This window comes from Oncorhynchus mykiss, chromosome 19, assembly GCF_013265735.2.
Source record: "Oncorhynchus mykiss isolate Arlee chromosome 19, USDA_OmykA_1.1, whole genome shotgun sequence".
In the NCBI taxonomy this organism is placed as follows: Eukaryota; Metazoa; Chordata; class Actinopteri; order Salmoniformes; family Salmonidae; genus Oncorhynchus; species Oncorhynchus mykiss.
Genome location: NC_048583.1, coordinates 8344978 through 8417066, shown reverse-complemented (window position 1 = coordinate 8417066; position 72089 = coordinate 8344978). Strand labels below are relative to the sequence as shown.

Genomic DNA, 72089 nt, shown 5'->3' with positions numbered 1-72089 from the left:
AGTAGAGATATACCAGTACAGAGGGGGGAGTGGTGAGAGTAGTAGAGATATACCAGTACAGAGGGAGGAATGGTGAGAGTAGTAGAGATATACCAGTACAGAGGGAGGAGTGATGAGAGTAGTAGAGATATACCAGTACAGAGGGAGGAGTGGGGAGAGAAGTAGAGATATACCAGTACAGAGGGAAGAGTGGGGAGAGAAGTAGAGATATACCAGTACAGAGGGAGGAGTGATGAGAGTAGTAGAGATATACCAGTACAGAGGGAGGAGTGGTGAGAGTAGTAGAGATATACCAGTACAGAGGGAGGAGTGGGGAGAGAAGTAGAGATATACCAGTACAGAGGGAGGAGTGGTGAGAGAAGTAGAGATATACCAGTACAGAGGGAGGAGTGGTGAGAGTAGTAGAGATATACCAGTACAGAGGGACAGGCCATAAAGTGATATATGTTTCAGTAAGATTGGATTTTTAGCATTTATAGCAATGGTTATCAACTGTACTGCAGGGATGGGATGGAACGAAGTCGCAGAAAATAGAGGTTGTGGTGGCAGCTGTAGAGAGGTGTTTGGGTGTGAGAGACTTGACATCAGAAGAGTTACAGGGTGTGTTAAGTGGTGGTGTCCCATCCTTTCAGAGTGATGGCATGAGGTAGGAATAAATACGGTTAATTAGTGGAGTAGGGTGGTAATTTTGTTTTCTATAATTTTGAAATGAGTGAGTAGTGTTAGATGGTAGGGTATTTAATTTAATTTATTACATTTTTACTTTTCATACAAAGTGTAAGGGCGCTGTACTCCAGTCTAGTAGGCGGCGGTAATGCAACAAATTGGATGCCAACCGCCGTTAAACCTCATAGACGAAGAAAAAGGTGTGATAGTATTTAACGACTTACGCGAGCCAGTTAACTTTTCCCAGGGAGACGTCAACAAAGTTTCTGAGTGAGATAACATGGAAGACAACAACAACCAAGTGACAAGAAAGTGCCATCAGAAAGGGAATAATGGATTCAGAACGGACCGTGTGTTTGTGCGTAAATTCGAAAGCGCTGACTATCCGGACGTCGAGCGCATATTCATTGACGGGCTGATGGAGATGGTTCCGGATACCGCGTTTAGAGGGTTAAAACATCACCCTGAGAGTCTGCTCCTGTACGCCGCTATGACAAGTAAGGGAGAAATAGATCTTATATCAATTTATATTTATATATTGACTGTTATTACAGCAAAAGGTTAGTTTTCACTGTTATTTGATTGCATTAGTCTGGGAAAATGTGCTTTTGACAATGGAGAATGTGTTATAAATGTAATTTACAGTTAGGCTATCTTGACATTTCATCAATACCGTTTGTGTCATTTGATTGCATTATTTAGTATAATTTTGGGGGAAATGCAGTAGAATGCATCATTTGTGCTCGATTGCGTTAGTACCAACTCATTTCCTTCCTGTGACTATTGTATGTCAACATTTAGATTACTCAATCATCCATTTTTCGGCTTTTGCAGTTGTTTGCTTTATTGCGACCAAGTCGTTCTTGCTGACTTGTTCGGTGCCTCTCGCTGTCCTGTGCGCGCGCTGCTACTACAGCAGGAGAGTTGCCCTTGGTTACCTGGAGCGCGCCAAACTCACGGATATGGGCGACATGGAGGGACATTACATGAAAACTCCAGGTAATAGTCTTGGTGGAATAGTTTAAAAAAAAATGCATGTATCATTCGTTTTATTTGTATATTTGAGTGTAGTTGGCTTTAGTTTAGTTATATTGCACATAGTTATTTTATTAAAATAGATTTGCACACAAGATTCCGTGCCTGGTTAAAAACAAAAATGAGCAGGGAGGTAAAATAAAACCGGGGCTTTATTCCTGTCTCCATTCTTGAATATAATTACTCATCTAAAATGACACGCCAGTGCATGATCCCTCTGACTCCAGGCTCATTTCGGTCTACCCATCAATAGAAGATAAAAAGTATAGGAAGTCTTTGTCCCCAACAGGATGACCAGTCAGTGATTAGGCTCTTTTTTCAGTTAAGAACAAATTCTTATTTTCAAAGACGGCCTAGGAACAGTGGGTTAACTGCCTGTTCAGATTTTGTACCTTGTCAGCTCGGGGATTTGAACTTGCAACCTTTTGGTTACTAGTCCAATGCTCTAACCACTAGGCTACCCTGCCGCCCCTTTCAAGAAAAGGATTCATTTAAAGTATAAAAGTCAATCGACAATGACATCAGCTTTTATTAAATGGGAGGATTAGGATATTATTTGATATAACCCACTATTTCCAAATTCCACCCCTCTTATTTCTCTCTCAGACTCCTGTCTGTGGGTTGCAGTGCTGGAGGGCAGTGTGGTGGGTGTAGTGGCGGCCCGTGCCCTGTGGGGGGAAGCTGGCACTGTGGAGCTGCATCGCATGTCGGTGGACCGGCGCTGTCGGCAACGTGGGGTTGGCGTTGCCCTCGGGCGGAAGGTTCTACAATATGCAGCGGACCGTGGCTACCTCTCTGTCGTCTTGGGAACCACGGCCTACTCGCCGGCTGCTCACCAGCTATACCAGACTCTGGGGTTCCGATGCGTCGGCGTCACCAAGGGATACGCCACGCCTGGCGTGAGCCGGTCGGTACCGGAGCAGCTCTTCTACTGGGTCAGTCATCACCACTACCGGAAGGACATGACCGTTCACAATACTAACACTCACAGCCAGCAGTGAACACAGAACAGGGATGGAGCACAGCACAGAACAGGGACGGAGCACAGCACAGAACAGGGACGGAGCACAGCACAGAACAGGGACGGAGCACAGAACAGGGATGGAGCACAGAACAGGGATGGAGCACAGAACAGGGATGGAGCACAGCACGGAACAGGGATGGAGCACAGCACGGAACAGGGATGGAGCACAGCACGGAACAGGGATGGAGCACAGCACGGAACAGGGATGGAGCACAGCACGGAACAGGGATGGAGCACAGCACGGAACAGGGATGGAGCACAGCACGAAACAGGGATGGAGCACAGCACGGAACAGGAATGGAGCACAACACACGAGTGCACATGCCGGCAAACACACACATGAATGCACACCACACACGCAAGCACACACTCTAACCCAACCCCCTGAGACCCTGAACTCAGAGCACCTTGTTTCACCATTTAGGGAATGGAAGAAAATCACCAGAACGTAATGTATGTAATCGCTAGGTTAAAGGTAAAGAATTGTTCGCAAACGTACCTGTTTCCCTTGTGATTTGAAGAGGGTTCTGTTCATTTCCTGTTCAGAGAATTGGTGGGGAAATTGGGTGCGTTCGAGCGCATGGTTTATTCAGGGTAACGCGCTAGTAGCTTATTCCCGGGGGACATGTTTATATCCCAGGTTATTGATGCTTAAAGCATAGCAGCGTCTCCAATCGCAATGTGTGCCTGTATTATTACATATGTTTATCTGAACATGTCTGTGGGGTATATCATGTGCTTTGAATGTTAATTGAGCAGATGTAGAAGGCTTGGGTATTGCTATGAGAAGCCTGTACTCTTTGTTTGAGGAACAGGACGGGGAACAGGTCGGCATGCTGCTCAGGTTTGTTTGAATGTTAATTGAGCAGATGTAGAAGGCTTGGGTATTGCTATAAGAAGCTCTTTGTTTGAGGAACAGGACGGGGAACAGGTCGGCATGCTGCTCATGTTTGTTTGAAATGCTCTATGTGATCATTCTTGTAAATACTTGCACATTTTGCCGGCTATTATCTTCACTTGCAAATCAAAATACTCACACTGGACAAGAGAAATCCATCGACTTCGTCAGTCTCCTCACTGTTAAAATCCTACGGTCACCTCAAGTGGTATTCAAACTTTTTCAGTTTTGAATTTTCCCTGCCAGAATTTCTGGGGACTTTTTCCGCAATAATTTCTCGCGACCACAACACACCCCAAAATCTAATGATACAACCTTCAAATCTGTACATTTCAATGTTTACATCAACCAATAACCTTCACTTCATTACATTTTCAAAATCAAAATAAACCAATAAATATATTTACTATATTTTTTTTACTATATTTTGTGTATTTTTTTTCCCCAATTAACTTTCTTAATGGGTCTATTGTTTTAATTTTTTACTCTGTTTTGTTCCAAAAATCAAAAAAAAAAACAATACCACTGAATAGTGTTTCAAACAAAACCAATGTTTCTGTATGAGTTGAACTAGGTGTTAGCATGAGCCTTAGGAGTTAGCTAGACACGTAGTGTGATAAGTCATTACGAATGTTAGACCATTAGACATCCTGAAAATTGGTCTTCTCACAACATCACCTGTAACCTCCAAACGGTTTGACCTACAAACTATTATAACCCCTTGATGGAAAGCTGACACAGATGAGACTCACAAACATGATTGCTTTCTTCGTTTTGCTCTATGACTTCGTTTTGCTCTACAGCCCATCTGCCAACTTCTGTCTGTAGCATCCGAGCAGTTTGGGCTACACACTGATATGATACCTCTGTGGAAAGGTGAGACTCTCGCGGACACGGACATTTCCGTTGTTTTGCTCTAGAATGCTCTAGAAGACTCATCTGAAGGTCCCCTCGTACCAGTAGAACAAATTAATGGAAATATATATATGGAGACTGTTTAGTGACAAAAATAAGGGGCTAAATACATGTACATTTTTTTTACTGATCATTCTAATATATCTCTCAGATATTGGACAGACACTTCCGAACAAACTTCCTTTAGTACCCCCCCCCCCCCCCTAAAAAATCTCTGTTCCATGTAGTGGATCTGTTATTCAATGCATTTGTATGGGCTAATAGCTAAATAAAAATGTTCATCAAATAACTGTAATACAGGGCTTAGACTATTATGGGTTAATGTACAGTGGCTAGCTAGCCTATTGTAGGTTCCCTAGCTAGCCTATTTTAGGGTAACTAGGTTCATGTAGAGTGGCCGGGTAGCCTATTGTAGAGTGGCCGGGTAGCCTATTGTAGAGTGGCCGGGTGGCCTATTGTAGAGTGGCCGGGTGGCCTATTGTAGAGTGGCCTGGTAGCCTATTGTAGAGTGGCCGGGTAGCCTATTGTAGAGTGGCCGGGTAGCCTATTGTAGAGTGGCCGGGTAGCCTATTGTAGAGTGGCCGGGTAGCCTATTGTAGAGTGGCCGGGTAGCCTATTGTAGAGTGGCCGGGTAGCCTATTGTAGAGTGGCCGGGTAGCCTATTGTAGAGTGGCCGGGTAGCCTATTGTAGAGTGGCCGGGTAGCCTATTGTAGAGTGGCCGGGTAGCCTATTGTAGAGTGGCTAGGTAGCCTATTGTAGAGTGGCTAGGTAGCCTATTGTAGAGTGGCTAGGTGGCCTATTGTAGAGTGGCTAGGTGGCCTATCGTAGAGTGGCTAGGTGGCCTATCGTAGAGTGGCTAGGTGGCCTATCGTAGAGTGGCTAGGTGGCCTATCGTAGAGTGGCTAGGTGGCCTATCGTAGAGTGGCTAGGTGGCCTATCGTAGAGTGGCTAGGTGGCCTATCGTAGAGTGGCTAGGTGGCCTATCGTAGAGTGGCTAGGTGGCCTATCGTAGAGTGGCTAGGTGGCCTATCGTAGAGTGGCTAGGTGGCCTATCGTAGAGTGGCTAGGTAACCTCTTGTAGAGTGGCTAGGTAACCTCTTGTAGAGTGGCTAGGTAACCTCTTGTAGAGTGGCTAGGTAACCTCTTGTAGAGTGGCTAGGTAACCTCTTGTAGAGTGGCTAGGTAACCTCTTGTAGAGTGGCTAGGTAACCTCTTGTAGAGTGGCTAGGTAACCTCTTGTAGAGTGGCTAGGTAACCTCTTGTAGAGTGGCTAGGTAACCTCTTGTAGAGTGGCTAGGTAACCTCTTGTAGAGTTGCCAGGTAACCTCTTGTAGAGTTGCCAGGTAACCTCTTGTAGAGTTGCCAGGTAACCTCTTGTAGAGTTGCCAGGTAACCTCTTGTAGAGTGGCCAGGTAGCCTATTGTAGAGTGGCCAGGTAGCCTATTGTAGAGTGGCCAGGTAGCCTATTGTAGAGTGGCCAGGTAGCCTATTGTAGAGTGGCTAGGTAGCCTATTGTAGAGTGGCTAGGTAGCCTATTGTAGAGTGGCTAGGTAGCCTATCGTAGAGTGGCTAGGTAGCCTATCGTAGAGTGGCTAGGTAGCCTATTGTAGAGTGGCTAGGTGACATATTGTAGAGTGGCTAGGTAGCCTATTGTAGAGTGGCTAGGTAGCCTCTTGTAGAGTAGCTAGGTGGCCTATTGTAGAGTGGCTAGGTGGCCTATTGTAGAGTGGCTAGGTAACCTTTTTTAGGGCCTTTGTAAGGCCTACTGTATGAGAAGCAGAATCATGTGTTTTACAAGGAACGGTATAGGACTTAAAATAAGTAACATAGTGAAGGGTAGGGGGATTCCGCCTTATCACCCTGACACAGCTCCTCCACAACATACTTTCCTGTTTTCGTCTCTCATTACTCTCTCTCTTCAGTCATAGGTAAAATACATATTTTTGTTGCATTAGCAGACTAAAGTCAGGGCCCATATTTATCAAACGTGTCAGTGCAGGAGTGCTGATCTAGGATCTGTTTATCCTTTTTGATCATAATGAATAAGGTCATGTGGACAGGAATGACTTGATCCCACGTCAGTATTCCTGAGATGGTTGATCTCCTAGATCTACATTTGCTTTGCATCGAGTCCAGGTTTGGGTTTATTTCACTAAAGAAGATTCCCTGCACTGTCATTCACGCAGACCACATCATTTCACAAAAAAATGATATTTGAAAGTAAGCTATAGACACATGTTTTCTAACTTTAGGGAATTTTGGAGTAGCAGAATAGTAGATCATTCATAACCCTAGGTTTTGTGCTTGAGAGAGGGGGTTTTGAAACGCTTCAGTGCAGCAGTCTGCAATTTGAAATTTCAGTTGGACTTGAGCGTGACTGAACTTTAGTTAGACATACTGCCTGTTTCCAATGTGCAGTTTTGAGACAACACAATGCCATAGATGTCTCAAGTTGAGGGAGCATGCAATTCGCATGCTGACTGCAGGAATGTCCACCAGAGCTGTTGCCAGAGAATTGAATGTTAAATTCTCTACCATAAGAAAGTTGTTTTAGAGAATTTGTCAGTATGTCCAACTGGCCTCACAACCACAGACCACGTGTAACCATGCCAGCCCAGGATCTCCACATCCAGCTTCTTCACCTGCAGGATTGTCTGAGACCAGCCACCCGGACAGCTGATGAAAGTGTGGGTTTGCACAACCAAATCATTTCTGCAAACTGTCAGAAACCATCTCAGGGAAGTGTAACAGTATAACTTTAGATCGTCCCCTCGCCCATACCCGGGCGCGAACCAGGGACCCTCTACACACATCAATAACAGTCACCCTCGAAGCATTGTTACCCATCGCTCCACAAAAGCCGTGACCCTTGCAGAGCAAGGGGAACTACTACTTCAAGGTCTCAGAGCAAGTGACGTCACCGATTGAAACGCTATTTAGCGCGCACCGCTAACTAAGCTAGCCGTTTCACATCCGTTACACTCACCCCCCTTTTGACCTCCTCCTTTTCCGCAGCAACCAGTGATCCGGGTCAAAAGCATCAATGTAACAGTATAACTTTAGACCGTCCCCTCGCCCATACCCGGGCGCGAACCAGGGACCCTCTACACACATCAATAACAGTCACCCTCGAAGCATTGTTACCCATCGCTCCACAAAAGCCGTGACCCTTGCAGAGCAAGGGGAACTACTACTTCAAGGTCTCATAGCAAGTGACGTCACCGATTGAAACACTATTTAGCGCGCACCGCTAACTAAGCTAGCCGTTTCACATCCGTTACAGAAGCTCATCTGCGTCCTCACCACAGTCTTGACCTGACTGCAGTTTGGTGTCAGAACCAGCTTCAGTGGGTAAATGCTCACCTTTGATGGCCACCAGAATGCTGGAAAAGTGTGGTCTTCACGAATTAATCCCAGTTTCAACTGTACCGGGCAGATAGCAGACAGCATGTACGCCGTCGTTTGGGCGAGCGGTTTGCTGATGTCAACGTTGTGAACAGAGTGCCCCATGGTGGCGGTGGGGTTATGGTATTGGCAGGCATAAGCTACGGACAACGAACACAATTGCATTTTATCGATGGCAATTTGAATGCACACAGATACCATGTTTCAGTATGATAATGCACAGCCCCATGTCGCAAGGATCTGTAAACAATTCCTGGAAGTTGAAAATGTCCCAGTGCTTCCATGGCCTGCATACTTACAAGACATGTCACCCATTGAGCTTGTTTGGAATGCTCTGGATCGACGTGTACGTCAGCGTGTTCCAGTTCCTACCAATATTCAGCAACTTCACACAGCCATTGAAGAGGAGTGGGACAACATTCCACAGGCCACATTCCACAGGCCACAATCAACAGCCTGATCAACTCCATGCGAAGGCAATGTGTTTGTTAGGAATATTATTAATAAATGACTGAACAATATTCTAATTTTAAATGGAACTGTAACTAAGTAAACTTATACTCTGTTTTATTATATCTGATTAACAATATGAGTTCATAAGAAGGGATTGTGTGACACGGACAAGGAGTAATTAAATATAACGAACACCATTCCAAACTAGTCTGGAGAGGAGTGGGTTAAGTAAGCAGGGTCGTTAACCTATGGTTGAACCGACAAAACTGAGCTCTGGGGTGTTTTAGATAAGGCAGTGAGTGCATGCCTAGGTTCTGTTAATTAGAACTGTCAGCTAAGTGGTGATCGATAATGGTGAGGGGTCAAAAGTTAATTCAGTTATGTTGTGTGACCTGTGAGTGTGTTAGTGAGTTGGAATGAACTTTTAAACTCACTTAATTCTAGGTCGGGAGGAGGGCATATCATTCTAGAAGCAATGAAATTACGTCATGTTATTGTATATAAACTGTTGCTCGTGGTAACGTGGCAGCGCGCTCCGAGAATAAATACTTTTTATCTATTATTGATAAGACTGGTCTCCGTCTATTTTATGCAAACAAGAATCTTACAAATTCTCATAAAATAGATTAAGGGAATTCAATTAATGAAAACATATTGGAATAATTAAATTACAGTAACAGTGTTGCACTGCAAATGGTGGTCCCACCAGATACTGATCCACACCCCTACTTTGTTTTTTAAAGGTACCTGTGACCAACCGATGCATATCTGTATTCCAGGCATGTGGAATCCTTAGATTAGGGCCTAATGAATTTCAATTGACTGGTTTCCTTATGAACTGTAACTCAGTCAAATCTTTGAAATTGTTGCAGGTTGAGTTTATTTTTTTTGTTCAGTGTTACCAATGGCAGTAAGGATAGGTGATTTCTGACAACAAAAACGTATACTAATGTTGAAGTTTGAACAGAGCAGACTTAACCTACCTACTTCTGGTCTCCCCATCGAGGTCGTTGGTGAGCAGGCAAGGAGGTGAGGCTGGACATGAGGTCTTGGCCAGCGCTCCATTGATGGCCATGGCAGCTTAGATAAGCTCCTGGCCCTCAAAGATACTGGTCACCACACACAGAGAAAACATTATCAGTGTTGGTTAAGATTAGCATGGTGGAACCCACCTGATTGCTGCATTCACCTTTCTATTTCACTTCAGATATAATAATATAAAAAGAGGTTCTATTTGGCTCAAAATTCCATGATGTACAGTAAGGCACTGTTGCCAGAATAGATGGATGCAGTTCAATGCATTATTAATATAATTCTTACATTACAATGTCTATACAGTGTAGACATTGTTAATGGTGTAAATGACTATTGTAGCTGGAAACGGCAGATTTTTTAAATGGAATATCTACAGAGATGTACAGAGGCCCATTATCAGCAACCATCACTCCTGTGTTCCAATGGGACATTGTGTTAGCTAATCCAAGTTGATCATTTTAAAGGGCTAATTGATCATTAGAAACCCTTTTTGCAATTATATTAGCACAGCTAAAAACTGTTGTTCTGATTATAGAATCAATAAAACTTGCCTTCTTTAGACTAGTTGAGTATCTGGAGCATGAGTGTGAGTTCGATTACGGGCAGAAACAAAAACTTTCTTCTGAAACTCAGTCTATTCATGTTCTGAGAAATGAAGGCTATTCCATGCGAGAAACTGCCAAGAAACTGTTCATAGAACAGTGCAAACTGGCCCTAACCAGAATAGAAAGAGGTGTGGGAGGCCCTGGTGCACTCCGGGAAGGCCAGCATCCCGGAGTCGCCTCTTCACTGTTGACGTTGAGACGGGTGTTTTGAGGGTACAATTAATGAAGCTGCAAGTTGAGGACTTGTGAGGCGTCTGTTTCTCAAAGTAGACACTCTAATGTACTTGTCCTCTTGCTCAGTTGTGCACCGTGGCCTCCCCCTCCTCTTTCTATTCTGGTTAGAGCCAGTTTGCACTGTTCTGTGAAGGGAGTAGTACAAAAGTCTGACATTCTAAAGTGAAAATGACAAAATTTAGAAGGCTTTTTATACCTTGAATACAATACAAGTTTGCATTTCCTGCCGTGCAGGAAAATTCTTAGCACCAAAAGAGTGATCATATTAAGATCTTACATCTGTACATTATTAGTAATAAAAATGGGATTTGATTTGTATATAACACAGCAATTGTGCACCCATAATAACAAGATTAATCAAATCAATCACCCATTAGAAGTTGCTAGAAAGGAGTAGAAGTGCTTTTGAACTTTTCATCTTCCTGCTCGGTAATTCAATAATTATTTTAATTGTTCAGTACTTCTTCAAAATCATACCTCAGATATTGTATACCGTTCTACTTATCACAAACCCTGTGCATCTCTTTCTCTCAGGAGATGGAATGATCCATGAGACTTGTACTGGTTGGCCTGGAACAGAGTGGAGAACAGGGGAAGAGTGGAGCAGGGAACACCATTCTGGACAGAGTGGAGGACAGGGGAAGAGTGCAGCAGGGAACACCATTCTGGACAGAGTGGGGAACAGGGGAAGAGTGCAGCAGGGAACACCATTCTGGACAGAGTGGAGAACAGGGGAAGAGTGCAGCAGGGAACACCATTCTGGACAGAGTGGAGAACAGGGGAAGAGTGCAGCAGGGAACACCATTCTGGACAGAGTGGAGAACAGGGGAAGAGTGCAGCAGGGAACACCATTCTGGACAGAGTGGAGAACAGGGGAAGAGTGCAGCAGGGAACACCATTCTGGACAGAGTCGAGAACAGGGGAAGAGTGCAGCAGGGAACACCATTCTGGACAGAGTGGAAAACAGGGGAAGAGTGCAGCAGGGAACACCATTCTGGACAGAGTGGAGAACAGGGGAAGAGTGCAGCAGGGAACACCATTCTGGACAGAGTGGAGAACAGGGGAAGAGTGCAGCAGGGAACACCATTCTGGACAGAGTGGAGAACAGGGGAAGAGTGCAGCAGGGAACACCATTCTGGACAGAGTGGAGAACAGGGGAAGAGTGCAGCAGGGAACACCATTCTGGACAGAGTGGAGAACAGGGGAAGAGTGCAGCAGGGAACACCATTCTGGACAGAGTGGAGAACAGGGGAAGAGTGCAGCAGGGAACACCATTCTGGACAGAGTGGAGAACAGGGGAAGAGTGCAGCAGGGAACACCATTCTGGACAGAGTGGAGAACAGGGGAAGAGTGCAGCAGGGAACACCATTCTGGACAGAGTGGAGAACAGGGGAAGAGTGCAGCAGGGTTAGTTCTAATGTCGTGCCCCATCAGAACCCAAATTATAAGACAGTTTACAAACGTTGGAGTAAAACAATGTAAATGTAAACAAACACTGTATAGCCTCAAAGCATGATTAAAGTATAGTGTTGGTATCATGGATGGTCAGTCCTTTCATCCATAGCTCTGTCTATGAATTTGACAGCGGTTACAATGGCGCTTTGATATTGTTTGAACTGGCGATCAGCCCTTTAGTGTTTTTGCTGTCCAGACCAGAGTGTCCCAAAGGTTGGTAAAGTCGGCCTGCTCCAGTAGTGCTCACTTCACCAGCTCAGGGCGCGCCCGGCCCAGCATGCATCTGTAGTCTACTGGTGTGTTGCTATAGCCCCTTGCTTCAGCTACTGTCATGAAGTTCTCTAAATATTGTCATAAAGAAACTGATCAAACACACAGGTGCCAAATCAAGGTGACTTACAAATATGAGGACCAAGCGCAAGAGAGGGAGAGGGATGACGTTCTGTCCACAACTAAAGAATCATTGTGGAATCTGAAAAGACACATGTCCCGAAAGCATGATGGGGTACTTACTATGTGCACATGCTAAAAGAAAGATGGGTCGCTAATTAAGTTTGTCATTGTAACAAAGAATTTATATACTAAAAATCAGATATCTTGAAAGTTTCCTTAATTGTTGTTATATTATCTATACAATAGGCCATAATTGATTTCGGCCGAATAGGCCTGACATATTCCCAAATTTTAAGGATCTTTCCGTTTTGATTGGGTTATTTTGTCTAAAAACCTTCAGGCCTACCTTTAGAAAAGAAACTGCATCTCTGCCCAGCCTGGCAAGAGTGGCCAAACGGGTGTTTATCATCCCCAGTGGCTCTGCAAGTGTGGAGAGGATGTTCTCCACTGCTGACCTGCTCTCCAGGCACCATCGCATGAGCCTTAAGCCACAGACTTGCCATCCTGGTGTTTCTAAAAATGAATTGAAAGGCACTGAGCATAAATAATTTGTATTTAATTCTACGTAAGTCAAAGCCTTTATGTGCAATTTATAGACTATAATGATTTGATACAACGAAATGTTGTTTAAATGCTTAGCGCTTAATGTTCCTGACTTCCTACCAGCCTAGTATGTCGCACTAGCAAATGCTTCACAATGTATTTCTTTAAAGGCTATAGCCTTGAAATAATATAGGCTACATTTTTTATTTCCATTCCTTCTTAGGCTCCCTGTCTGGTGCCTGACCTATTTAGAGTGTTTATATTGTCAGCGATTGGGTGCAGAGATGTAGCGGAGTCAGGCGCAGGACACAGGTTTGATTAACACAACTGAGTTTGCTCACAAAAATACAAGCAATATTCCAAATAGGAAAATATATACAAACTAACACCTACAACAACCACTAAGACACCAACAATCACGGAGAGAACAGACATGTATGCCAGAGGGTTAAATAAGGAACATGATATGGGAATTGAAACCAGGTGTGTGTAATACTACATGTAGCCTAATTGAAATGAGCACTTTACATTCACTTTCTTTTAAATCATTTGGTTTGGTTTCAATACTTCAAAAACAAATGGTAGGTCCAGGTCGTCACAACAATAGATGGGTGCTGGTTAAATGGTGACTAATGAATGGAGAGAACTAACTGAATGATGGTTGAACTCACATTGAAACTCAAATACCCAGATCATGTTAAGAAAGATAGCAAACAGAATATGGAGAAGTTAGCTAACTAGATCAGTCTGAATAAAAACTATCCAACTAGATCAGCCTGAATAAAAACTATCCATCTAGATCAGCCTGAATAAAAACTATCCAACTAGATCAGCCTGAATACCAACTACTGAGAAGTGTGTAAAACAGGAATAGCTGTCTTAAATTGGAATGGGGCCCTTAGTGAGGGAAGGGAGGTAGGGAGGGCAGAGAGAGGGAGGGAGGGCAGAGGGAGGGCAGAGGGAGGGCAGAGGGAGGGCAGAGGGAGGGCAGAGGGAGGGAGGAAGGGAGGGCAGAGGGAGGGAGGAAGGGAGGGAGGAAGGGAGGGCAGAGGGAGGGAGGGCAGAAAGGAGAGAGGCACGTGTAGGAGGCCTAATTCGGGAGTGAAGAGGTCATTTGGGGACGTTGGAAGAGAGCAGGAGTGCATCACCTTAAGGCTTTCTGACTCAGCTAAAAATGCACACACACAGGATGTGGATGTGAGATTCCATGAAAAGGTTACATGTTACGGCTCATGACCCCCTCAGAACTAGCCTGGTTAAACCAGACTGAAAGCTGTCATTCTTCTAACCATTGGGAGAAGTATAGCCTTGTTCTGCTCTTAGAAACATTGAGTCCAGCAATCATTCCCTAGACCAGGCTAGCAGCATGTCTAGATACTGTAACTCTAGCTGGAGGAGAGAGGGAGAGGGGAGAGAAAGAGAGAGGTTAAAGAGACAATGGGAGAGAGAGAGGTTAAAGAGAGAGAGTCCTGCCAAATGTATGACGATTTTAGAGACAGACCCACAAGGAATTTGAAAACAAATCCAATTTGAGACACTCCCGTATCTTTTGGGTGAAATACCAGTGTGCCATTACAGCAGGGAAATTGTATTTACATGTTTTACATTTAACCTTTATTTAACTAGGCATGTCAGTTAAGAACAAATTTCTATTTACAATGACGGCCTACACCAGCCAAACCCGGACGACGCCATTTGTGCGCCGCCCTATGGGACTCCCTTTTGTACTTTAACTATTTGCACATCATTACAACACTGTATATAGACAATATGACATTTGAAATTTCTTTATTCTTTTGGAACTTGTGTGAGTGTAATGTTCACTGTTCTTAATATTTTACTCTTCTGAAACTCCCCCATTGGCCTCTCCTACTAGAATTACACTACACTAACCCGCCCCACACACACAAGTATTTGATCACCTACCAACCAGTACGAATTCCGGCTCTCACAGACCTGTTAGTTTTCTTTAAGAAGCCCACCTGTTCTCCACTCATTACCTGTATAAAAGACACCTGTCCACACACTCAAACAGACTCCAACCTCTCCACAATGGCCAAGACCAGAGAGCTGTGTAAGGACATCAGGGTTAAATTGTAGACCTGCACAAGGCTGGGATGGGCTACAGGACAATATGCAAACAGCTTGGTGAGAAGGCAACAACTGTTGGCGCAATTATTAGAAAATGGAAGAAGTTCAAGATGACGGTCAATCACCCTCGGTCTGGGGCTCCATGCAAGATCTCACCTCGTGGGGCATCAATGATCATGAGGAAGGTGAGGGATCAGCCCAGAACTACACGGCAGGACCTGGTCAATGACCTGAAGAGAGCTGGGACCACAGTCTCAAAGAAAACCATTAGTAACACACTACGCCGTCATGGATTAAAATCCTGCAGCGCACACAAGGTCCCCCTGCTCAAGCCAGCGCATGTCCTGGCCCGTCTGAAGTTTGCCAATGACCATCTGGATGATCCAGAGGAGGAATGGGAGAAGGACATGTGGTCTGATGAGACAGAAATAGAGCTTTTTGGTCTAAACTCCACTCGCCGTGTTTGGAGGAAGAATAAGGATGAGTACAACCCCAAGAACACCATCCCAACCGTGAAGCATGGAGGTGGAAACATCATTATTTGGGGATGCTTTTCTGCAAAGAGGACAGGACGACTGCACCGTATTGAGGGGAGATTGGATGGGGCCATGTATCGCGAGATCTTGGCCAACAACCTCCTTCCCTCAGTAAGAGCATTGAAGATGGGTCGTGGCTGAGTCTTCCAGCATGACAACGACCCGAGACACACAGCCAGGGCAACTAAGGAGTGGCTCCGTAAGAAGCATCACAAGGTCCTGGAGTGGCCTAGCCAGTTTCCAGACCTGAACCCAGTAGAAAATCTTTGGAGGGAGCTGAAAGTCCGTATTGCTCCTGAAGGATCTGGAGAAGGTCTGTATTGGGCCAAAATCTCTGCTGCAGTGTGTGCAAACCTGGTCAAGAACTACAGGAGACGTATGATCTCTGTAATTGCAAACAAAGGTTTCTGCCCTTTTAGGAAAAAAAAGGTGCTATCTAGAACCTAAAAGGGTTCTTCAGCTGTCCCCATAGGAAAATCCTTTAAAGAACCCTTTTTGGTTCCAGGTAGAACCCTTTACACAGAGGGTTCTACATGGACCCCAAATGAGTTCTACCTGGAACCAAAAAAGGGTTCTCCTATGGGGTAAGCCGAAGAACCCTTTCGGAATCCTTTTTTCTAAGAATGTATGGTAGATGACATCCAAAGGTTTAAGAGTAATAGCGGCTGCACTTTGATAAATAATGCAGTGCATTCAGAAAGTATTCAGACCCCTTGACTTTTTCCACATTTTGTTACAGCCTTATTCTAAAATGGATTAAATGCATTTTCAGGTTCTCTTGGGTATGACGCTACAAGCTTGGTAAACCTGTATTTGGGGAGTTTCTCCCATTGTTCTCTGCAGATCCTCTCAAGCTCTGTCAGGTTGGATGAGGTGTGTCGCTGCAGAGCTATTTTCAGGTCTGACAGTTTTCCAGAATTTAGCCGGTTTTCCATTACAAGCCGGGCTCCCAAGTGGCGGAGAGGTCTAAGACACTGCATCTCAGTGCTAGAGGAGTCACTATAGACAACTTGGTTTGAATCCAAACTATAAATCACAACCGGCCATGATTGGGAGTCCCATAGGGCGGCGCACAATTGGCCCAGCGTCGTCCGAGTTTGGCCGGTGTAGGCCGTCATTGTAAATAAGAATTTGTTCTTAACCAAGTTGCCTTGTTAAATAAAGGTAAAATTAAAAATACAATCTAAAAGAGCAGTTACATAATTAGTCAGATTTTGCCTTTCTGTTTTGTCTCACACAATGATTCCTCAGTTGCTTAAAATCTAGACAACCATTTTCAGGTCTTGCCATAGATTTTCAAGTAGATTTAAGTCAAAACTGTACCTCGGCCACTGAGGAACATTCACTGTCTTCTGGGTAAGCAACTCCAGTGTAGACTTTTCCTTGTGTTTTAGGTTACTGTCCTGCTGAAAGGTGAATTAATTTGCCAGTGTCTGGTGGAAAGCAGACTGAACCAGGTTTTTCTCTAGGATTTTCCATTTATTTTTTTATCCTGAAAAACTCCCCAGTCCTTAATGGTTACAAGCATACCCATAACAGGATTCAGTCACCACTATGCTTTAAAATTTGGAGTGGTACACTAATGTATTGTATTGGATTTGCCCCAAATATAACACTGTATTCAAGACAAAAGTGAATTGCTTTGCCACATTTTTTTGCAGTATTGCTTTAATGCCTTTTTGCAAACAGAAAACATGTTTTGGAATATATTTATTCTGTACAGGCTTCCTTCTTTTCACTCTGTCAATTAGGTTAGTATTGTGGAATAACTACAATGTTGTTGATCCATCCTCAGTATTCTCCTATCACAGGAATTAAACTCTGCAACTGTTTTAAAGTCACCATTGGTCTCATAGTGAAATTCCTGAGTGGTTTCCTTCCTCTCCGGCAACTGAGTTAGAAAGGACGCCTGTATCTTTGTAGTGACTGGGTTTATTGATACACCATCCAAAGTACAATTAATAACCATGTTCAAAGGGATATTAAATGTCTGCTTTTATCATTTTTACCCATTTACCAATACGTGCCCTTTTTGGGAAGCATTGGAAAAAATCCATGGTCTTTGTGGTTGAATCTGTGTTTGAAAGTCACTGCTCGGCTGAGGGTCCTTACATATAATTGTATGTGTGGGGTACAGAAATGAGGTACTTATAGAAAAATCTGGTTAAAACACAACAAAAAAGTGGAACAAGTCAAGGGGTGTGATAACTTTCTGAAGGCACTGTAGTTTCACGTGCCAATGCAAACTAGCATGCTAGTAGATACCATAGACTTCCAGTCATTGCGCTAACGCTAGTTAGCTAACGCTAAAGCTATTAAGCAACTTCCTTTAAACTTCATGCAGAGACATAAACATGGTGTCCAGTTCATCTGACTCTGGAGAAGGAGATAAAGGGCTTCATTGCCATAATCCTGAAGCATCTAATAATTCATATTCTCATTGGAGTTGTTGTTATTTGTAGCTGTAGGACGAGAAAACACATGCAGCTTTAATTAGCCTAGCTAGCTAGCTAGTTATTAACTAGCTTCTCCAGTTTGATTCAGTCAAGACAGGTACTATGCAATCATATTGGATGATAAATAACCTAGCTATAGCAGCTATTAGTCTACTATAGCGCGAGTCGGCTTTGTCGGTTGCTGTCTCTCGCCTCTCCTTCCCTCCTCCCCACTGGCAGACTTACCCTTAGGTAGAAGAGGGAAGCATCATGACCTGGGCATAATTCAAAACAAATAATATTAGTCATATTTAAAAAAATATATAATTTGTTCGCTAGCCGCTCCACTCAAGATAGTTTCAGCCACTTGCGAATTGAAGGACTGGTTTATTATTTGTTCTCAACTGCACCTGCGTTTGCAGACGTCAAAAACTTGAGGTTAGCATGATTCAGCTTAACCAGTACAGAGGAACCAATGGGATAGTCCCAAAGGTGCATCATCTGCCCAACTAGCAACACATGCTCCTATTGGGTAAAACATTCATATTTAAAGCCTAAATTCCATATCTCTAAACCAGTTGTCCTGTATGTATTTTGATCGCCCCAGAGCTTCTAACACATTACATACGAATCAGACAATGCATAAAATATGACATAATCATAACAAAATAAATCTTATTACGGTCTATATTGGTTCGTTGTTAAGACAAGCCTAACAAAATGTAGTGATTGAGCATTGTTAAGTGTCCTTATGTTTTTTTAACAGTCCAAATGACCCCACATTTCTGTGCAGTATTCTGTAACTTGAACTTTCAGTTGACTGTGAACTTTAGTTACACATACTGCCTGTTTCCAAACACTCACACACTTTCTGGATAAGCCCAAGTTAACCACATGATACCTTGTATCTGAACCTATCGTCCAGTGGTGTATTAGTTCATAATTGTTTGGCCAAATAAGGTAAAGGATATGCTGACGTTGATACAAAATGTGCAGTGGTTTGGACAAAAAAAACCCACACAACTCCAATCTTACATTTCGTGCTCACTCAGTACATCTGGTTACGTTGGACATATTTACACACCAATGTAATATATTTGGACGCATTTCTTTTCAACTCTCAAAGACCATGGTAAGATTTTCTTCCTCATTTCACCTGATTAATACATGCTACTGTTATGCACTGTCTGTGGGGGGGGGGGGGGGGGGGGGGGTAGATATATACAACTTTATGTATAAAATATTAATATTTGACCTAAACAGAGTAATCACTAATTGAGTTTGTACGTTTGGGACTATCCCATTGTTTCCTCTGTGGTAAATCAACTACGTCAAGCTCACCTCCAGTACTTCAAATAACGATACATAAGGCACAGATACACATTTTGAGTGTAAAAATGTAAGAGACAATCTATACAAACACAGGTGGAGAATCCAACAATGCAGACCATGGATATTGACAAAGACACATATGCCAACAAGCCCAGAAAAAAGGATTACATCGGTGTTACATTTTCAGGTACCAATGCAAGTACACACACACACACACACACACACACACACAAACCACTTTCTCAGACGAGTACCTATTAGTCCCCTCACAATTCTGGATGATATCAAAAATAAATTACATTATCGGAGAGAGTTTATAATACCTTGAGATTCAGCTAACTTTCAGTGGTGGAAGAGACCATCAGGAGTTGCTGCAGTGTGTCTGGGGCTGCTGTGTGTTCTCCTATTGGCTGGGATCATAGGCCTGTCTGTCTACTGTAAGTTTATACGTTTAATATGTTTTCAGTAATGAACTCAGTAAAAAAGAAACGTCCCTTTTTCAGGACCCTGTCTTTCAAAGAAAATTAGCAAAAATCCAAATGACTTCACAGATCTTCATTGTAAAGTGTTTAAACACTTGCCAAAACTAAGATGGTCGTCGAAACAAAGGCGGTTCTGCCGAGTTGTTCAAGGAAGGCTCCACACCACTCTCTCACTTGAGTGTCTTACCTAGTTCCTTTCTGATGAACTCATTTTGCTCTTTTGTAGATTTGGCGACTATTAGTGTGTTCTATACCTGTTCACTCCTCTCCCTGTAGGCTTTACAGACACTCCACACCCTTCCACTACAGCCCTTGAAATGTAGTGTACCCTGCACGCACAACCCATGTGGAGTTCCTGGTTTTCCAATCTGCGGTCAAGTACGCAGAGTTCATCTCAGCCTATGCTGCTTTTCAGTCCCTTGACCTTTTGGCCCTGACAGAGACATGGATCACCCCAGAGAACACTGCTACTCCAGCTGCTCTCTCTTCATCTGACTACGTGTTCTCTCCTAGTTCGAGAGCATCTGGTCGTCGTGGTGACGGCACAGGACTACTCAGTTCTCCTAAGTGGAGATGTTCTCTTGTCTCCCTCTCTCACCTGTCCATCTCCTCATTTCAATTTCAGGCAATACGCTTGACCTCACCTTTCCCCAGTCCCCTCCCACTCACAAGGCAGGCAATACGCTTGACCTCATCTTTACAAGAGGCTGTTTGCCTCCTAATCTCACTGCAACCCTCCAGGTCTCTGTTCTCCTCCTAATCTAACTGCAACCCTCCAGGTCTCTGTTCTCCTAATCTCACTGCAACCCTCCAGGTCTCCGTTCACCTCCTAATCTCACTGCAACCCTCCAGGTCTCTGTTCTCCTCCTAATCTCACTGCAACCCCCCAGGTCTCTGTTCTCCTCCTAATCTCACTGCAACCCTCCAGGTCTCTGTTCTCCTAATCTCACTGCAACCCTCCAGGTCTCTGTTCGCCTCCTAATCTCACTGCAACCCTCCAGGTCTCCGTTCACCTCCTAATCTCACTGCAACCCTCCAGGTCTCTGTTCTCCTAATCTCACTGCAAACCTCCAGGTCTCTGTTCTCCTAATCTCACTGCAACCCTCCAGGTCTCTGTTCTCCTCCTAATCTCACTGCAACCCTCCAGGTCTCTGTTCTCCTCCTAATCTCACTGCAACCCTCCCGGTCTCTGTTCTCCTAATCTCACTGCAACCCTCCAGGTCTCTGTTCGCCTCCTAATCTCACTGCAACCCTCCAGGTCTCCGTTCACCTCCTAATCTCACTGCAACCCTCCAGGTCTCTGTTCACCTCCTAATCTCACTGCAACCCCCTCCAGATCACTACTTTGTTTCCTTTTCTGTCTCCCTTTCCTCCAACCCTAACCACTCAGCACCTATCTAGATGGCCATGCGCCGTCACAATCTTCTCTCTCTCTATCTCTCTCTCTCTCTCCCACTACTCTCTCCTCTTCTATCCTATCATCTCTCCCTTCTGCTAAACCCTTCTCCCTCCTGTCTCCCGATTCTGCCTTTTTGACCCTACTCTCCTCCCTTTCCACATCATATGACTCACACTGTCCCCTTTCCTCCCTGGCCGGCTCGGCCCTCCCCTCCTGCCCCGTGGCTGTGTCTCATTGCGAGCTTACAGAACAGGGCTGTGGGCAGCTGAGTGAAAAAGGAGGAAAATGTAACTCCCACCCGACAACCTGACCCCATCCCCTCCTCCAGACCATCTCTGGAGACCTTCTCTCTTTCCTCATCAACTCATCCCTGACCACTGGCTGCGTCCCCTCTTGACTTGAAAATGGCCCGCTCCGCTCCTCAAGAAACCAACACTCGACTCCTCTGACATCAAAAACTACAGACCGGTATCCTTTTTAAAATTTTCTGTCCAAAACACTTGAGCGTGCGGTCTCTGACCAACTCTCTCCCAACCCGGGCACTCAGTTCTCCCACCTCTGGTCTCTTGGCCCTCCCACCTTTACGGAAGCCCAGTCCAATCTCTTCCTCCTGAAGCTAGGACAACAATCTTCCAAAAAACATCTGAAAGCCGACATCTTCAGAAAGTAGCTTAAATCATCCCACATACCCCTCCCCCACCACACCCACCCAGAAGCCTTTCATGAACTAACACTCACACTTTACTTTTTCCACCCTTACTAGCTCTTACTTAACCTTACTAGCTCTTACCTAACCTTACTAGCTCTTACCTAACCTTACTAGCTCTTACCTTACCTTTCTAGCTCTTACCCTACCTTACTAGCTCTTACCTAACCTTACTAGCTCTTACCTTACCTTACTAGCTCTTACCTAACCTTACTAGCTCTTACCTAACCTTACTAGCTCTTACCTAACCTTACTAGCTCTTACCTAACCTTACTAGCTCTTACCTTACCTTACTAGTGTAACGGATGTGAAACGGCTAGCTTAGTGGGCGCTAAATAGCGTTTCAACCAGTGACGTCACTTGCTCTGAGACCTTGAAGTAGTAGTTCCCCTTGCTCTGCAAGGGCCGCAGCTTTTGTGGCGCGATGGGTAACGATGCTTCGAGGGTGACTGTTGATGTGTGCAGAAGGTCCCTGGTTCGCGCCCGGGTATGTGCGAGGGACGGTTTAAAATTATACTGTTACATTGATGCTGTTGACCCGGATTACTGGTTGCTGCGGAAAAAAAGGAGGAAGGTCAAAAGGGGGGTGAGTGTAACGGATGTGAAACGGCTAGCTTAGTTAGCGTGGGCGCTAAATAGCGTTTCAATCAGTGACGTCACTTGCTCTGAGACCTTGAAGTAGTAGTTCCCCTTGCTCTGCAAGGGCCGCGGCTTTTGTGGAGCGATGGGTAACGACGCTTCGTAGGTGTCAGTTGTTGATGTGTGCAGAAGGTCCCTAGTTCACGCCCGGGTATGGGCGAGGGGACGGTCTAAACTTATACTGTTACATTGATGCTGTTGACCCGGATTACTAGTTGCTGCGGAAAAAGGAGGAAGGTCAAAAGGGGGGTGAGTGTAACGGATGTGAAACGGCTAGCTTAGTGGGCGCTAAATAGCGTTTCTACCAGTGACGTCACTTGCTCTGAGACCTTGAAGTAGTAGTTCCCCTTGCTCTGCAAGGGCCGCGGCTTTTGTGGAGCGATGGGTAACGATGCTTCGAGGGTGACTGTTGATGTGTGCAGAAGGTCCCTAGTTCGCGCCCGGGTATGGGCGAGGGGACGGTCTAAAATTATACTGTTACACTAGCTCTTACCTAACCTTACTAGCTCTTACCTTACCTTACTAGCTCTTATCTTACCTTACTAGCTCTTACCTTACCTTACTAGCTCTTACCTTACTAGCGCTTACCTTACCTTACTAGCTCTTACCTAACCTTACTAGCTCTTACCTTACCTTTCTACCTTTCTTACTTCCGGCGCCGACAGAGATGGCCGCCTCGCTTCGCGTTCCTAGGAAACTATGCAGTTTTTTGTTTTTTTACGTGTTATTTCTTACATTAGTACCCCAGGTCATCTTAGGTTTCATTACATACAGTCGAGAAGAACTACTGAATATAAGATCAGCATCAACTCACCATCAGTACGACCAAGAATATGTTTTTCGCGACGCGGATCCTGTGTTCTGCCTTACAAACAGGACAACGGAGTGGATCCTATGCAGCGACCCAAAAAAACGACTCCGAAAGAGAGGGAAACGAGGCGGTCTTCTGGTCAGACTCCGGAGACGGGCACAGCGCGCACCACTCCCTAGCATTCTTCTTGCCAATGTCCAGTCTCTTGACAACAAGGTTGATGAAATCCGAGCAAGGGTAGCATTCCAGAGGGACATCAGAGACTGTAACGTTCTTTGCTTCACGGAAACGTGGCTTACTGGAGAGACGCTATCCGAAGTGGTGCAGCCAACAGGTTTCTCCACGCATCGCGCAGACAGGAAAAAACATCTTTCTGGTAAAAAGAGGGGCGGGGGCGTATGCCTTATGACTAACGTGACATGGTGCGATGAAAGAAACATACAGGAACTCAAATCCTTCTGTTCACCTGATTTAGAATTCCTCACAATCAAATGTAGACCGCATTATCTACCAAGAGAATTCTCTTCGATTATAATCACAGCCGTATATATCCCCCCCCAAGCAGACACATCGATGGCTCTGAACGAACTTTATTTAACTCTCTGCAAACTGGAAACAATTTATCCGGAGGCTGCATTCATTGTAGCTGGGGATTTTAACAAGGCTAATCTGAAAACAAGACTCCCCAAATTTTATCAGCATATCGATTGCGCAACCAGGGGAGGAAAGACCTTGGACCATTGTTACTCTAACTTCCGCGACGCATATAAGGCCCTGCCCCGCCCCCCTTTCGGAAAAGCTGACCACGACTCCATTTTGTTGATCCCTGCCTACAGACAGAAACTAAAACAAGAGGCTCCCACGCTGAGGTCTGTCCAACGCTGGTCCGACCAAGCTGACTCCACACTCCAAGACTGCTTCCATCACGTGGACTGGGAGATGTTTCGTATTGCGTCAGATAACAACATTGACGAATACGCTGATTCGGTGTGCGAGTTCATTAGAACGTGCGTTGAAGATGTCGTTCCCATAGCAACGATTAAAACATTCCCTAACCAGAAACCGTGGATTGATGGCAGCATTCGTGTGAAACTGAAAGCGCGAACCACTGCTTTTAATCAGGGCAAGGTGTCTGGTAACATGACCGAATACAAACAGTGCAGCTATTCCCTCCGCAAGGCTATCAAACAAGCTAAGCGCCAGTACAGAGACAAAGTAGAATCTCAATTCAACGGCTCAGACACAAGAGGCATGTGGCAGGGTCTACAGTCAATCACGGACTACAGGAAGAAACCCAGCCCAGTCACGGACCAGGATGTCTTGCTCCCAGGCAGACTAAATAACTTTTTTGCCCGCTTTGAGGACAATACAGTGCCACTGACACGGCCTGCAACGAAAACATGCGGTCTCTCCTTCACTGCAGCCGAGGTGAGTAAGACATTTAAACGTGTTAACCCTCGCAAGGCTGCAGGCCCAGATGGCATCCCCAGCCGCGCCCTCAGAGCATGCGCAGACCAGCTGGCCGGTGTGTTTACGGACATATTCAATCAATCCCTATACCAGTCTGCTGTTCCCACATGCTTCAAGAGGGCCACCATTGTTCCTGTTCCCAAGAAAGCTAAGGTAACTGAGCTAAATGACTACCGCCCCGTAGCACTCACATCCGTCATCATGAAGTGCTTTGAGAGACTAGTCAAGGACCATATCACCTCCACCCTACCTGACACCCTAGACCCACTCCAATTTGCTTACCGCCCAAATAGGTCCACAGACGATGCAATCTCAACCACACTGCACACTGCCCTAACCCATCTGGACAAGAGGAATACCTATGTGAGAATGCTGTTCATCGACTACAGCTCGGCATTCAACACCATAGTACCCTCCAAGCTCGTCATCAAGCTCGAGACCCTGGGTCTCGACCCCGCCCTGTGCAACTGGGTACTGGACTTCCTGACGGGCCGCCCCCAGGTGGTGAGGGTAGGCAACAACATCTCCTCCCCGCTGATCCTCAACACTGGGGCCCCACAAGGTTGCGTTCTGAGCCCTCTCCTGTACTCCCTGTTCACCCACGACTGCGTGGCCACGCACGCCTCCAACTCAATCATCAAGTTTGCGGACGACACAACAGTGGTAGGCTTGATTACCAACAACGATGAGACGGCCTACAGGGAGGAGGTGAGGGCCCTCGGAGTGTGGTGTCAGGAAAACAACCTCACACTCAACGTCAACAAAACTAAGGAGATGATTGTGGACTTCAGGAAACAGCAGAGGGAACACCCCCCTATCCACATCGATGGAACAGTAGTGGAGAGGGTAGCAAGTTTTAAGTTCCTCGGCATACACATCACAGACAAACTGAATTGGTCCACTCACACAGACAGCATCGTGAAGAAGGCGCAGCAGCGCCTCTTCAACCTCAGGAGGCTGAAGAAATTCGGCTTGTCACCAAAAGCACTCACAAACTTCTACAGATGCACAATCGAGAGCATCCTGGCGGGCTGTATCACCGCCTGGTATGGCAACTGCACCGCCCTCAACCGTAAGGCTCTCCAGAGGGTAGTGAGGTCTGCACAACGCATCACCGGGGGCAAACTACCTGCCCTCCAGGACACCTACACCACCCGATGTCACAGGAAGGCCATAAAGATCATCAAGGACATCAACCACCCGAGCCACTGCCTGTTCACCCCGCTATCATCCAGAAGGCGAGGTCAGTACAGGTGCATCAAAGCTGGGACCGAGAGACTGAAAAACAGCTTCTATCTCAAGGCCATCAGACTGTTAAACAGCCACCACTAACACTGAGTGGCTGCTGCCAACACACTGACACTGACTCAACTCCAGCCACTTTAATAATGGGAATTGATGGGAAATGATGTAAATATATCACTAGCCACTTTAAACAATGCTACCTTATATAAATGTTACTTACCCTACATTATTCATCTCATATGCATACGTATATACTGTACTCTATATCATCGACGGTATCCTTATGTAATACATGTATCACTAGCCACTTTATACTATACTATGCCACTTTGTTTACATACTCATCTCATTTGTACATACTGTACCCGATACCATCTACTGTACCTTGCCTATGCTGCTCTGTACCATCACTCATTCATATATCCTTATGTACATATTCTTTATCCCCTTACACTGTGTACAAGACAGTAGTTTTGGAATTGTTAGTTAGATTACTTGTTATTACTGCATTGTCGGAACTAGAAGCACAAGCATTTCGCTACACTCGCATTAACATCTGCTAACCATGTGTATGTGACAAATAACATTTGATTTGATTTGATTTGATTTGATTAGCTCTTACCCTAACTTACTAGCTCTTACCTAACCTTACTAGCTCTTACCTTACCTTACTAGCTCTTACCTAACCTTACTAGCTCTTACCTTACTAGCTCTTACCTTACCTTACTAGCTCTTACCTTACCTTACTAGCGCTTACCTAACCTTACTAGCCCTTACCTTACCTTATTAGCGTTTACCTTACCTTACTAGCTCTTACCTTACCTTACTAGCTCTTACCTTACTAGCGCTTACCTTACCTTACTAGCTCTTACCTAACCTTACTAGCTCTTACCTTACCTTACTAGCTCTTGTCTTACCTTACTAGCTCTTACCTTACCTTACTAGCTCTTACCTTACCTTACTAGCTCTTACCTAATCTTACTAGCTCTTGCCTTACCTTACTAGCTCTTACCTAACCTCACTAGCTCTTACCTTACCTTACTAGCTCTTACCTTACTAGCTCTTACCTTACCAGCTCTTACCTTACTAGCTCTTACCTTACCTTACTAGCTCTTACCTAACCTTACTAGCTCTTACCTTACTAGCTCTTACCTAACCTTACTAGCTCTTACCTAACCTTACTAGCTCTTACCTTACCTTACTAGCTCTTACCTAACCTTACTAGCTCTTATCTTACCTTACTAGCTCTTATCTTACCTTACTAGCTCTTACCTTACCTTACTAGCTCTTACCTTACTAGCGCTTACCTTACCTTACTAGCTCTTACCTAACCTTACTAGCTCTTACCTTACCTTTCTAGCTCTTACCCTACCTTACTAGCTCTTACCTAACCTTACTAGCTCTTACCTAACCTTACTAGCTCTTACCTTACCTTACTAGCTCTTACCTAACCTTACTAGCTCTTACCTTACTAGCTCTTACCTTACCTTACTAGCTCTTACCTTACCTTACTAGCTCTTACCTAACCTTACTAGCCCTTACCTTACCTTACTAGCTCTTACCTTACCTTACTATCTCTTACCTTACCTTACTAGCTCTTACCTAACCTTACTAGCTCTTACCTTACCTTACTAGCTCTTATCTTACCTTACTAGCTCTTACCTTACCTTACTAGCTCTTACCTTACTAGCGCTTACCTTACCTTACTAGCTCTTACCTAACCTTACTAGCTCTTGTCTTACCTTACTAGCTCTTACCTTACCTTACTAGCTCTTACCTTACCTTACTAGCTCTTACCTAACCTTACTAGCTCTTACCTTACCTTACTAGCTCTTACCTAACATCACTAGCTCTTACCTTACCTTACTAGCTCTTACCTTACTAGCTCTTACCTTACCAGCTCTTACCTTACTAGCTCTTACCTAACCGTACTAGCTCTTAACTTACTAGCTATTACCTTACCTTACTAGCTCTTACCTTACTAGCCCTTACCTTACCTTACTAGCTCTTACCTTACCTTACTAGCTCTTACCTTACTAGCTCTTACCTTACCAGCTCTTACCTTACTAGCTCTTACCTTACCTTACTAGCTCTTACCTAACCGTACTAGCTCTTACCTTACTAGCTCTTACCTTACCTTACTAGCTCTTACCTAACCTTACTAGCCCTTACCTTACCTTACCTTACTAGCTCTTACCTTACCTTACTAGCCCTTACCTTACCTTACTAGCTCTTACCTTACCTTACTAGCCCTTACCTTACTAGCTCTTACCTTACTAGCGCTTACCTTACCTTACTAGCTCTTACCTAACCTTACTAGCTCTTACCTAACCTTACTAGCTCTTACCTAACCTTACTAGCTCTTACCTTACCAGCTCTTACCTTACTAGCTCTTACCTTACCTTACTAGCTCTTACCTAACCTTACTAGCTCTTACCTAACCTTACTAGCTCTTACCTTACTAGCTCTTACCTTACCTTACTAGCTCTTACCTTACTAGCTCTTACCTTACCTTACTAGCTCTTACCTTACCTTACTAGCTCTTACCTAACCTTACTAGCTCTTACCTTACCTTACTAGCTCTTACCTTACCTTACTAGCTCTTACCTTACTAGCTCTTACCTTGCTAGCTCTTACCTTACCTTACTAGCTCTTACCTAGCCTTACTAGCTCTTACCTAACCTTACTAGCTCTTACCTTACCTTACTAGCTCTTACCTAACCTCACTAGCTCTTACCTTACCTTACTAGCTCTTACCTAACCTCACTAGCTCTTACCTTACCTTACTAGCTCTTACCTTACCTTACTAGCTCTTACCTAACCTTACTAGCTCTTACCTTACCTTACTAGCTCTTACCTTACCTTACTAGCTCTTACCTTACTAGCTCTTACCTTACCAGCTCTTACCTTACTAGCTCTTACCTTACCTTACTAGCTCTTACCTAACCGTACTAGCTCTTACCTTACTAGCTCTTACCTTACCTTACTAGCTCTTACCTAACCTTACTAGCCCTTACCTTACCTTACCTTACTAGCTCTTACCTTACCTTACTAGCCCTTACCTTACCTTACTAGCTCTTACCTTACCTTACTAGCCCTTACCTTACTAGCTCTTACCTTACTAGCGCTTACCTTACCTTACTAGCTCTTACCTAACCTTACTAGCTCTTACCTAACCTTACTAGCTCTTACCTAACCTTACTAGCTCTTACCTTACTAGCTCTTACCTTACCAGCTCTTACCTTACTAGCTCTTACCTTACCTTACTAGCTCTTACCTAACCTTACTAGCTCTTACCTAACCTTACTAGCTCTTACCTTACTAGCTCTTACCTTACCTTACTAGCTCTTACCTTACTAGCTCTTACCTTACCTTACTAGCTCTTACCTAACCTTACTAGCTCTTACCTAACCTTACTAGCTCTTACCTTACTAGCTCTTACCTTACCTTACTAGCTCTTACCTTACTAGCTCTTACCTAACCTTACTAGCTCTTACCTTACCTTACTAGCTCTTACCTTACCATACTAGCTCTTACCTTGCTAGCTCTTACCTTACCTTACTAGCTCTTACCTAGCCTTACTAGCTCTTACCTAACCTTACTAGCTCTTACCTTACCTTACTAGCTCTTACCTAACCTCACTAGCTCTTACCTTACCTTACTAGCTCTTACCTAACCTCACTAGCTCTTACCTTACCTTACTAGCTCTTACCTTACCTTACTAGCTCTTACCTAACCTTACTAGCTCTTACCTTACCTTACTAGCTCTTACCTTACCTTACTAGCTCTTACCTTACTAGCTCTTACCTTGCTAGCTCTTACCTTACCTTACTAGCTCTTACCTAGCCTTACTAGCTCTTACCTAACCTTACTAGCTCTTACCTTACCTTACTAGCTCTTACCTAACCTCACTAGCTCTTACCTTACCTTACTAGCTCTTACCTTACTAGCTCTGACTTTGCTGATAGCTACTTTACTGAGGAAAAATGTACTTACTATGACTGAGATGTGGTTGTCCCACCTAGCTATCTGAAGATGAATGCACTAACTGTAAGTCTCTCTGGGTAAGAGCGTCTGCTAAATGACTCAAATGTAAATGTCATATGTGTTGGATGTCTTTTTACCTTCTGTTTCCCTGTGTTGTTCCAGGTGACTTTTTACCTTCTGTTTCCCTGTGCTGTTCCAGGTGTCTTTTTACCTTCTGTTTCCCTGTGTTGTTCCAGGTGTCTTTTTACCTTCTGTTTCCCTGTGTTGTTCCAGGTGTCTTTTTACCTTCTGTTTCCCTGTGTTGTTCCAGGTGACTTTTTACCTTCTGTTTCCCTGTGTTGTTCCAGGTGACTTTTTACCTTCTGTTTCCCTGTGTTGTTCCAGGTGACTTTTTACCTTCTGTTTCCCTGTGTTGTTCCAGGTGACTTTTTACCTTATGTTTCCCTGTGTTGTCCCAGGTGACTTTTTACCTTCTGTTTCCCTGTGTTGTTCCAGGTGACTTTTTACCTTCTGTTTCCCTGTGTTGTTCCAGGTGACTTTTTACCTTCTGTTTCCCTGTGTTGTTCCAGGTTACTTTTTACCGTCTGACTATCTGTGCTGTAGCCTGTTTGATTGCTTTTTTGACTACTTTTTGCCATCTGTTTTGTTATAGGTATTGGAGGGATGGGGAACCAAACGATGCACATCAGGGTGAAGACTGCGCTCATCTCTCAAAGATGGCATCAGACCCACTAAAGAGTTGGAACGACGTACCATGCACAATGAATATCCACTGGATGTGTGAGAAGACAAGGTCCACATTGTAACTATGTGTTTAGAGTTTTGAAACATGAGACATTTTGATGATCTGTTTTAGATTTTTGTGTTAAGCTCATTCTTGTGAAAATTTGGCAAAGTGATTGGGGGAAAAAACATAGGTAAATTGACCCTTATCTTAGCATGGTGGGCTAACACACTCTGTTCTTGCACATATGACCCTGGTTCAAAACCCAGCCGGCGACATAAACAGACTAAAATTCTCATTTGGATATCCAATGTGACTAGATTATGTTTTATTTTGTAATGAAATCCCAACATTATATTATCAGAAACTGTTACGGAGTTAAGTGGACTGGCGAAGCAGCTTAAGTAATAGAAATCCTGATGTATTAGAAAAGAAACGTAACAGCTTATTATTTAACAGTACAACGTCACTATAGACCATGTATGCTGTACTGGTAATATAATGGGTCAGTATAGACCATGTATGCTGTATTGGTAATATAATGGCTCAGTATAGACCATGTATGCTGTACTGGTAATATAATATGTTATTATAGACCATGTATGCTGTATTGGTAATATAATGGGTCAGTATAGACCATGTATGCTGTATTGGTAATATAATGGCTCAGTATAGACCATGTATGCTGTACTGGTAATATAATATGTTATTATAGACCATGTATGCTGTATTGGTAATATAATGGGTCAGTATAGACCATGTATGCTGTATTGGTAATATAATGGCTCAGTATAGACCATGTATGCTGTACTGGTAATATAATATGTTATTATAGACCATGTATGCTGTACTGGTAATATAATGGCTCAGTATAGACCATGTATGCTGTACTGGTAATATAATAGCTCAGTAGACCATGTATGCTGTATTGGTAATATAATGGCTCAGTATAGACCATGTATGCTGTATTGGTAATATAATGGCTCAGTATAGACCATGTATGCTGTACTGGTAATATTTTAGCTCAGTATAGACCATGTATGCTGTACTGGTAATATTTTAGCTCAGTATAGACCATGTATGCTGTACTGGTAATATTTTAGCTCAGTATAGACCATGTATGCTGTATTGGTAATATTTTAGCTCAGTATAGACCATGTATGCTGTACTGGTAATAATAGTGCAAAAGCCTTGGTGTATGGGTGTGTAGAAAATCATTGATACTTTGTCTGGACTATTGTCGCCACCTGGCGAAATAGATTGGAGCTTGCACTTCAGTTCCTCTTTCCCATAGCTCTGGTCCAGAGCGTTAGTGCGCATTCTCTTATATCCTACGCGTTGAACACACTGACTGTGAAATTGCGTTTTGGGACACCAGAAGTACATTAATTTCCAATGGAACGCTGCGTTGCCTTTGACAATTGCGTTGCAGAGGCTGTTTCAGTGCGTTCTGTGTGGTTTATACGTTGGATTTATCGATAAGTGCATTTTAGGCAGTTAAATTTAATACAACATTATTTATAAAAACAATCTGCCATTATCTTATCGGCATTTCTCAATGAGGTCAAAGCATGCGAATGTATCCAACTGGTATTTACGACTTCACAACTGTTAATTACATGGCCATCCTCATATTCGTAATCATATCTGTACATTGACAGTTGGGTCGGATAAGTAGATGTTGGCAAATACCTATCTCCCTGCACGTTTATAGACCAAACAACCTGCAGAGTAGGAGCCGCGGAGGGGTGTGTGTTCCACCTGGGTCTCCTCAACTTGCAGTGGGCGGACAATTTTGCTATCAGTCAGAATGCGAGTTGGCGTTTCATCTTTTTTTCCTACCCTCACCCGTTTGTTAGATATTAAGCACATTGATAGCTTGATAGCAAACGTCCTTGCCATGTGATTTATCATAAAAGCATGCTAACGTGAATGACCACACCGAAACAGAAATGAAAGTGATCGGGTGAAATTATGAAGCGAGTGGACAGAGACATACAGCTTTACTCTATCCAATCAGAACAGCAGGATCAATATACAGCCCACCCTTCTCTTTACAGACAGGCAAACTAGCCAGTTGAGCTATTTAGATGATATAGCAGCACCTCACTTGACTGACTGACAAGAGAAAGATGCGTTTCCGATCACGGATAATAAAGAAAGACTCGGATCATAATCGTATCAAGATAATTGCTAATTTCCTTCACCATACTTGCTTGTTCGACTACTCGGCACACCTCTAGTAATAACCACCTCCCACTTGGTTATGAATGCAGCATAAATTGACGGAGTAATGCTGCATTCATGTAAAGTGGTAAGTACCAGTTGTGAAGTCATAATACCAGTTGATGCATTCACATGCTTTGAACTCGTTGAGAAACTGCAACTGGCTAAAAGCCAACAAGCTGCATCAACCATGGACATCATGCTTGAAAACAAATTATAATGTTACAAAACCATATTAATAGATTACTTTTTATAAATAAGGTTTTGTTGCACTTAACTGCAGAAAATGCTGTTCTGGAAGTAATTTTCTTAGTAGATGACGACAAAGGTCAGCATGTGGGAGAAGTCTGAGCTCAGGGATGATAAACGTGTTTTCCTCTAGTAATTACCAGTTGGAGGGGACGTTCACAAGAGGATGTTTTTTCCCAGTCGTACATGGCAAATACAACCTTTCCACTTGGTTATGAACGTAGCATTAGGCTACAACTTCTGTCATCGCACTGTTCAATGATTCTGCTTTTTCGGTCGGTGAGGAAATATTAGGGTGAAAGGTTAGGCAACGTTATAACTCCAATGCCAGTAACAAAGCCCACAGTTCCCTTCCGGACACTGCGACAGATCGGTTACTATACCCAATCCTGAGATCCACCGACAAGCCAACTTTCTCCAGCAGATTTGGGCGAGCCTGAACTGAAACAGGAGACGCGCAAGCACGTACCAAACGGTAAAGTAAACAGACATATCAACACTTTCTACCCTAATATTCAGTGTTTGTCTAGTACAAATGTTTATCGAATTTACAAGTTCCGCGTTTATGAGACGTTGGCCTACACTCATTCAGTCGATTTCGCGGTGGCGTAATTACGCGTTTACTAACGGATGTCGTACGAGTGAGGATTCGCTTTAGCTAAAAGTAGGACTAGTCCCATTCCGTTATCTGGCTGCTTGGATGAGATGCTTACCAGCACGCATGTAGTTTACGGGCGGGTTCTTCCGCTCCTCGTCCTTTTGTTGTTGCTACTGAAGTAGATCTATTCCGCATGTTGACTCCTGAGAAACGTTGAATTAACAACACATATTGATCAGTTTAACATTAAGCATAACGGCTAGCATAGAGTAGCTCGGTCGTCTGTTTCAAACCAAGAATTCAACTTCAAGTACAAACAACGACTATAGGAATAGGAATAGGTTGCATGTTGGCTACAGTTGGCATACAAACAGATCTGGGACCAGCCTTGGGTTGAGTTGTCTTGTCTGAACACGTGCATATATTGCATTCCATAAAAGCCCATTCATCACAACTATATTTAATTCTGAACGGCTGCTTTAGTTCATTGCCGAGGTGTGATTTCTCTGTATGAAGTGGACATTCGAGATCAAAGTCGTTACAGCCACCTATAAAGTAACCCATAGCAACACTGTTGCAAAGTAGCTGAAATGAAGCTGTCTGAAATCCACAGTGCCAATGCTTAGATCTATTCCATTCAATTACCAAATACTTTAATGGAAAACATAGATGACAATATTTAATCAGCTTTACACAGTGAAATATAGCTAGGTAAGGAATGTACTCGATGTACATGGGCTGCCGAGTGGTGCAGTGGTCTAAGGTACTACATATCAGTGCAAGAGGTGTCACTACAGTCTCTGGTTCAAATCCAGGCTGTATCACATCAGGCCGTGATTGGGAGCCCCATAGGGCGCCGCACAATTGGCCCAGCGTTGTCCGGGGTAGGCCATCATTGTAAATAAGAATTTGTTCTTAACTGACTTGCCTAGTTAAAATAAAGATTCAGCCAGAAAATAAAATGTAGAGTGTGAAGACTAGGATAGCTGGACATACTTCTGTTTCATCAGGGGCGCAACTTTCACTGCGGACAGATGGGGGCATGCAGATATTTCAATTTTTTCCACCCCAGTTTTATCATTGGAAATGTGATACAAAACGAGGCAAAAGTGTGCTTTAGGACCATGCGGACGTCTCCGAGCGGTCGGGTAGGCTGTTAATAATATATGTATTGTTATGCCCCCCCACTTCTAAAACCAAAGTCGCGCCCTTGAGTTTTATGCTGCAGTAATCAGCATATTCAGGTAGAATCAAGTAGATTCATTTGAATTACAATAATAATACTTTATTGTCCATTAGTAGTAGTGAATGAAAATGTATTTTGCTCCCAACCCAAAGTAGCTTATTCTGTTTTTATGTCATAACAATAGTTTTCATGACCTGCCATTGAGTAAACATGGCTAAACAATAGTTTTCATGACCTACCCTGAGGAAACATTGGGACAAAGTCGTTTTCATGACCTGCCCTGAGAAAACATTGGGACAAAGTCGTTTTCATGACCTGCCCTGAGTAAACATAGCTAAACAATAGTTTTCATGACCTGCCCTGAGTAAACATGGCTGTGATAGGATTTATTAGCATATGCACAAAGGAATGCAAATATTTACGCTGTGAACTTCAACCCAAGACACACAACACATGTTCTAGATCTCCCTCTGTCTCTCATACACTCAGACCTCTGTCTCTCTCATACACTCAGACCTCTGTCTCCTCCTCTTCCCTCCAGCAAGTCTCTACAGATCTACTGTTTTTGACCAGAGGAGCAGAGCACCATGGTTGTGTCCAAGGCCTGGACGTTACGCCAGCACTTCCAGGGTTTCCCCAAGGCTAGTGACTTCCATCTGAGGGAGGAGACGCTGCCGCTACCCAAGAATGGACAGGTGAGGATAGGATAGGATAGACTTTGAAGGGCAATTCCACCATTTTCCAACCTATCTTCATCATATGCAGCACAATAACAGTGTCTACTACATATGTGGAAATTTTGCATTTCTATGTTTTGTAGAAAAAAATATAACTTTAAAAAGTTCTACTCGATGACATCATCAAAAGTTAATCTAGAAGAAAAACAAACACACACCTATTTAGGCGAGGTGCTGGCTAGCGGTGCTGGCTAGCGGTGCTGGCTAGCGGTGCTGGCTAGCGGTGCTGGCTAGCGGTGCTGGCTAGAGGTGCTGGCTAGCGGTGCTGGCTAGCGGTGCTGGCTAGCGGTGCTGGCTAGAGGTGCTGGCTAGCGGAGTAGAAAACTTGAAAATAAAAGAGAGCCGCACACTAGGAGCTCAGATGCAAAAATTTAATTACCAACGTTTCGACAGCCAAGCTGTCTTCATCAGGGTATCGTCACAAACACTGCGGGATGACTCGTTTATATAGTGTCAAAAGACACAGGTGCCTGTAACACACTGTTTTCACATGTAGACACTGGATTGTTGCTGGAGATAAAGAATATGAAGTTGAAAGTGGCGGAATTGCCCCTTAATGTCCCAGAGGGGAAAATTGTCTTGGCGCCCTACCGGAAACTGCATCATTGTTCCATGGCACTTGATATCTGTGTTAAAAAACACGTGTTTTCTTTGCAAAATGGTGTCCCCTTAACAAATTATACATTTTTTTAGCAAAATATTTTCAGTTGCAAAATGTTTCGCTACGGTGTGTACTAATGAATAGACGACTGTTCAGGTGCTGTTGGAGGCTGTGTTCCTCAGTGTGGACCCTTACATGAGACCCTACAGCCAGACGATGATGAAGGAGGGAGACGTTATGATTGGATCACAAGTTGCCAAGTAAGGGTACATTATGGGGGAGGGAGGCGAGCATGTGGATGCAAACACATACTAGACTGACTGACAGTCATGTTGACACACTATAGACTGACTGACAGTCATGTTAACACTATAGACTGACTGACACTCATGTTGACACACTATAGACTGACTGACACTCATGTTGACACACTATAGACTGACTGACACTCATGTTGACACACTATAGACTGACTGACACTCATGTTGACACACTATAGACTGACTGACACTCATGTTGACACACTATAGACTGACTGACAGTCATGTAGATACTGACTGACACTCATGTTGACACTATAGACTGACTGACACTCATGTTGACACACTATAGACTGACTGACACTCATGTTGACACACTATAGACTGACTGACAGTCATGTTGACAGTATAGACTGACTGACACTCATGTTGACACACTATAGACTGACTGACACTCATGTTGACACACTATAGACTGACTGACACTCATGTTGACACACTATAGACTGACTGACACTCATGTTGACACACTATAGACTGACTGACAGTCATGTATAGACTGACTGACACTCATGTTGACACACTACAGACTGACTGACAGTCATGTTGACACACTATAGACTGACTGACACTCATGTTGACACACTATAGACTGACTGACACTCATGTTGACACACTATAGACTGACTGACAGTCATGTAGAGACTGACTGACACTCATGTTGACACTATAGACTGACTGACACTCATGTTGACACACTATAGACTGACTGACACTCATGTTGACACACTATAGACTGACTGACAGTCATGTTGACACTATAGACTGACACACTCATGTTGACACTATAGACTGACTGACACTCATGTTGACACACTATAGACTGACACACTCATGTTGACACACTACAGACTGACTGACACTCATGTTGACACACTATAGACTGACTGACACTCATGTTGACACACTATAGACTGACTGACAGTCATGTAGAGACTGACTGACACTCATGTTGACACTATAGACTGACTGACACTCATGTTGACACACTATAGACTGACTGACACTCATGTTGACACACTATAGACTGACTGACAGTCATGTTGACACTATAGACTGACACACTCATGTTGACACTATAGACTGACTGACACTCATGTTGACACACTATAGACTGACTGACACTCATGTTGACACACTATAGACTGACTGACACTCATGTTGACACACTATAGACTGACTGACAGTCATGTATAGACTGACTGACACTCATGTTGACACACTACAGACTGATTGACAGTCATGTTGACACACTATAGACTGACTGACACTCATGTTGACACACTATAGACTGACTGACACTCATGTTGACACACTAGACTGTCTGACACTCATGTTGACACACTATAGACTGACTGACACTCATGTTGACACACTATAGACTGACTGACAGTCATGTAGAGACTGACTGACACTCATGTTGACACTATAGACTGACTGACACTCATGTTGACACACTATAGACTGACTGACACTCATGTTGACACACTATAGACTGACTGACAGTCATGTTGACACTATAGACTGACACACTCATGTTGACACTATAGACTGACTGACACTCATGTTGACACACTATAGACTGACTGACACTCATGTTGACACACTATAGACTGACTGACAGTCATGTTGACACTATAGACTGACACACTCATGTTGACACTATAGACTGACTGACACTCATGTTGACACACTATAGACTGACACACTCATGTTGACACTATAGACTGACTGACACTCATGTTGACACACTATAGACTGACTGACACTCATGTTGACACACTATAGACTGACTGACACTCATGTTGACACACTACAGACTGACTGACAGTCATGTTGACACACTATAGACTGACTGACACACATGTTGACACACTATAGACTGACTGACACTCATGTTGACACACTACAGACTGACAGTCATGTTGACACACACACTCACCTCTCCCTGTCTCTCTCTCTCTCTCTCTCTCCCCCCCTCTCCAGGGTGATCCAGAGCTATAACCCCAGCTTCCCGGTGGGCTGCCATGTGGTCAGTGATTGTGGATGGAGGAGTCACTGGGTGTGTGATGGGGCAGAGCTGACCCCTGTGCTTCCTGACTGGCCCCAGGACATCCCCCTCTCCCTGGCCCTGGGGGCCATCGGCATGCCTGGGTAGGATGGATGGATCTCTCTCGATAGATAGATAGATATGCAGACTGCCCTGTGTGGTTGAGAGGTGTGTGATATACAGTAGTGGTTATAATAGTGCTGATGGTGATGATGATATCTCTCTCTAGTCTGACAGCTCTGTATGGACTAGAGGAGGTGTGTGAGATAAAGAAGGGGGAGACTCTTCTGGTGAACGCTGCAGCAGGAGCCGTGGGCTCAGTGGTGGGACAGATCGCCAAGATCAAGGTACAACATTCCCCCAACGTTCCCAGAGCGTTCCCAACAACGTCTCAACAGTGTTAGTTACTTCCTGAAGATGAGGATAAGTTGTGTTCTACATTCCATGTGTCTCTGTGTGTTACCAGTGACTTTCATAATGTATAGTGAGTCTGTGTGTAATAAGGTCTGTGTGTAGCTGGTGTAGAGAGTCAGGCGCATTGAGTAAAACACATATTTACTCATAATATTCACAACATACAACATAATAAACCGAGCCCACAATAACGGATCGTAATACAATAAACAACAACTCACAAACAAACATTTTTATTTCATTTTGTTTTTCACCTTTATTTAACCAGGTAGGCAAGTAGAGAACAAGTTCTCATTTACAACTGCGACCTGGCCAAGATAAAGCAAAGCAGTTCGACACATACAACAACAGAGTTACACAGGGAGTAAAACAAACATAGTCAATAATAAAGTAGGAAAATAAGTCTATATACAATGTGAGCAAATGAGGTGAGATAAGGGAGGTAAAGGCAAAAAAAGGCCATGGTGGAGAAGTAAATACAATATAGCAAGTAAAACACTGGAATGGTAGATTTGCAGTGGAAGAATGTGCAAAGTAGAAATAGAAATAATGGGGTGCAAAGGAGCAAAATAAATAAATATAGTAGGGGATGAGGTAGTTGTTTGGGCTAAATTATAGATGGGCTATGTACAGGAGCAGTAATCTGTGAGCTGCTCTGACAACTGGTGCTTAAAGCTAGTGAGGGAGATAAGTGTTTCCAGTTTCAGAGATTTTTGTAGTTCGTTCCAGTCATTGGCAGCAGAGAACTTGAAGGAGTAATTGGCTTTGGGGGTGACCAGAGAGATAAACCTGCTGGAGCAGAGGTTAAATAATGAACATGTAATTGGGGAATAGAAACCAGGTGTGTAGAAAACAAAGACAAAACAAATGGAAAATTAAAAGTGGATCGGCAGTGGCTAGAAGACCGGTGACGTTGACCGCCGAACGCCACCCGAACAAGGAGAGGGACCGACTTTGGCAGAAGTCGTGACACTGTGTGTGTGTGTGTCCGTCCTCAGGGCTGCAGAGTGGTGGGCTGTGCGGGGACAGATAGCAAGGTGTCCTATCTAAAGGAGCTGGGTTTTGACCAGGTCTTCAACTACAAGACTGCCACCTCTCTGGAGGAATCACTCAGGGAGGCCGCGCCACACGGATACGACTGCTACTTTGAGAACGTGAGGTCACTGCACCACTCGCACACACACACTCTTTGTGTGTGTGGACATGCGTGTGTGTGGACATGTGTGTGTGTGGACATGCGTGTGTGTGGATTTGCGTGTGTGTGTGGACATGCGTGTGTGTGTGTGTGTATCAAAGCTCAATCTCTCTCTCTCCGTCCAGGTTGGTGGGAAGTTCTCCAGTGTAGTGATGCCTCAGATGAGAGAGTATGGCAGAATAGCTGTGTGTGGAAGCATCTCCATGTACAACGACACCACACCACAGACAGGTATACTGTCCACACCACAGACAGGTCTACTGTCCACACCACAGACAGGTCTACTGTCCACACCACAGACAGGTCTACTGTCCACACCACAGACAGGTCTACTGTCCACACCACAGACAGGTCTACTGTCCACACCACAGACAGGTCTACTGTCCACACCACAGACAGGTCTACTGTCCACACCACAGACAGGTCTACTGTCCACACCACAGACAGGTCTACTGTCCACACCACAGACAGGTATACTGTCCACACTACAGAGAGGTATACTGTCCACACTACAGACAGGTATACTGTCCACACCACAGACAGGTCTACTGTCCACACCACAGACAGGTCTACTGTCCACACCACAGACAGGTCTACTGTCCACACCACAGACAGGTCTACTGTCCACACCACAGACAGGTCTACTGTCCACACCACAGACAGGTCTACTGTCCACACCACAGACAGGTCTACTGTCCACACCACAGACAGGTCTACTGTCCACACCACAGACAGGTATACTGTCCACACTACAGAGAGGTATACTGTCCACACTACAGACAGGTCTACTGTCCACACCACACACAGGTCTTCTGTCCACACCACAGACAGGTCTACTGTCCACACCACAGACAGGTCTTCTGTCCACACCACAGACAGGTCTACTGTCCACACCACAGACAGGTCTACTGTCCACACCACAGACAGGTCTACTGTCCACACCACAGACAGGTCTACTGTCCACACCACAGACAGGTCTACTGTCCACACCACAGACAGGTATACTGTCCACACTACAGAGAGGTATACTGTCCACACTACAGACAGGTCTACTGTCCACGCCACAGACATGTATACTGTTATTTATTTGTATTTCTGGGCCGTATGTACACACCTATGTGATCTTACTGTATCTGTGGAACTGGATCCGTATATCTGTACATGTTAATATTTGGCTACTGTATGTGTTTATATTTCAGGGCCGTATGTACACACCCATATGATCTTCAAGCAGCTGAGGATGGAGGGCTTCCTGTGTGCTCGCTGGAAACACAAACACCAGCAGTCACTGAGGAGGCTGATGGCCTGGATGACTGAGGTACAGAGAGAGGGTTCTACTAGCAGGGTTCTATTACTATTGTTCTAATACCAGGTTTCTATTACCAGTGTTCTATTACCAGGATTCTATTACCAGTGTTCTACTACTAGTGTTCTACTACCAGTGTTCTACTACTAGTGTTCTACTACTAGTGTTCTATTACCAGGGTTCTATTACCAGTGTTCTACTTCCTGGGTTCTACTACCAGTGTTCTAATAAGTGTTCTATTACTAGTGTTCTACTTCCTGGGTTCTACTACCAGTGTTCTAATAAGTGTTCTATTACTAGTGTTCTATTACCAGGGTTCTTCTACTAGTGTTCTACTACTAGTGTTCTAGTACCAGGATTCTGTTACCAGAGTTCTACTACTAGTGTTCTACTACTAGTTTTCTATTACTAGTGTTCTATTACCAGTGTTCTATTATTAGTGTTCTATTACCAGTGTTCTATTATTAGTGTTCTATTACCAGTGTTCTACTACTAGTGTTCTATTACCAGTGTTCTATTACCAAAGTTCTATTACCAGGGTTCTATTATTAGTGTTCTATTACCAGTGTTATATTACCAGTGTTATATTACCAGTGTTCCATTACCAGTGTTGTATTACCAGTGTTGTATTACCAGTGTTGTATTACCAGTGTTGTATTAGCAGTGTTGTATTACCAGTGTTGTATTATCAGTGTTCCATTACCAGTTTTGTATTACCAGTGTTCTTTGACCAGTGTTGTATTACCAGTGTTATTTTACCAGTGTTATATTACCAGTGTTGTATTACCATTGTTCCATTACCAGTGTTGTATTACCAGTGTTATATTACCAGTGTTATTTTACCAGTGTTCCATTACCAGTGTTATATTACCAGTGTTCCATTACCAGTTTTGTATTACCAGTGTTCTTTGACCAGTGTTGTATTACCAGTGTTATTTTACCAGTGTTATATTACCATTGTTCCATTACCAGTGTTGTATTACCAGTGTTATTTTACCAGTGTTCCATTACCAGTGTTATATTACCAGTGTTCCATTACCAGTGTTGTATTACCAGTGTTGTATTACCAGTGTTATTTTACCAGTGTTGTATTACCAGTGTTGTATTACCATTGTTCCATTACCAGTGTTGTATTACCAGTGTTGTATTACCAGTGTTGTATTACCATTGTTCCATTACCAGTGTTATTTTACCAGTGTTGTATTACCAGTGTTGTATTACCATTGTTCCATTACCAGTGTTGTATTACCAGTGTTGTATTACCAGTGTTGTATTAGCAGTGTTCTTTTACCAGTGTTATATTACCAGTGTTCCATTACCAGTGTTGTATTACCAGTGTTGTATTACCAGTGTTCTTTTACCAGTGTTGTATTACCAGTGTTGTTTTACCAGTGTTGTATTACCAGTGTTGTTTTACCAGTGTTGTATTACCAGTGTTGTATTACCAGTGTTGTTTTACCAGTGTTATATTACCAGTGTTCTTTTACCAGTGTTGTATTACCAGTGTTCTTTTACCAGTGTTGTTTTACCAGTGTTGTATTACCAGTGTTGTTTTACCAGTGTTGTATTACCAGTGTTGTTTTACCAGTGTTGTATTACCAGTGTTCTTTTACCAGTGTTGTATTACCAGTGTTGTATTACCAGTGTTGTTTTACCAGTGTTGTATTACCAGTGTTGTATTACCAGTGTTTTATTTCCAGTGTTTTATTAGCAGTGTTCTGCTACTAGTGTTTTATTAGCAGTGTCCTGCTACTTGTGACAATATTGGACTGGATGACTGATGTACAGGGGCAGGGTTCCATTACCAGTGTTTCAATACTAGTATTCCATTACCAGTGTTCTATTGGCAGTTTTCCATTACCAGTGTTCTATTGGCAGTGTTCTACTACCAGTGTTCTATTATTAGTGTTCTACTACCAGTGTTCTATTGGCAGTTTTCCATTACCAGTGTTCTATTGGCAGTGTTCTACTACCAGTGTTCTACTACCAGTGTTCTATTACAATTGTTCCATTACTAGTGTTCTATAACCAGTGTTCTATTACCAATGTTATTTTACCAGTGTTCTATTTCCAATGTTATATTACCAGTGTTCTGTTACCAGTGTTCTATTGGCAGTGTTCTATTACTAGTGTTCTATCACCAGTGTTCCATTACCAGTGTTCTGTTACCAATGTTCTTTTACCAGTGTTCTATTTCCAATGTTATATTACCAATGTTATAATACCAGTGTTCTGTTACCAATGTTCTATTGGCAGTGTTCTATTACTAGTGTTCTATCACCAGTGTTCCATTACCAGTGTTCTGTTGGCAGGGGCGGCAATTAGTCTAGTGGTTAGGGTGTTGGGCCAGTAACCGAAAGGTTGCTAGGTCGAATCCCCGAGCTGACAAGGTACAAATCGTTTGTTCTGCCCCTGAACAAGGCAGTTAACCCACTGTTCCTAGGCAGTCATTGAAAATAAGAATTTGTTCTTAACTGACTTGCCTGGTTAAATAAAGGTAATATGTTTAAAAGTGTTCCATTACCAGTGTTCAGGATACAATAGAAACCAATCCAGTTAAGATTCCTTGTGAAGGTAGTTTTATAGAGTCATGTGAATCCATGAAAATAGTTGGTAATGATGATGCTGATGACGAGGAGGAGGAGGAGGAGGAGAATAAAATGTTTGTGTTGATCCTTCAGGGCAAGCTGAGATGCAATGAACACATCACCATTGGTTTCAACAACATGCCTGCTGCCTTCATGGGCATGCTACAGGGAGACAACACCGGCAAGGCTGTGGTCAAGGTGTGATGACGTCACAATCAACATTACACTCCTCCAGAACATCTGGCGAAAGCATTCCAGAACACTCAACTTCATACACTCCAGGTTCTAGAACCAGAATCTGTTTCACCTTAACATTCCAATATCCTTCATGAAAATCACTCAAGTGTTCTGTTCCATGTTTATTCATAGACACGTTCAACAGACAGCTAGACAGGTTTTGATCCAGTGTAATTCAACAGAGAGCTAGACAGGTTTGGTCCAGTATAATTCAACAGACAGCCAGACAGGTTTGGTCCAGTGTAATTCAACAGACAGCCAGACAGGTTTGGTCCAGTGTAATTCAACAGACAGCCAGACAGGTTTGGTCCAGTGTAATTCAACAGACAGCCAGACAGGTTTGGTCCAGTGTAATTCAACAGACAGCCAGACAGGTTTGGTCCAGTGTAATGCTATTAACTAAATAAACATGTCTTCACAATATAATGTTTATAATACATCCAGCCTACTGATCATTTACTGTTTCTACACCAATAACGTCACATTTGACTAATTACCAGACAGTCCCCACAACCGTGTTTATACTGTCCTTAACCCAACACCTAGCAATCTCATAACCTGGTCTATACTGAGTTTATACTGTAGTGACCTTAACCCAACACCTAGCAATCCCATGACCTGGTCTATACTGAGTTTATACTGTAGTGACCTTAACCCAACACCTAGCAACCTCATAACCTGGTCTATACTGAGTTTATACTGTAGTGACCTTAACCCAACACCTAGCAACCTCATAACCTGGTCTATACTGAGTTTATACTGTAGTGACCTTAACCCAACACCTAGCAACCTCATAACCTGGTCTATACTGAGTTTATACTGTAGTGACCTTAACCCAACACCTAGCAACCTCATAACCTGGTCTATACTGAGTTAATACTGTAGTGACCTTAACCCAACACCTAGCAACCTCATAACCTGTTCTATACTGAGTTTATACTGTAGTGACCTTAACCCAACACCTAGCAACCTCATAACCTGGTCTATACTGAGTTTATACTGTAGTAACCTTAACCCAACACCTAGCAACCTCATAACCTGGTCTACATTGAGTTTATACTGTAGTGACCTTAACCCAACACTTAGCAACCTCATAACCTGGTCTATACTGAGTTTATACTGTAGTGACCTTAACCCAACACCTAGCAACCTCATAACCTGGTCTATACTGAGATTATACTGTAGTGACCTTAACCCAACACCTAGCAACCTCATAACCTGGTCTATACTGAGTTTATACTGTAGTAACCTTAACCCAACACCTAGCAACCTCATCAAAGGTTTCATATCTCCTGGTGTAACTACTAAGGTGTTGGGTTGACAGTTGCTGGATGAGGGACTAGTCCCCACATTCACTACAATACATTACACAATGGTGTACATGTATTCTTCACCACTAATATAACACCTGCTAACCTCTATTATATATTTAGTGCACTAGATTACATAATAATTTCTGATATGTTGTCAGTTTAATTACAAATAGAAACTAAAACAGCTTAAAACCCCACATGGATATGCAACGCAATTCCCATCAGATAACCTTAATAAAGGGTCAGTCTGGGAATCAACAAAGCGACCAGACACCCTGTCACTTAGACAATCCCAGACTGCCCCTTCTTTAACCATGGACCCATAACCATTACAACTAGTGTTCAACATGGATGTGTGTCTGGTTCTTACAAACCCTTCTTTAACCATGGACCCATAACCATTACAACTAGTGTTCAACATGGATGTGTGTCTGGTTCTCACAGACCCAGTTGATTGTGTCTGGTTCCCACAGACCCAGTTGATTGTGTGTCTGGTTCTCACAGACCCAGTTGATTGTGTGTCTGGTTCTCACAGACCCAGTTGATTGTGAGTCTGGTTCTCACAGACCCAGTTGATTGTGTCTGGTTCCCACAGACCCAGTTGATTGTGTGTCTGGTTCTCACAGACCCAGTTGATTGTGTGTCTGGTTCTCACAGACCCAGTTGATTGTGTCTGGTTCTCACAGACCCAGTTGATTGTGTCTGGTTCTCACAGACCCAGTTGATTGTGCGTCTGGTTCTCACAGACCCAGTTGATTGTGTGTCTGGTTCTCACAGACCCAGTTGATTGTGTCTGGTTCTCACAGACCCAGTTGATTGTGTCTGGTTCCCACAGACCCAGTTGATTGTGTGTCTGGTTCTCACAGACCCAGTTGATTGTGTGTCTGGTTCTCACAGACCCAGTTGATTGTGTCTGGTTCTCACAGACCCAGTTGATTGTGTGTCTGGTTCTCACAGACCCAGTTGATTGTGTCTGGTTCTCACAGACCCAGTTGATTGTGCGTCTGGTTCTCACAGACCCAGTTGATTGTGTGTCTGGTTCTCACAGGCCCAGTTGATTGTGTCTGGTTCTCACAGACCCAGTTGATTGTGTGTCTGGTTCTCACAGACCCAGTTGATTGTGTCTGGTTCTCACAGACCCAGTTAATTGTGCGTCTGGTTCTCACAGACCCAGTTGATTGTGCGTCTGGTTCTCACAGACCCAGTTGATTGTGCGTCTGGTTCTCACAGACCCAGTTGATTGTGTGTCTGGTTCCCACAGACCCAGTTGATTGTGTCTGGTTCTCACAGACCCAGTTGATTGTGTGTCTGGTTCTCACAGACCCAGTTGATTGTGTGTCTGGTTCTCATAGACCCAGTTGATTGTGTCTGGTTCTCACAGACCCAGTTGATTGTGTGTCTGGTTCTCATAGACCCAGTTGATTGTGTCTGGTTCTCACAGACCCAGTTGATTGTGTGTCTGGTTCTCATAGACCCAGTTGATTGTGTGTCTGGTTCTCACAGACCCAGTTGATTGTGTGTCTGGTTCTCACAGACCCAGTTGATTGTGTGTCTGGTTCTCACAGACCCAGTTGATTGTGTGTCTGGTTCTCACAGACCCAGTTGATTGTGTGTCTGGTTCTCATAGACCCAGTTGATTGTGTCTGGTTCTCACAGACCCAGTTGATTGTGCGTCTGGTTCTCACAGACCCAGTTGATTGTGTCTGGTTCTCATAGACCCAGTTGATTGTGTGTCTGGTTCTCATAGACCCAGTTGATTGTGTGTCTGGTTCTCATAGACCCAGTTGATTGTGTCTGGTTCTAATAGACCCAGTTGATTGTGAGTCTGGTTCTCACAGACCCAGTTGATTGTGAGTCTGGTTCTCACAGACCCAGTTGATTGTGAGTCTGGTTCTCACAGACCCAGTTGATTGTGAGTCTGGTTCTCACAGACCCAGTTGATTGTGTGTCTGGTTCTCACAGACCCAGTTGATTGTGTCTGGTTCTCACAGACCCAGTTGATTTCATAGTGCTCCCTACATTGTTCAAGCTCTTCAATGGATCTGACTAACTTTGGGTGAAAATAGCACAGTCCTCAACGCCAAAGCAGTTGTTTAAAATGACATTGAATTACTGACGGATAAGCATATTTTAATAGACTCTTCATAAATAATGTACATAGTTGTAACGGTTTTCTTTAGGTGAAGTAGAGGCGGACCAAAACGCAGCGTGGTTATATTGATTCATGTTTAATAAAAACAGATAAACACGAACACTACAACACTACAAAACAATAAACAGCCCTATCTGGTGCAAAACACAGAGACAGGAACAATCACCCACAAACACACAGTGAAACCCAGGCTACCTAAATATGGTTCCCAATCTAAGACAATGACTAACACCTGCCTCTGATTGAGAACAGATATAGAAATAGACAAACAAGACATCCAACATAGAATGCCCACTCAGATCACACCCTGACCAACCAAAACATAGAAACATACAAAGCAAACTATGATCAGGGTGTGACAATAGTATTAATACATTATTATTGTCTTATTTGTAAACATTTATAAACAATTTCTAAACATTATAACCATTACAATTCCTGAGCATTTATAATGGCCTATTCATGAGGGTTGTTATAAAGTGTAACCAAATCATCTTGTTCAATAGCACAGAGAGCCAGGTGGTCAACTCTCTGGGTAGTAAGATGTCCCATCAACCCACTCCCAAACTTCCTCTGCATGGCTGTCATGAAGTCCCATCCAGACCTCCCTTCTCAAGCCATGGATAAATACCTGTCATTTGGGACAAGGAAAATATCACACATTTAATTTACAATGTTCACAACAGAACTACTTTCAAACCATTTTTTCCTGCCACATTCAGTCACATTCTATCCAAAGCATTTAGTAATTGTCACAACTCGCAAAGATAAACATTTGACATGAGATACAGCGACATGATGTTAGGAATGGAGGTAGATAAGTGGATTATGTCAGGGAATCAGGTTGCGTACAAATAATGTCTCCTTTCTCCTGTAGTGGGCAATTGTTCACTTCCCTTCACCTCTATTTCCACTACTCACATCCTCCCACTAGGTGGCAGCAGCAGGCAGGGCCAGGATCTTGGAGGATCCTGTGATTTTCGCCAGGGTTGAGGTCAATTCCATTCAGTCAAATCAAACCTCCTCCATCAAATGTCACAAAGTGCTTATACAGAAACCCAGCCTAAAACCCCAAACAGTGAGCAATGCAGATGTAGAAGTTAATTCAGGGAACAAACTGAAATACACATTTTTCTCAATGCTTCTCTATGGCTGCATTATTACAGGCAGCCCAATTCTGATTCTTTCATTTCAAAATTGGTCTTTGGACTAATCAGATCAGCTCTGAAAAATATTTGATGTGTGTGAATGGTCAAAAGACAAGTTAGTGGAAAAATATCCGAATTTGTCTGCCTGTGTAAATGCAGCCAATGTGCTGAGACAAAGTTTGTCTTTTGACAATGAGATCAGCTCTTTGCCAATAATGGCGAAGGTGAATGAAGATGGTGTCCCTCATGTTCTTACCACAAACACCTCATTTGCTAAATTAACCGTATTGCCCAGTACTCTCTGTTACAATTTTTTTGTATTGTCATTAGCACGGTATACATGATCCCAATTCTAGCTCCAAGACAGCGGCAATTTGAAAAACAAAAAGCAGATTGTGCTGATTTATAAGCACATTGAACCATGTTACGCACCGTGGTTTAAAGTCTGTGGATGATGCTCAAACTATGATATAATATCTGAATTCCTCCATCGTTGTACCCCTTCGTCATTGGGCTAAATGTCAGAATTGAGCTGCCAGATAAACAGCCTGAGAGCAACATTGTGGAAATGGACTTTTAGTTACTTTCTTAAATTGACTGAATGAAAATGAAAATGACCCCAACCCTGTTGCTCTCAGGTGTGGATGATTGACAGGTGATTACTGATCAGAGAAGCTATATGAAAGTAGACTCCCACCCAGGTTGCTCTCAGGTGTGGATGATTGACAGGTGATTACTGATCAGAGAAGCTATATGAAAGTAGACTCCCAACCAGGTTGCTGGCAGAGGTGTTTCTACAGATAGTACATATTCTGACCTTGACTTAATTCCACCACCTTTATGCACGAGGAAACTTGAACAAGGTCTAGAATAACCATGAATAAGACACAGGAGGTGGATAGTTCAAATCCCTGATATTTATTATAACGCAGGGGCAGGCAAAAGGCAGATTGAGGGCAGGCAGAGGTTCGTAATCGAGGTCAGAGTCAGGCAGGTACAGAATTGCAGAAAGGTCAGGACCGGGAAAACTAGAAACCAAAACTTAAGAACAGGGAAACACACTGGTATGACCTGACAAAACAAGACGAACTGGCAACAGACAAACAGAAATCGTAGGTGTAAATGCACAGGGGATAATGGGGAAAAATGGGAGACACCTGGTGGGGGGGTGGAGACAAGCACAAGACAGGTGAAACAGGTTAGGATGTGACATGAATTAGTTATCCATTTGAGAGTTGTAAATATTGTTTGGATCCCTTTTATATTTTATAATCACTATAATAACTGTAGCTCGTTATGGAATGGAGCTGTAACAGTTTGAACCTGATGCGAAGGGTAATACTTGGTTGCACGTATCATCACACAGTTCCATGATTAGTACAGTCAATAGACGAGGGTATCATTTTACAACATACACATGGGTTGAAGAACTGAATGTAGCAATTTTCAGAATTAATCAAACCATCGTTATCTTTCTTTCGTGTGTAAAGGCTCCCAAAACCACTTTTTAATGATTCCTAAACACTTTCCCAAACCTAAATAATCTACAAGATCAAGAGTATTATTAAATCTACCAGTTGGTGCTGAGACAGAGATGAATATGCATATATTCTGAACCCGTTCTCTCTATATATTCTTGTGTGTCAACAAAATTCTAACCAAAAGGCACACCGTATCTAAAAATGTGACTCGTTTCACTAAACTAGGTGTATGTCACAAGTCACCACTTCACAGGAGAGAAATGTGAATGTAAACATACATTTTTTATCAAAAGGCCTTGTTGGGCAGAAATTGCTTCTGGAACTTTCATGTGCCTTCATAACAAACATGTATCCCATCCATAAATACAAATACAATTGTTAAATGACGTGCCTGGTTGGTTTAGCCACAGAGAAAGTCAGGAACCGTTAATCACAATTGGCTGAGATAATGGCTGGGTTGAACATGCCGGGAGATGAGTTTGGAATCGTCTGCCATGTAGCATGCTTCTGTCTATAACGTGAGCTGCTCAGTATGTGTTGATAGTCCTTTGTACCGCGCCGTCTTTGAAATATATAACGTTAGCCATCGAGAACTATAAAAGTTTGCTACATTTCTCGACAACGTTTATGCCCTGAATTTAGACACTTTCAACAGATCAGTTGGAAAAAAAGTGATTTGCTACTTTCTGCGTGAACTGGAGTGACTTGACACAACGCTGACCAAACAAGATGTAGCTACAAACCAAACAGAGGTAAATGGTTCCAGTCTGCCTTGAAGCGTTCATCTATGTATTCGGGTAAGAGTCTATCTTCATTTTCAGATATGACACGTTTTTAATTTAGTCAGAAAGTTGTTGTGAGTTAAAATGTACTGTTTGCTAGGTAGTGAAATCTAGCTTGCTGGCTCTCTAGCTAACGTTACATGTATGATCTGTGTAGCAATATTATTCGAATCAGAAATCCATTTGCATTGCAATTTGTAGCCTAATTTTAGCTAGCTAACATTGAACCTGGTTGGTTTTCTTCAGCTACCTGCAGAGTCATACTACAGCTATGACAATGTTTGTATTGGTTGGTAGTTGTATGAGTTGGGATTATGCCAATTCATTGTTTTTAAATAGCTAGCTACATCACCAGATCATTACAAGACCCATCAATTTAGACAAGTGTGTCAGGTAGGCATCATCTCATAATTCTAAAATGTTTGTCAAATATTTTTATCTGGACGCTTTCTGTGTTTGATATTGCTACTATGCAGGTAACCATTTCACTGTCCTGTTTACACCTTCTGTACCCTGTGCATGTTGTTCTTCACATTATGGTCTCTGGTAACCATTTCACTGTCCTGTTTACACCTTCTGTATCCTGTGCATGTTGTTCTTCACATTATGGTCTCTGGTAACCATTTCACTGTCCTGTTTACACCTTCTGTATCCTGTGCATGTTGTTCTTCACATTATGGTCTCTGGTAACCATTTCACTGTCCTGTTTACACATTCTGTATCCTGTGCATGTGACACATTCCATTTATATTATATTTGATGTAGTGTGTGTTTACCAGAGACGGTAATGTGAAGAACAACATGACCTGCACCAAAGTCTGATTAGGATATAAACCAAGGACTAGATCAAGTGTATGTGCTGAAAACCCTATTGAATGAAAACTCAACGAGAAATTCTGTTGACCAGCAAGAAGGAGGATTTTCAGTGGTTGAATGAAATGTATTCAGAGCGTGCAAGGTAGCCACACCTGCAGAGCGCATTCCGTGACTGAAGAAGGTAAGTGTGAATACCAAATACTGAGAAGTTCTTGGAAAAGGCAGTTATATGCACACTATAATGTAACACATAGACCACAATTAGTCTAGTTAGACCACAATTAGTCTAGTTAGACCACAATTAGTCTAGTTAGACCACAGCTAGTCTAGTTAGACCACAGTTAGAGCCTAGTTAGACCACAGTTAGAGCCTAGTTAGACCACAGCTAGTCTAGTTAAACCACAGCTAGTCTAGTTAAACCACAATCTAGTTAGACCAAAGTTAGAGCCTAGTTAGACCACAGTTAGTCTAATTAGTCCACAACTAGTCTAGCTAGTCCACAACTAGTCTAGCTAGTCCACAACTAGTCTAGCTAGTCCACAACTAGTCTAGTTAGTCCACAGTTAGTTTAGTTAGTCCACAGTTAGTTTAGTTAGTCCACAGTTAGTCTAGTTAGTCCACAGTTAGTCTAGTTAGTCCACAGTTTGAGCCTATTAGACCACAGTTTTCTCACTTGGTCCTCATGAATAGTAGACATTCTCCACATAGCTCTGGTCTCTATAAAGCAGGATTCCACAACTGGCTCCCGTGGGCCAAATATGGCCCAGCAGAAAAATTATTTGCCCCCCCAAAGCCAGATATAGCACTTGGTTCACTCCAGACTTGACTGCCCTTGAACAGCAAAAAAACATCCTGTGTCGTACTGCACAAGCATCGATTGGTCCCCACGATATGCAACTTTTCAGGGAAGTCAGGAACCAATATACACAGTCAATTAGGAAAGCAAAGGCTAGCTTTTTCAAACAGAAATTTGCATCCTGCAGCACTAATTCCAAAAAGTTTTGGGACACTGTAAAGTCCATGGAGAACAAGAGCACCTCCTCCCAGCTGCCCACTGCACTGAGGCTAGGTAACACTGTCACCACCGATAAATCCATGATAATCAATAATCTCAATAAGCATTTCTCTACGGCTGGCCATGCTTTCCACCTGGCTACCCAAACCACGACCAACAACTCTGCACCCCCCGCACCAACTGGCCCAAGCTCCGCCCGCTACTCCTTCAACCAAATCCAGACAGTTGATTTTCTGAGAGCTGCAAAATCTAGATCCCTATAAATCAGCTGGGCTAGACAATCTGGATCCTCTCTTCTGAAAACTATCCACCACCATTGATGCAATCCCTACTATCAGTCTGTTCAACCTTTCATATCGTCTGAGAGGAAAGCGGCCGCGGTCATCCCCCTCTTCAAAGGGCGGGACACTCTAGACCCAAACTGCTAAAGACCTATATCTATCCTGCCCTGCCTTTCTAAGGTCTTCGAAAGCCAAATTAACAAACAGATCACCGACCATTTCGGATCCCACAGTACCTTCTCCGCTACGCAATCCGGCTTCTGAGCCGGTCACGGGTGCACCTCAGCCACGCTCAAGGTCCTAAATGATATCATAACCGCCATCGATGAAAGACAGTACTGTGCAGCCGTCTTTATCAACCTGGCCAAGGCTTTCGACTTCCTAAATCACAAGTAGACTCAACAGCCTTGGTTTCTCAAAATGACTGCCTCGCCTGGTTCACTAACTACTTCTCAGATAGAGTTCAGTGTGTCAAATCGAAGGGCCTGTTGTTCGGACCTCTGGCAGTCTCTATGGGGGTGCCACAGCGTTCAATTCTCGGGCTGACTATTTTCTGTGTATATATCAATGATGTTACTCTTGCTGTGGGTGATTCTTTGATCCATCTCTACGCAGACGACACCATTCTATATACATCTGGCCCTTCTTTGGACACTGTGTTAACAAACCTTCAAGCAAGCTTCAATGCCATACAATACTCCTTCTGTGGCCTCCAACTGCTCTTAAATGCTAGTAATGCTACTAAATGCATGCTCTTCAACCGTTCGCTGCCCACACCCGCCCGCCCGACTAGCATCACTACTCTGGACGGATCTGACTTAAAATACGTGAACAACATAAATAAATACCTAGGTGTCTGGTTAGACTGTAATCTCTCCTTCCAGACTCACATTAATCTCCAATCCAAAATTAAATCTAGAATCGGCTTCCTGTTTCGCAACAAAGCCTCCTTCGCTCATGCTGCCATCGTAAAACTGACTATCTACCGATCCTTGACTTCAGCGATGTCATTTACAAAATAGCCTCCAACACTCTACTCAGCAAACTGGATGCAATCTATCATAGTGCCATCCGTTTTGTCACCAAAGCCCCATATACTCCCCACCACTGTGACCTGTATGCTCTCGTCGGCTGGCCCTTGCTACATATTCATCGCCAGACCTACTGGCTCCAGGTCATCTATAAGTCTTTGCTAGGTAAAGCTCAGCCTTATCTCAGCTCACTGGTCACCGTAGCAACCACTCCAGCAGGTATATTTCACTGTTCATCCCCAAAGCCAACACCTCTTTGGCTGCCTCTCCTTCCAGTTCTCTGCTGCCAATGACTGGAAAAAATTGCAAATATCACTGAAGCTGGAGACTTATATCTTCCTCACTGACTATAAGCATCAGCTGTCAGAGCAGCTTACTGATCACTGCAGTTGTACACAGCCCATCTGTAAATAGCCTAAACAACTACCTACCTCATCCCCATATTTGTTTTTGTTTTTCTGCTCTTTTGCACACCAGTATTTCTACTTGCACATCCTCATCTGCTCATCTATCACTCCAGTGTTAATTGCTAAATTGTAATTACTTTGCCACTATGGCCTATAGGCTTACCTCCTTACTTCATTTGTGCACAATGTATACAGATTTTTATATTGTGTTATTGACTGTACGCTTGTTTATCCCATGTGTAACTCTGTGTTGTTGTTTTTGTCGCACTGCTTTGCTTTATCTTGGCCAGGTCACAGTTGTAAATGAGAACTTGTTCTCAACTGACCTACCTGGTTAAAAAAATGAGAAATTAAAACAATTATTAAAAAAAAACTCCCAAATGTCCCAGGAAGGAAGTTACCCCAACCAAATAATGCAAAAGTTACATTTGAACTTCATTCATGTGGAGAGAGAATGCAGGAGACAGTCAACTAATAAAGCAGGCAGCGGACCATTTAGTGGTGCTGAAACATAAAGCTGCAACCACAGCGCATTCAATAAGAGGTGAACAGCGCCTGGTGCTGAAAAATAGCTAACTTGTCATGTAAGTGTTACACAGCAACAGATGGAGAAAACATACACCAGTCAAGGAATTAATTTCAACAATAATCTTAATTTTAATTTGACTTTACAAACAACAATAGGGCTTAATTGGAGTCTATTTCTTCTGAGCCTCGTCCTAGATGAAATCACTTAACTGGCTGAGGTAGGCTATAAGCATCTTTCACAATAAAAAAAACATAAGGCCTAATAGAAACTGGATTTTTTTTTATTAGGCCTTCTTACAGTTGCAACTGGACAAAAATGTAGCTCCTACATAAAACAATAATTTAAAGGAAAAAAGGTGTCTGAATGTCTATCGGGATAGCCTGCTCATGTAACGACAGAACAAACAGAAAATACTGTCAGCTTGAGACCTAAATGTCCCTGGATAAGCACTCACAATAATGTTAGTATTTACTAAATACAGTAATATAGACTACTAAATGAGTTAATCAATGGGAAAAGTTGCATTTCCCCACGGACACGATTTTGTGGATGTCGTGTAAGATGGATGTGATTTTGATGCGCAGGCAGTCCTCCCCAGTTGCTGTCGTAAGTCTTTTTTGCATTCATAGAGGAAAATTAGGACTTGCAGGTGTAAGTCATCCAAACATTGTTAGCACATAAATTGCTAGTTTCTTCATTGTCCTGTATTCCTCTGAACATGCCACCCAAAACGCACACAAAGATTCGGCACTCCTGAGCGCATCGCTGTTTTGGCTCGATGTCTGGAATTCAAATCAGCTCAATTTGAATTGCGGCCTTATCCAGCGTGGGTATCGTTTTCTTAACAAGGGAGGAGAATGACTCTCTGACTGTGAGAGGATCAAGTACAAACGCAATGATATCCTTGGGAATGCTGTGGTCTTCAAATCTGCTGGAGATGTTGTCCCGCAGCTGCTTGATGAAATCTTCCATATCCTGTGTGACAATGCTGCGGCCTGGTCCCGCTGCCTGTTTCTTCAGTGGGCTGAAGTCCAAATCGAACAACTCAAGCTTCCAGGTAAAAGCCTGAAGTTTTTCCACAATGTCCACAACAGTTTTCTATCTTCCTAGTAACTGGAGATTTAACCCATTTAAGCACAGAAAATGTCAGCCAAAAAAGCAGTGTGTAGCTTGCAGTTAACGCTTCAATGATTCTGCGTCGGACCTCATGTCTGCAGCGGGAAGGCCACTTTCAAAGTTTCACGCATATTATATTTATGATGACGTCTGAGATTGAAATCTTTGCAAACAGCCACATTTTCATTGCAAATAAAACACACAGGCTTGGCATTGGGGAAAGATGGTAAGATTAACTTATCTCTCTGTATATTCTTCCCTGAAACTTTGATTTTCATTATCCACCTTTCTTTTGATACTTTTTGAGAGCGAAATGTTCTGTTGCTATTAAGATAATTGTTCAGAACGGATGTTGACTTTAAAGTACCGTAGCCTACAGTACGCTACGGCGACCTGTTTTTTCCCCACCAATCAACGCACAGAGAAATATATACTTGAATAGAGGCATTGTGATTTTTTTGAGCGTAATCAGATTTAAATTATGTTATTGTCACTGAATGTATTATGTACTAACCGCATGTGTTAAAAATTTAAAATTTAAAGTGTAGGCCAATTCATTGTGCTAATATTATATAATAATTATGTTCTGGCCTGCAGACTATTATCTCAGAAAGAATTTGGCCTGAAGACAAACCTAGTTGATTAACCCTGCTTTAAAGACATCAAATACATATTTCAATTCAGTTACAAATAGAAACAACAGCTCAACTCTTACATGGTTATCCAGTGCAACTCCCCACATGTAAAATTAAAATGGGGCCACCTGAAAAAAATATGTGTAGAGAATTCAACATTTTAATGTCAACTAAGGTCCTTTTGCACTATAAAATGTGTTCATGCCATTATTATGTGTTGGGGAAGCCTGCAGGACCTACCATTGAGTGAATATGAACACAGAGCATGAACTAATGTGGGCAATATCATTTTTCCAAGTGGGGTCGTCTGCATTTTCTAGTGTCAATTTGGGGTCATGTGCAGAAAGACTTTGGGAACCCCTGACTAATGGAGGCTTACAGTAGCTATTATGACTACTGTGTTTCTCACAGACCCAGTGTTTAACACATGGTCCATCCTTCCAACTCTTCAATGGGTCTGATGCCATCTGTAAGACACAAGCCCACTCGTCATGCATGTTGTTTGGTTCCTCTGTCATCCAATCAATACCTGTAAACAACACGGAGAATCAGCGTTTAAAGGGGTAATCTGGTATTCATACAATAACAGAGCACGGTCATCCCGCCACTTGTTTTGGTAAACAGCCGAGGAGTTGAACTGTTCTAGTGTGAGTGTGTGTGTGTGTGTTCGTGTTTTGGTGGGGGGTTGTGTAGTCCACCCCAAGCACCAACAATGCAGTGTAATTCTGGTAGGGGAGGCCAGTGGGAGAGAGTTTAAAAAAACTTTCCAAATGCGACTTGGCTAAAAGGTCATTTAAGAAGCTGCATTGATTGTGTTCCTAATGTTTTGTACACTCTGTTCAGGCCCGTAGTCAAAACTAGTGCACTAAATAGACAAAAGGGAGCCACTTGGGAAGAAAACAGAACCTGCCACTAATCAATATCCACATTTTGCAGTGTCATCACATGCCTTCTTCAGAATCCATTTTTAGTAGATGTGTACCTGAAATGTAATACTTCTGTAATCTACTGCACTTGTCTTGAAACACTGGACTGTAGTGGCAGCCTTCCCTTCTTCCATTATCTTTCCCTCCCTCCCTGTCTCCATGTCTCTGATAATATGCCATGTCAACACATTGATTTTTTATGTTATTATATGATTAGTTGAAGTTATTACGTTATTCACCCAACAAGTTCTTACTCCCCTGTGTTTGATATTTCATCAGGTTGAAATAACACGCTGACATTGTGAACATTTTAGCATAAGAGCATTTTGAAAATAAGAAAATGCCTGGAATTTTAGCCTTTTCAGGTGGGTTGGAGGTTTTGGCCCACTGCATAACATCACAATCTGATCTGATTATTCTAACCAATGAACAGTCATGTTTTATTTGCTTTAAGTATCCTCCTGATATATTTAATAACTATTCAGACGTTGTTAGATCTGGAGTGCATCAGCAATGTGGTCTGGCAGCAACTCAACCCAGGATTTACAAGAAATCGCATGACTGACTAGAAAGGGAACGCCTTTAAGATGAGGGTGACCAATCACTTTATGAAGTAAAACTACACCCCCCGCATTTATAAAACAGCTGCTTCTCCACTGGTAGACATACGACTCCAGATACCCAACACAGCAGACAGGCAAAGGTAAGGACTTCTATACAGTCATTATTACAAGACACAAGCTTGAACCACATTCTTGTTGCATGTTTTGATATTACAAATGGGTGTTCTTTCCAAATGGGTGTTCTTTCCAAATGGGTGTTCTTTCCTAATGGGTGTTCTTTCCTAATGGGTGTTCTTTCCAAATGGGTGTTCTTTCCTAATGGGTGTTCTTTCCTAATGGGTGTTCTTTCCAAATGGGTGTTCTTTCCTAATGGGTGTTCTTTCCTAATGGGTGTTCTTTCCAAATGGGTGTTCTTTCCTAATGGGTGTTCTTTCCAAATTGACATTCAAAAAGGAAGTTTGATGACGTTTAATACCTTTGAAACCTTCGGAAATACTGCATATGCAATTTATTTATTACAAAGCTTTCTATAATGTGTTTATTGTAACTAATGAATACATGTCATTAGTAAATATATGTATTATGATGTAGGCAGTATGATTTAATTATGCACATTCCTAAAAAAGGACTAAAATGGTCTTAATTATTTAATACACCTTCTGCATTTCTAATGATGACTGGCAATGAATTCAATCATTTGAAGCCTGAATTATAAAAGCTATCTTACCATTTTAAAGCTGGAATCCTTAACTGGAACAATAACAAAGCGTATTCCCTGCCCCTGTTCTGCTAAAAAGCTAAGGGATGGGTCTGGAGAAATGTAGCCACTCTCAAATTCATAGACACAGCTATGGAAGCACTGACCATCCGTGACATACAATGTATTTTTAATGATGTTTTTGGCTATACAGTGTTTGTTTACATTTACGTTGTAACATTGGAGTAAAATAATCTTAGGTCTAGGCCTAGAGCCAATCAGATCAAGCATTAACCGGAGATAGCCGACACCTGCACAGCTGATGTTTAGGCGGTGTCAGAGGTGTAACTGCGTTGGAGCTGTCAAATGGCGAGCAGCTACTCTTGTGATCATTGTCACAAAGCCACATCCATCCCACTTGTGTTAGAAGTTCAGAACCAGAAAGTGTAGGCTTTATAGAAATAATGAAGCTCAAATTGAAAATCATTAAACAAAATATTGTCAGTTTAAACATTGCACAAGACAGTCCACAGAATTGTCAATTGAAAAACATTTAGTTGACTCATACATTACTACATTTAACTAACATTCAATGGTTAATACAGAGATTCTTACCTTTTCCCCGATTCGGCAGTCTCCTCCAGGTTATCATGTAGTTCTTTATGATAGCCACATTAGCAGCTAATTGGCGTTATAAGTACAGAAGGGGGGTGGGGGGGGGGATTCAGGTGAATATATTGATAAAGTCACCTTGTCCTAGAGAGATTTACATGGTTATCAGGGTAAGTCTACACAAAACACAGCCCTTGTTTTTAAGGTTTCAAAAAAATCTCCTATGGGAAAAATGTATGGTGGGAAAAACCATTGGAACCATTTCCCTGTTTGACCGCTAGGTTTTGTGGGTATTATGACTGATGATACTGAAAAATGAGGATTTATATCAGCCTAATCGAGATGGAAATGACGTCTCACATTCCAGTGATCGAACTTGTAAAAAGGCTGCATGGGAATGTATCTTAATGTGACGTGGTGCAGCCAATGGTAATGTCAGCTTTCCGCTTGTAGGTTTGACAGCTCTAACGCAGTTCCATCTCCGACACGGCCAAAACAACCGCTATGTGTATGTTGGCTAAATATCCTCTGAATCGAGCCCCTAGATTCAATCAGATCGCGTTAATTGGTATTGCTAACACCCGCATAGATGAGGTGCATTCAGTTCACTTGAACGTAAAAACGTACTGAGCGCAGCCCTGATGTTTTGGAGGTGTCGGGGGTGTAACCAGAGACGGCAGAGATAGAAAGACACTCCCTCATTTTGTCTGATCGGGGTGGAGCCACTTGTGTACTTATTGCCCCCTCCCTACTGACGGGGTGCCCCAGGGTGACACATCTCACTGGCAAAAGGTTTCTGGTCGGGGTAGGGCGAGCAGAAAGGGGACAATAAGTAAACTAGAGCCAGCTGTTCCTCTCGAGTGAGCATGCAAGATATTATAGAGGGACTGTGAGTTTAAGGGGAAAAGCTTGCTCAAGTGATAGAGGAAACGGCCACTTACACAGCCGGGAACCTTGAACATTTTTTTCAATTGTAATTACTTGAGTAAACTATCTATGGTGTAACTGTGTTGTAGCTGTCGAGTCGGTGAGCAGCTGCTGTTGTGATCATTGTCATGAAGCCACACGCATCACTCTCACTCTAAGAACAACAGAAGCGCTGTCACCAGAACGGGAGGCGTAGATATCTTTCTGTGTTCCCATGTTAAGGTGGCTTAGTATTTGTCGGATTGTAATGAAAAGCAAAGACTAACTAAATGTGAGTGTCTGCATATCACCCACCTCACTTGTTTAATCTGATACATCAACACAGACATATTAATGATGCACTATTCAGAAATCGCTCTGTAATTTCCTTGGTGAAAAAATGTGAATAATTAACCTAATTTCAGTTTGTGACAAAACAAGAAAGTATAGTGTAGACAATAATTTGACCATGTAAAGCACTGTGAAATATATTTCCATAATCAAAAATATAGTATTTTCAGCTGTTTGAAGGTGATGTACAAAACCGAAAGTAAAAGACGCTAAAATAAACCTTAAGAACAGGAAGCATAGAAGCATAGAAATAGTGCCCATTAAACAGCTCTAGCTCTTCCGCTTCTTAGACTTGGTTTCAATGAGTGACAGATCTGTAACTCACATTTCTATGTGAATGTGGTTGGTCAACCAACATGTTTATATTGCAGCTTTAACGTTTGGAAATAAACCTCTAGCAATAGTTTAAAATATCATTTTCATCAGACAAAATGTCTATGTACTTGGCTCTATTTTTCAGTCTTCATATTTTCAGACCACAGCCTTGTCCTTTCTAGAAATGCACTCTTATGCACAAACAGACAAGTGTTTCACCAGCAGGTGACTCTACACTAGAATAAATGTTGATGGGTCGGAGACTCAGAATCAGAGTGGTTGTGAGCTGTTCCTCTCTGCTGCACTGTGTAGGCTGTATAGTTCAATTGTTTCTTCAACATGTTGCGCTATCTTGCATCATTGTGCCTAGGAATAAGCATCACCAATAAATCACACTTCAAACTATTAGTGTCTATTATAGTTGTTTGTACCTGTCTGTGGACTGCCATGCATTTTCAAGGAACCGCCAACATATGACCCTCATCTGAAATCGGCCTAAAAGACATTCACAAGTTGATCATGACATGAAGCAATATAGACGTATTTCAGCACAGGATAGACAGAGGAACATCAGTCCATCCACAGGATCAACTTAGTTTTAGGGAAAAACTACATTTGGAAATGTGATCATGGTGTTGTCAGAATCTCTATTTTGAATATTGTAATCTTAATTCAATCCTTGATCCCAGATATGATAAAATAAATTGAATCCTTTGCCCCAGATTGGGTAACAGGATTACACACACACACACACACACACACACACACACACACACACACACACACACACACACACACACACACACACACAAACAAACAAACAAAATCCATTCAGTGCTGTTCATCTCTGCTTCAAACGCTTAAAATGTACCAACAGCCTGCACTGTTCTACAATGATTGTGCCTGAAAAATGAGAACATCATTTATTTTAACTCTTTTCCTACACAAGTCCATTGTTGAGCAAAGTTGCAGCTGTCACATACAATTTGGGGAAAAATACAAACCAGTGTTAAACTTGTAAATATCACATTCAGTTGTTGTTTTTTGTGATCAACACTCACATTTCTGGCTGAAGATACAAGGTATATTGTTCAGGGTAAACGTCACTGTAGAAATTAGTGGAATGTTACCCAGTTGTTCCCCAGGTCTGTAGGATAGTATGGTCGCCCACAAACTCAACATGATTTGCTCAGTCCATCTGTGAAAGGATGGTTAAAGTCAGTCAATCACAAGCTAAGTCAGACGGACATTTCCAGTATGACAAGTTGTGTGCATCACCCTACCGGTCTTTCTCATCAACCTCAGAGCTTTATCCCTCCGGACGGCATTGATGCTCTCCTTGTCTCCAGAGGAAGACATGTTGGCCCCCAGGATAATGTGTTCTGCAAACTGAACAGGCGTTACACAGATCCCTTAAAAGGCATTCAACGTAACTTAAAATGACTGCAGTAATAAATAACCATCCAAATACTCTGCAATGATAGTGTACTTGTAAATAGTTGAATAATCTGACAAATCTATCATGACGAGTGAGAGGACTAACTTTGCAAACAAAAACTCCACAGGAGATTCCATAGTATTAATAAGTATTCATTTCCACAAAGTTTGTTGCTTCAGTGTCTTTAGATATTTTGTCAGATGTTACTATGGAATACTGAAGTATAATTATAAGCATTTCATAAGTGTCAAAGGCTTTTATTGACAATTACATGAAGTTGATGCAAAGAGTCAATATTTGCAGTGTTGACCCTTCTTTTTCAAGACCTCTGCAATCCGCCCTGGCATGCTGTCAATTAACTTCTGGGCCACATCCTGACTGATGGCAGCCCATAGGTTTTTGTTTGTCCATCCGCCTCTTGAGGATTGACCACAAGTTCTCAATGGGATTAAGGTCTGGGGAGTTTCCTGGCCATGGACCCAAAATATTGTTTTGTTCCCCGAGACACTTAGTTATCACTTTTGCCTTATGGCAAGTTGCTCCATCATGCTCAAAAAGGCATTGTTGGTTGGGAGAAGTTGCTCTCGGAGGATGTGTTGGTACCATTCTTTATTCATGGCTGTGTTCTTAGGCAAAATTGTGAGTGAGCCCACTCCCTTGGCTGAGAAGCAACCCCACACATGAATGGTCTCAGGATGCTTTACTGTTGGCATGACACAGGTCTGATGGTAGCGCTCACCTTGTCTTCTCCAGACAAGCTTTTTCTGGATGCCCCAAACAATCAGAAAGGGGATTCATCAGAGAAAATGACTTTACCCCAGTCCTCAGCAGTCCAATCCCTGTACCTTTTGCAACATATCAGTCTGTCTCTGATGTTTTTCCTGGAGAGAAGTGGCTTCCTTGCTGCCCTTCTTGACACAAGGCCATCCTCCAAAAGTCTTTGCCTCACTGTGCGTGCAGATACATTCACACCTGCCTGCTGAGATATGGAGAACAAGGGGGCACAGACGATGGTGGCAGGCAATGGTTGAGGTCAGGTGATGTTAGGCTGAAGCTGAACCTGAGGTCTGATGATGGTGGGAGGCGGAAGCTGAGGTCTGTGATGGTGGAGGCTGAATGTGATGGTGGGAGGCTGAACCTGAGGTCTGATGATTGTGGGAGGTTGTGTTATGGTGGGGAACTGATTTGGGAGGTTTTGTCAAAGGGGTCAAGATGGGTGAAGGTAGGATAAAGTATGAAGAAGGACAAGAAAAGAGCCAGCAGTGTGAAAGGCAGTTTCCCAGTGGGTCAGAAGTTTACATACACTCAATTAGTATTTGAGCATTGCCTTGAAATTGTTTAACTTGGGTCAAACGTTTCGGGTAGCCTTCCACAAGCTTCCCACAATAAGTTGGGTGAATTTTGGCCCGTTCCTCCTGACAGAGCATGTGTAACTGAGTCAGGTTTGTAGGCCTCCTTGCTCGCACACGCTTTTTCAGTTCTGCCCACAAATTTACTATAGGATGAGGTCAGGGCTACCTTGACTTTGTTGTCCTTAAGCCATTTTCCACATCTTTGGAAGTATGCTTGGGGTCATTGTCCATTTGGAAGACCCATTTGCGACCAATATTTAACTTCCTGACTGATGTCTTGATGTTGCTCAATATATCCACATAATTTTCCTACCTTATGATGCCATCTATTCTGTGAAGTGCACCAGTCCCTCCTGCAGCAAAGCACCCCCACAATATGATGCTGCCACCCCCGTGCTTCTCGGTTGGGATGGTGTTCTTCGGCTTGCAAGCCTCCCCCTTTTTGCTCCAAACATAATGATGGTTATTTTGGCCAAACAGTTCTATTTTAGTTTCATTAGACCAGATTACATTTCTCCAAAAGGTATGATTTTTGTCCCCATGTGCAGTTGCAAACCGTAGTCTGGCATTTTTTTTTCTGTTTTGGAGCAGTGGCTTCGTCCTTGCTGAGCGGCCTTTCAGGTAATATATCGATATAGGACTCATTTTACAGTGGATATAGATACTTTTGTACCTGTTTCCTCCAGCATCTTCACAAGGTCCTTCGCTGTTGTTCTGGGATAGATTTTCACTTTTTGCACCAAAGTACGTTCATCTCTAGGAGACAGAACGCGTCTCCTTCCTGAGCGGTATGACAGCTGCGTGGTCCCATGGGGTTTCTACTTGCATACTATTGTTTGTAAAGATGAATGTGGTACCTTCAGGCATTCGGAAATTGCTCCCAAGGATGAACCAGTCTTGTGGATGTCTACAACTGTTTTTCTGAAGTCTTGGCTGTTTTTTTATGTTCCCATGATGTCAAGCAAAGAGGCACTGAGTTTGAAGGTAGGCCTTGAAATACATCCACAGGTACACCTCCAATTGACTCAAATGATGTCAATTAGCCTATCAGAATCTTCTAAAGCCATGACTTCATTTACTGGAATTTTCCAAGCTGTTTAAAGACACAGTCAACTTAGTGTATGTAAACTTCTGACCCACTGGAATTGTCATACAATGAATTATAAGTGAAATGGAAACTTCCAACTTCAACTGTAGGTGCAGTATCTGTATCGGCTGTGAATTACAGTAAGACGAAAGACAAGTAATATTTGCACATTGTTACAGTGCCTTAAAGTGTTCACACCCCTTGACTTTACCCACATTTTGTTGTGTTAGAACCTGAATTTAAATTGGATTACATTGACAAAAATGGGTCACTGTCCTACACGCAATACACCATAATGTCAAAGTGGAATGTTATTTTACAAATTAATTTAAAATGAAAAGCTGAAATGCCTTCAGTCAATAAGAATTCAACCATTTCTTTATGGCAAGCCTAAATAAGTTCAGGACTAAAAAGGTGCTTTAAATAAGTCACATACTGTAATAAGTTGCATGGACTCACTCTGTGTGTAATAATAGTGGTTAACATAACATACACATTATCTGTAAGGGCCCTCAGTCAAGCAGTGAATTTCAAACACAGATTCAACCTCAAAGACCAGGGAAGTTTTCCAATGCCTTGTAAAGATGGGCACCAATTGGTAGATGGGTCAAAATAAAAAAAACAGACATTGAATGTCCCTACAAGAATGGTGAAGTTATTAATTACACTTTGGATGGTGTATCAATACACCCAGTCACAACAAATATGCAGTTGTCCTTCCTAATTCAGTTGCCGGAGAGAAAGGAAACCGCTCAGGGATTTCACCATGAGGCCAATGGGGACTTTAAAATAATTACAGAGTTTATTGGCTGTGATTGGAGAAAAACTGAGGATGGATCAACAACATTATATAGTTACACCACAATACTAATCTAATAGAGAAAAGGAAGCCTGTACAGAATAAACATATTTCTAAACATGCAGCCTTTTGCAACAAGGCAATAAAGTAATACTGCAAAAATATGGCAATGGAATGAACATTTGTCCTGAATACAAATCCAGTACAAGACATTACTGAGTACAACTCTCCATAATGTCAAGTGTAGTGGTGACTCCATTATGTTATGGGTATGCTTGTAATTGTTAAGGACTGGTAGTTTTTCAGGATAAAAAAGAAACAGAATGGAGCTAAGCACAGGCAAAATCCTAGAGGAAATCCTGGTTTAGTCTGCTTTCCACCAGACTCTGGGAGACTAATTCAGCTTTTAGCAGGACAATAATATAAATCACATGGCCAAAGCTACACTGGAGTTGCTTTCCAAGAAGACAGCTAATGTTTCTGAGTGGCCGAGGTACAGTTTTTACTTACATTTACTTGAAAATCTATGGCAAGAACTGAAAATTGTTGTCGAGCAATGATCAACAACCAATTTGACAGAGCTTGAGGAATTTTGAAAAGAATAAATCAAATTAAATCAAACCAAATCAAATTTTATTTGTCACATACAGATAGTTAGCAGATGTTAATGTGAGTGTAGCGAAATGCTTGTGCTTCTAGTTCCGACAATGCAGTAATAACCAACAAGTAATTTAACTAACAATTCCAAAACTACTACCTTATAGACACAAGTGTAAGGGGATAAAGAATATGTACATAAAGATATATGAATGAGTGATGGTACAGAGCAGCATAGGCAAGATACAGTAGATGGTATCGAGTACAGTATATACATATGAGATGAGTATGTAAACAAAGTGGCATAGTTAAAGTGGCTAGTGATACATGTATTACATAAGGATGCAGTAGATGATATAGAGTACAGTGTATACGTATGCATATGAGCTGAATTATGTAGGGTATGTAACATTATATTAGGTAGCATTGTTTAAAGTGGCTAGTGATATATTTTACATCATTCCCATCAATTCCCATTATTAAAGTGGCTGGAGTTGAGTCAGTGTGTCACGCCCTGGTCTAAGTATTTTGTGTTTATATTAATTTATTTGGTCAGGCCAGGGTGTGGCATGGGTTTTTGTATGTGGTGTGTATGTATTGGGATTGTAGCTTAGTGGGGTGTTCTAGTTAGGTCTATGGCTGTCTGAAGTGGTTCTCAATCAGAGGCAGGTGTTTATCGTTGTCTCTGATTGGGAACCATATTTAGGCAGCCATATTCTTTGAGTGTTTTGTGGATGATTGTCCTATGTGTCGTTGTTCCTGTCCTTAGTGTCAGTTTGCACAAGTTTAGGCTGTTTCGTTTTTTTCTCATTACGTTTATTGTTTTGTAGTTTTTTGTTTTGATTCGTGTTACATTGTTTCATTAAACATGGATCGAAATCTACACGCTGCAGTTTGGTCCGACTCTCCTTCATCTCACCAAGAGAACCGTTACAGTGTCAGTATCAGTGTGTTGGCAGCAGCCACTCAATGTTAGTGGTGGCTGTTTAACAGTCTGATGGCCTTGAGATAGAAGCTGTTTTTCAGTCTCTCGGTCCCAGCTTTGATGCACCTGTACTGACCTCGCCTTCTGGATGATAGCGGGGTGAACAGGCAGTGGCTCGGGTGGTTGATGTCCTTGATGATCTTTATGGTCTTCCTGTAACATCGGGTGGTGTAGGTGTCCTGGAGGGCAGGTAGTTTGCCCCCGGTGATGCGTTGTGCAGACCTCACTACCCTCTGGAGAGCCTTACGGTTGTGGGCGGAGCAGTTGCCGTACCAGGCGGTGATACAGCGGGTACATGTTGCACAATCCAGGTGTGGAAAGCTCTTAGAGACTTACCCAGATTAATTTATCAGCTAGCTGCTGTCAGCTTGGCTAAACACAAGGTCAGCGCAGGCTTAAGCCTGGTTTTCAAAATCTGTAGGCAGCATTCTGCTTTCTCCCAACAGGTCTCAGTCGTTAGCTTTACCCACGACTGCCTCATGTGAACTACAATACTGACTCAGTGTTTTAACATTTAGAAACAACGATAATCATCGCTTACCTTACGGCTTTCAAAACAGATGGCCCTTGTCTATCATCAGCGAGAAAGAATTCTTCAAATAAAAAATATACACTTACTGTATCAGTTTAGCACAGATTCATTCAGCTATGTGCGCCTCCATCTGACTAAAACTACACTTCCTGAGTTATGCTTACACACAGGTGTTCAGAGCATGCTACATAGCACAGGTGTTCAGAGCATGCTACATAGCACAGGTGTTCAGAGCGTGATACATGGCACAGGTGTTCAGAGCGTGCTACATAGCACAGGTGTTCAGAGCGTGCTACATAGCACAGGTGTTCAGAGCATGCTACATAGCACAGGTGTTCAGAGCATGCTACATAGCACAGGTGTTCAGAGCGTGATACATGGCACAGGTGTTCAGAGCGTGCTACATAGCACAGGTGTTCAGAGCGTGCTACATAGCACAGGTGTTCAGAGCGTGCTACATAGCTCATTAACACAGGTGGTCACTTCTTGTCTTCTGTCTGTTTTCTGTAAACAAGACCTGTAACATGGAGATGTTTCCGTCTGGGAACACTAACCCTAACCTTATCGAGGTGTGTATTAATGGTCCCCCCCCTATATTATATGAAAGATAAGGTCCTTATGCTTCCAAAACTGTACCGCAAGCAATGTTAATGTTCAGACCGAGTGTCAGGTATCTTAACAAAACTCCCCCCTACAGAAGATGCCTTCGTCCAATGATTCTTGTGTAATATAATGGAACTGAGAGTCATGATCAAGGACGAGCTTTAGCCTACACATAGAACTGAGAGTCATGATCAAGGACTAGCTTTAGCCTACACATAGAACTGACAGTCATGATCAAGGACGAGCTTTAGCCTACACATAGAACTGAGAGTCATGATCAAGGACTAGCTTTAGCCTACACATAGAACTGAGAGTCATGATCAAGGACTAGCTTTAGCCTATACATAGAACTGAGAGTCATGATCAAGGACTAGCTTTAGCCTCCACATAGAACTGACAGTCATGATCAAGGACTAGCTTTAGCCTCCACATAGAACTGACAGTCATGATCAAGGACTAGCTTTAGCCTCCACATAGAACCGAGAGTCATGATCAAGGACTAGCTTTAGCCTCCACATAGAACTAAGAGTCATGATCAAGGACTAGCTTTAGCCTACACATAAAACTGAGAGTCATGATCAAGGACTAGCTTTAGCCTCCACATAGAATTTAATTAACTGACCATCTTGAGATGGCGAGTCGGTTGGGAGGAGAGAAGTCCTCAAAACTTTGTTCTCTCCATAGCAAACTTATCTTACCTCGCTGTACTCACTACTGCACTTTTCTGTTGCGATTGAATGGCAGACACACCCACATCTAACCACACCCCCGACACAACTCTCATTCACCTTCAGCCATAGCTGCAAGTAATTCTTATTGAGCATTGATGAAAAACAAAGCCAAATCAGGAAGGGCAATTGCCTTTTGAAAAAGGTCAGATTTAATAGATAGAAACTAGTTGTGCTCAAAAGTTTTAGCAGTATGAGAATTGACCACTCCATAGTGATCTTGGTATGTCATCTGTGGACATGTGACTAGACAAAGGGGGTCTTTAGCAGGATGCAATGTTTAGGAACGTTCAGATAGCATATTTCTATGTAGAACAAACATGCCTCTCTGACATGTAGAAAAGAAGGAATCATGTCCACTTTATTCATAGCATTTCTATCTGCAATTTTCAATCATGTTTCACTAATGAATGTGGCCAGAGGTTCTTTCTCAATTGTCTAAAAATCCGTCTTCTCCTTGACTCTTCCCCTTCATCTGCACCAGTAGGAAAAATGTTCACAGGTGAAAACAGTATGGTAGAAGGAAGCTCATCATTAGACTGGCTTAACTTTCACTTGGTCAACTCTTTCAGATCAGTGAAGGAGAGGACAGATGTTTAGACAACTGAGAAAGAGCCCACGTGTATGAAGTTAGTGTTGTGTTTTATTAAGAAGGTAGTCCTTGATTCTATTAGTTTAAAGTAGATCTTAATCTACCCTACCTCCCCACCACCACCAATTGTTTTCCAGTCAGCTCATTCTTTTCTTTTATACTGTATATTTTCTGTATATTTTTTCTCAATCCAAGGTCTATTGCCACATTCAAGTCCTATCAGAGTTTAGAGTTATCAGAGGAATGACTTGTCAACTTGGAGTAAGAACTTGGAAATGTTAGCAAACAATTTATAGTGTTAAAAAACATATATTTATGTTTATTTTGATAACTAAAGTTTTGTTATATTTAGCTGCAGAAAATGCTACCATCAAAGTCATTTCTGTGGTAGCTGATGTCAGAGTTCAGCATGTGGGGAAAGTCAGGGTCCAAAGATGATAACTGAGTTTCCAACGTATGTTTAGGACCTGGAAGTTGTTATGAAAGTTTTTTTTAGGTCTCGTATCTCGTATTTCAAATACATTTTTTTTGTCACCGAATACAAATGAAATGCTTACTTACAAGCCCTTAACCAACAATGCAGTTCAAGAAATAGAGTTAAGAAAATATTTACTCAATAAATTAAAGTAAAATATAAAATAACACAGTAAAATAACAATAACAAGGCTACAGCGCCTTACAAAAGTATTCATCCCCCTTGGCATTTTTTGGGGGATTTTTTTTTTTTTGCATTGCAACCTGTCATTTAAATGGATTTTTATTGGGATTTCATATAATGGACATACACAAAATAGACCAAACTGGTGAAGTGAAACGAAAAAAAAAAGAAAGAGAAAAGTGGTGAGTGCATACAGTGAGCAAAAAAGTATTTAGTCAAGCCACCAATTGTGCAAGTTCTCCCACTTAAAAAGATGAGAGAGGCCTCATAGGTACACTTCAACTATGACAGACAAAATGAGAAAAACAAATCCAGAAAATCACATTGTAGGATATTTAATGAATTTATTTGCAAATTATGGTGGAAAATAAGTATTTGGTCACCTACAAACATGCAAGATTTCTGGCTCTCACAGACCTGTAACTTCTTCTTTAAGAGGCTCCTCTGTCCTCCACTCGTTACCTGTATTAATGGCATCTGTTTGAACTTGTTATCAGTATAAAAGACACCTGTCCACAACCTCAAACAATCACACTCCAAACTCCACTATGGCCAAGACCAAAGAGCTGTCAAAGGACACCAGAAACAAAATTTTAGACCTGCACCAGGCTGGGAAGACTGAATCTGCAATAGGTAAGCAGCTTGGTTTGAAGAAATCAACTGTGGGAGCAATTATTAGGAAATGGAAGACACAAGACCACTGATCATCTCCCTCGATCTGGGGCTCCACGCAAGATCTCACCCTGTGGGGTCAAAATTATCACAAGAACGGTGAGCTAAAATCCCAGAACCACACGGGGAGACCTAGTGAATGACCTGCAGAGAGCTGAGACCAAAGTAACAAAGCCTACCATCAGTTACACACTACGCCGCCAGGGACTCAAATCCTGCAGTGCCAGACGTGTCCAGGCCCGTCTGAAGTTTGCTAGAGAGCATTTGGATGATCCAGAAGAAGATTGGGAGAATGTCATATGGTTATATGAAACCAAAATATAACTTTTTGGTAAAAACTCAACTCGTCTTGTTTGGAGGACAAAGAATGCTGAGTTGCATCCAAAGAACACCATACCCACTGTGAAGCATGGGGGTGGAAAACATCATGCTTTGGGGCTGTTTTTCTACAAAGGGACCAGGACGACTGATCCGTGTAAAGGAAAGAATGAATGGGGCCATGTATCGTGAGATTTTGAGTGAAAACATTCCTTCCATCAGCAAGGGCATTGAAGATGAAACGTGGCTGGGTCTTTCAGCATGACAATGATCCCAAACACACCACCCAGGCAACGAAGGAGTGGCTTTGTAAGAAGCATTTCAAGGTCCTGGAGTGGCCTAGCCAGTCTCCAGATCTCAACCCCATAGAAAATCTTTGGAGGGAGTTGAAAGTCCATGTTGCCCAGCAACAGCCCCAAAACATCA

At 42.8% G+C, this 72089-nt stretch overlaps 2 protein-coding genes, 1 long non-coding RNA gene and 1 other non-coding gene across 7 annotated transcripts in view; 3 read left to right on the top strand and 1 right to left on the bottom strand.

The window, feature by feature from the left end:
- LOC110518994 (N-acetylaspartate synthetase) overlaps positions 1–4025 on the top strand; it is an 8363-nt gene extending 4338 nt beyond the window's left edge. Inside the window, exons 2-4 of the mRNA XM_036954130.1 lie at positions 914–1163; positions 1501–1665; positions 2308–4025. Of these exons, the coding sequence (XP_036810025.1) occupies positions 947–1163; positions 1501–1665; positions 2308–2702 (777 nt within the window). The 5' untranslated portion in view covers positions 914–946 and the 3' untranslated portion in view covers positions 2703–4025. The remainder of the gene's footprint in view (positions 1–913; positions 1164–1500; positions 1666–2307) is intronic.
- Positions 4026–18700: 14675 nt separating this feature from the next.
- On the top strand, positions 18701–19415 carry LOC110512765. Its single transcript, XR_005037599.1, has 3 exons — positions 18701–18856; positions 19150–19243; positions 19392–19415. It is a non-coding gene; the product is annotated as an uncharacterized LOC110512765 (transcript).
- Positions 19416–32625: 13210 nt separating this feature from the next.
- LOC100136663 (leukotriene b4 12-hydroxydehydrogenase/15-ketoreductase) lies at positions 32626–44665 on the top strand. Of its 4 annotated transcripts, XR_005037576.1 has the most exons (10): positions 33129–33469; positions 35320–35473; positions 36273–36376; positions 38423–38590; positions 38716–38833; positions 39899–40054; positions 40221–40326; positions 41295–41413; positions 44083–44383; positions 44421–44661. XR_005037576.1 is itself a non-coding variant. In XM_036953679.1 (9 exons), the coding sequence occupies exons 2-9, from the start codon at positions 35366–35368 to the stop codon at positions 44191–44193; spliced, it is 990 nt and encodes a 329-aa protein (XP_036809574.1). In that variant the 5' UTR covers positions 32626–32833; positions 35320–35365; the 3' UTR covers positions 44194–44661.
- A 3441-nt stretch (positions 44666–48106) lies between these two features.
- LOC110513700 lies at positions 48107–49647 on the bottom strand. Its single transcript, XR_002472028.2, has 3 exons — positions 49272–49647; positions 48613–48754; positions 48107–48322 (listed from the first exon to the last, which is right to left on the bottom strand). It is a non-coding gene; the product is annotated as an uncharacterized LOC110513700 (long non-coding RNA).
- Positions 49648–72089: the final 22442 nt, after the last annotated feature.

Bases quoted from the DNA above. Each gene is read 5' to 3' on its own strand.
- LOC100136663 (XM_036953679.1), top strand. From the start codon at position 35,366: ATGGTTGTGTCCAAGGCCTGGACGTTACGCCAGCACTTCCAGGGTTTC. The intron at 40,327-41,294 runs GTATACTGTCCA...TTTATATTTCAG, and splicing joins CGACACCACACCACAGACAG to GGCCGTATGTACACACCCAT. The intron at 41,414-44,082 runs GTACAGAGAGAG...TTGATCCTTCAG, and splicing joins TGATGGCCTGGATGACTGAG to GGCAAGCTGAGATGCAATGA.